Source organism: Carassius gibelio, chromosome B18 (assembly GCF_023724105.1).
Source record: "Carassius gibelio isolate Cgi1373 ecotype wild population from Czech Republic chromosome B18, carGib1.2-hapl.c, whole genome shotgun sequence".
Classification (NCBI taxonomy): Eukaryota; Metazoa; Chordata; class Actinopteri; order Cypriniformes; family Cyprinidae; genus Carassius; species Carassius gibelio.
The window spans coordinates 15334257-15406345 of NC_068413.1; the positions used below are offsets into that span (position 1 = coordinate 15334257).

The 72089-nt window shown below is 38.6% G+C and overlaps 2 protein-coding genes and 1 long non-coding RNA gene across 6 annotated transcripts in view; all 3 read right to left on the reverse strand.

The window, feature by feature from the left end:
- LOC127977681 (galaxin) overlaps positions 1–10545 on the reverse strand; it is a 15421-nt gene extending 4876 nt beyond the window's left edge. Inside the window, exons 1-10 of one of the 4 annotated variants that reach the window (XM_052582683.1) lie at positions 10506–10545; positions 10367–10396; positions 9064–9091; positions 8807–8901; positions 8544–8678; positions 8205–8378; positions 7980–8019; positions 7387–7406; positions 7108–7193; positions 6695–6915 (exon numbers count right to left, since the gene is read on the reverse strand). In XM_052582683.1, coding sequence (XP_052438643.1) covers positions 6695–6915; positions 7108–7193; positions 7387–7406; positions 7980–8019; positions 8205–8378; positions 8544–8678; positions 8807–8901; positions 9064–9091; positions 10367–10396; positions 10506–10530 — 854 coding nt within the window. In that variant the 5' untranslated portion in view covers positions 10531–10545. Of the gene's footprint in view, positions 1–6694; positions 6916–7107; positions 7194–7386; positions 7407–7979; positions 8020–8204; positions 8379–8543; positions 8679–8806; positions 8905–9063; positions 9092–9831; positions 10093–10366; positions 10397–10505 lie in introns of those variants that run through there. The other 3 variants (XM_052582681.1, XM_052582684.1, XM_052582682.1) reach the window with 3 other exon arrangements.
- Positions 10546–46398: 35853 nt separating this feature from the next.
- Positions 46399–47894, reverse strand: LOC127977682 (zinc finger BED domain-containing protein 4-like). Its single transcript, XM_052582685.1, has 3 exons — positions 47446–47894; positions 47152–47343; positions 46399–47026 (listed from the first exon to the last, which is right to left on the reverse strand). The coding sequence occupies exons 1-3, from the start codon at positions 47783–47785 to the stop codon at positions 46581–46583; spliced, it is 978 nt and encodes a 325-aa protein (XP_052438645.1). The 5' UTR covers positions 47786–47894; the 3' UTR covers positions 46399–46580.
- Positions 47895–51861: 3967 nt separating this feature from the next.
- On the reverse strand, positions 51862–57046 carry LOC127977120 (uncharacterized). Its single transcript, XR_008158095.1, has 4 exons — positions 56605–57046; positions 55426–55547; positions 55226–55326; positions 51862–53014 (listed from the first exon to the last, which is right to left on the reverse strand). It is a non-coding gene; the product is annotated as an uncharacterized LOC127977120 (long non-coding RNA).
- Between the last annotated feature and the right edge of the window lie 15043 nt (positions 57047–72089).

The following is a 72089-nucleotide window of genomic DNA, read 5'->3' on the forward strand; positions in this document are numbered from 1 at the left end:
AGGATTCAAAATGTTATTTGCTTTTAATTTATGTCATTATGTCCTTTTTGAGCAATCTTCTTGTAAATATATTAGACCAAAATGTCACGTTTGCCTAGGAAAAGCAATTATTATACCAGCAAACAAAAAATTGGATTAAAAAAGAACAAGCTAGGACAGTGGTTCCCAAACTTTTTCAACTCGCGGCCCACAAAACCAAACATATGTTTGCGCGGCCCACTACAAAAAAATTAACAGAACCTGCTATTGTTGGGTTATTAACTTAGTAATCAGAAGCTAGATTGTTAACTGTCTTTATTGAATGAACTGGCAATGAAAAGAAAATAACTCGGGCTGGCACCGCTTGGCACAAATGCTTTTGTTCTGTAGCATATGCAGCAAAAAATATCTAAGATAAATTGGCGGTTTATTCTTAAATCAAACGTTTGTTATTTAATTATATATATGAAATGATGTTATTATGTTATGGCTTTGACATTTTTACATATATGAACAATATTATTATTTTAATAGTAATTGGCGGCCCACCTGCAATACCATCACGGCCCACAGGTTGAAAACTAGAGTTGGGTCCGAGTCCACCTTTGTCGAGTACGAGTCAAGACCAAGTCCACAAACATCGAGTCCAAGTCCGAGTCCGAGTCCAAAAGGGGCCGAGTTGGACTCAAGTCCGAGTTCTTAAAGGCCGAGTCCGAGTCGAGTCCGCCCGAGTCCATGAAGTAATTAAATTAAAAAAGATTATAAATTGGTATTGTACATTTTTACATTCTATTAATATTTTAACCTTTCAACCCATTAAACCAATGGCAATATAAAAATGTAATAAAAAAAATACCACTGTTACATCTAGTCATTGCCATTGAACATTTTTATTTTATGTCAACAGAACTAGTTTCCTATCAAAAAAGTTTTCAAAGGTTTTATTGTATTACAAGTGCATGAAAATACAAATGAACCTATTTTATTATTGTATCACACTATATTGTCCTCCAGTTAAAGATGACATTTCAGTTATTTAATGCCTCTCCCCCACATTTGACAGAGGTAAAGTGCAGCCAATGAGGAGATCCTTAATGATGACATTATGAATTTCTTGTTGTCTTGGAGAACAGTGCATCATAAAGTAGCACTGCTTGTTTGGTCAGTTCTGGTCTTGCAATTCCTGCAACGCTGAGCTGTGCAGCATCTGTTGTTTGCTGCTGCTGTCTTTGGTACTTGGTTGCATCGGTTTTCGGATCACCAGTACACTGAACCGAAAACCGTTTCTTTCGGAGGCGTCCGATTTGAGAACCGATGAACTGATGATACTGCGCATGCGTGTAATTTTTCAAGTATTTTGTTAAACATCGGAAAGTGTGATAAAACTATATATATATATATATATATATATATATATATATATATATATATATATATATATATATATATATATATATATATATATATACGGTTTTTTTTTTTTAAGATAGGGGCTACATGTTTCTAATCTGTATATTGTAGATTATGTATGGGCCAAAGGGGTTTTCAGGGAAGTTAGACAATAATTAAGACTCTAAAGACATGTTTAATATGAATAAGGGATGATTTATGAAATATCTGTACTGTATTTATAGTTAATGATGACAGATTCACAAACTGAGTTTGTAGTAAACAGAACATGAACACGAGTAGAGCAGCTGATGATACTGAACTGCAGCACGTGCCGGTGTCCTGACATTTTATCCTACCCTGTCAGATTTTCCTACCCGGGTTTTGAGCGATTCGTGTTCTCGAGTCAAGAACCGGTTGTATCAGTTTTCAGATCATCAGTAAACTGAACCGAAAACCGTTTCTTTCGGACGCGTCCGATTCGAGAACCGAGGAGCTGATGATACTGCGCATTCGTGATTCAGCGTGAAGCCGACTGACTCACAGCGCGTCTGAACCGAACTGATTCTTTTGGTGATTGATTCTGAACTGATTTTGTGCTAATGTAATGAGTGCGGGTGAACCGAGGGCTTGAATGAAGGGCAATCTGACGAAACGTAAGTTCATTTAATAACAAATACATCGCAATGGATTATGTATCCGGTGAACTGTTTTTTTTTTTTTTTTTTCAACCGGTTTATTGAATCAAACCGTCCGAAAGAACCGGTTCGCGGAAAAGAATCGAACTTCCCATCACTAATCCACATTGATATCCAGTGAGTGGTGCGTGTGTTTCGTCTGCAAGCAGGAGACTTCTGCCTGCCGGTGTGGTGCAGTAAAATGACAGAAGGGGAGACATTCATTAATTTATCATTTCAATTTTATGCTGGTTTTATTGTTACACGTGACGCGGACTCGACTGTACTCGGAATATTTTCCGAGTCCAAAATGTTCAAGTCCGTGTCAAGTCCGAGTACAAATTCACCCGAGTGCGTGACAAGTCCGAGTTCATTCAAAATTGGACTCGAGTCCGGACTCGAGTCCGAGTCCAAGTTCGAGTACCCCAACTCTATTGAAAACCACTGAACTAGGCTATAAATACTTTGTATTGTAGGCTTGGATTCAGGGGTTAAAGAGCCAGTAAGATGAAAATTCTAAGCTTCCTATCACTGTTTATAAGTCCTGTGCAATAGGTTTAAATCCATCCCAGGTTAAAAAACCTTGTCCTTTTGTCAAAATATCATTTTAAAATTACCTCAATTCTCAGAGATCCCTAAACGGTTCGCGTGAAGCTGTTCAAAAGATTCAGTTTCCTTAAATCCCACCTTTCGGTAGCATACTGTGTTCTGATTGGTCAACTGACAGTCAGTTTTGATTGGTTTTTCCGCACACAACTTCACGGTAAACAATGCGTTAGCATCTTTTTGGGGTGAATTATGTCTTATTCCTGTCACTGCGAAGCAAACAGTAAAATAAAAAACTTGAACAGTCTCGCTGCTTTTTCTTCTGTGTGGGTCTATTCAAGCCGCACGCTTCAGTTTGAATCTGAATAGCGCGTTCAGCGTGGGGGCGTGGTCACATTAGATATAATGAAGGGAGACGTGAATAATGGACATCGCGTTGTTTTCATATAGATTACTTTATCACAGAATATCTGTTAGCAGCACTTGTTTAGTTTTAAAGAAGACATGTCAAGCTTTCTATAGATATCTCTCTCATGTCTCTTCGTTGAGTATCCATGGAGTTATACTTCATTTTAATGACGTGTTTGTAAATGAAGATCAGCGCAGATAAAGGCTGCAGACAGCACACATACTGATAAGACGCTCGGGAGAAAACAAACACATAACTTCATAATCATACTTCGCGTTGTGATTCGGAGATGCTTGTTGGTCCAAATAAAGTTGGTAATGAACCCTCTTTTATGGCCAAATGCTTTGAAAATCCCACCTTGAACTCACCGAGATTAGAAAAGCAGTCATCAGTGAAATGTTGTGAACACAACAAAAGGGATTTGTTGTACTGCTCTGGTATTGTGGTGAAAATGAATTTTAGCCATTGGTTCTTCTGATCTTCATTCTTTGGCAGTGAAAATAAAACAAACTTGCCTTTACAATTAAAAACACACAGTCTCCTCGACATGATGCTATCACACCAACCAGAGTGTCTGTGTGTGTGTGTGTGGGGGGGGGGGGGGTTATTGATTATTTGCTCCTATTGATTATTATTTGATTATTATGCAAAGTGTTCCTAGTGACGTACATAGAGTTTGGCAAAAGATTTGAAATCTATAACGACTCGTTTCAGTGATTCATAGTCGAATCCTTACTTTAGAAGCCAATAACTTTATAAATAGTGTACTTTTTGGTTTAATTACTTTGCACACTGTTTACACTGATGGACAGCTACACCATACACTGTAATACAGGTAATTTTTGATTTCCCATCTGTGTGGCTCTTTAAAGTGGAAAAAAATCCTGAGCCTGACCTTTTTTTTGGGGGGGGGGGGGGTATGGTGTTTGGAGAGAAACTCCACAGACAGACTTAATTATTGACGATAATAACAAAAATACAGTAACAACAGCTTAAAGTGCTTAAGAAAATGGTAAACAGACTGAGATAGACATGAATCTCTTCAATGATTAAGTTTGGCACCATTTATTTAAAAGTAATGTGTCAAATAAAGTGTTTTCTTCTAAACAATAATTAAGTGCTCAAAGTGCTAAAGAACTGAACTGCTAAACTGAAGATTAGAAGTGAAATCAAGGCTATTATCACTTTTTTTTCTGGGATGTAACTCGCATGTTGATTTGAAACCAACAGGCTAGTTAACGCTTTTTTTTTTGTCTTCTGCCAGTTTTCTACACAGGGTGACCAGTGGCTGCGAAATTCTGAATGACAAATCACGTTCTGCTATAAACGTGCACACACGTATTTTTTAATCGCAGACATGGTCAGTCATAGACAACGTTGTGTCAGCTAATAGTTTCTCCCGGCTAGAGACCTGCACTCCCGCGCAGTGTTGCCAACTTCTTTCAATGGAAAGTAGCTAAACCCTGCCTGAAAAGTCGCTAAATGTCGCTAGATGATGTCACATGCTAATTAGCATATTCATGACGTAGGTGCGTCATATTATCTCGCTCTTTCTGTGCTCATGTACTGCATTTTAATGCTGCAAAAATTCTAAATAGAACGTTTATTATTATTATATTTTAATGTTTCTGTTGTCAGACAACGGAATTAATATTATAATGACTGAAACGCGGTGCATTAAGACAACATACCAGCTCTCAAAGATGTTAATCTGTGCACTAAAATCCTATTCACGACTAGTCTAATGAAATCACATACACATAAGATTAAGACAATGGTTGTACTGTGATTTCGGCTATACTTGTATGCAAAATAGAGTTAGAAGCAACAGAATATATTTTTTTAACTGAAAGTGCTGCTCCTCTCTGCTCGCTGAACAGGGCAGATAGAGATGCGTGTGCGCTTGCTGCCTGGGGCGGGGGGATGGGGAGAGCTTGTGCTCGTTCGGCAGTACTGGAGAGTCTCAGAGAATAAATAAGGTCTCTCAAAAAAAGTCGCTAGATTTGTCGCTAGTCGCTTTTTTGAAAAAAGTCGCTATGGGGGTCTGAAAAGTCGCTAAATCTAGCGACAAATCCGCTAAGTTGGCAACACTGCTCCCGCGGGAGTACCGCAGTACCCAGCGCAACCGAGTGCTGCGCAGGACAATATTTGACAGGTGAATGCGGACACGGACGGCAAAATATTATTGTGTGCGGGTTGCAGGAAAATAAAATTATTTGCGGGACTCCCGCAAAGTGGAAATATCAAACAAAATAAAATAACTAGAAACAAATAGACTTTTATTTATAATAAAATAATTTTTAAGAGTCAAATTGGATGGATTATTAACACACAGACGATGATGTCCTCCAGTGGTGGGAAAGACGAATTTCCGAGATTAAGCAAACACGCCATGTACTTTGCATTCCAGCTAGCGAAGGGCTTTCAATATTTGCGGTCGCATACTGGGGCAGAGACGGATTAAACTGAAGCTCTCAACAGTGAATGACGTGATATTCCTGCATGGGCACAAGTAGTCGTACATTATTTTTTTTTTTATTCAGTTTATTTAGATTTATTTATTTAGCTTATTAGTATTTCTATGTTCTGAAGTTCCTTGTTCATGTTCATACTTTTAATTAAATGCAAATAAAACGAAGCATTTGTTTATTTTTCAGTTTATATTTTTAAATTATATTCAACAGGGGAGCAAGTGAAAATGATGTATAAAAAAAAAATAAAAACGCTATACGTTTACCCGTGGGATTTTACAGGCGGGAGCGGGAGAAAATAACAATTTTTTGCAGGAGCGGGACGGAAAAATCGCTCCCGTGCAGGTCTCTACTCCCGGCAACATCTGTTTTTGCTGTGATGCAGGTGGTTAATTAAAGTGAAAGTGCATTGTTCGCGGGAAAAATTAACATGGATTGACATTGAAATGCGGTCACATTGGTTTTTGGCTAGGTTTAAAACAAGAAAAAGAGCACTTTTAGATAAACAAGGAAAATAATATATATATGTTCACTTTTACGGAAGCAGAAAAACAAAGTTCATTAAGACCCGTGGGATTGCTTGTGATAAAGATTTAAATGCAAAATCCATGTTTCTCTCTGTGGTGTTTTAATTTTAAATATTTTAACAAGTAGGCAAAATGCATGAATAATGTGTTTTTTATATTTATTGAGTTTAAACTAATGTATATATGAAATATTGTTACTGTTCTGTGATAAAAGACTTACGATATTGAAAAAATATATATATATAATTTTTTTTTTTTTTATTATTACATGATATGAAATCAAAACAATAAACAAATGTTGTGTTTGTGGACTAAACAGATACGGATCAGTAGCGGACTGCAAACATGTCCTGTGTGAAAGAACAATGAGTCCGTGCTGCGGACTGCATATGAATTGTAGGCAGATTATGCATATGTAATATCCATTTTATGCAAGTGCTGTCAGGCTAAAATTGTCGCGAAAGGCGGCAACACAAGCAATTTGCTGCAGCACCTTAGCCGCAAGCACGTCTTGGAATATCAACCAGCAGAAAATGCATTGTACACTAGATTATGCATGCAAAAAAAAACAAAACAAAAAAAACAACAGTATATACATTTTTGGTCAAACCACTCAGCACTAGTTTACACTAGTGTAGACTGTTAGTAAATCTTCGCTTTTAAATCCTATAAAATATTTGTTTTCTGTGGATCTACCTGTGGCCGTTACAGCAAATGTGTGTACGAGGATTGAAGGTTTGTCCTCCACAGCAGTGCTCGCCAAGACGTGGACGGGTCGACATTTGGCAAGTAGTGTTTGCTGGAGTATATATTACACCTCCAACACACTCTGACTGCTCAGGCACATTGCGATGAAGGACTCCATTACAGCACAGCACACTGTCATCTGACAGAGTGTAAGCATGTTCACCACAGCACTGAAAGACACAGGCATACATAGTACTGTACAATAATGTATGCAGAGTTTTTTTTTTTTTATACTGTATACGGTCATTTCTTCAAACACTTTATAATCATATTTTACAGAAAATCACAGTGTTCAGATTTATCTCCAATTTATCTTGTATTTCTATTTCTGCAGAACTACAATTTGAGTCAAAAGGCAATACCTTAGTAAGCGCTGATGCCTTATAAAGTTTCCCTGAGCAACACATTTTTTCCTGAGGATTGAAGGGTATTGTTCGACACTTCGGTTCTAAAACAGAAAAGTGTGAGATTATTGCAACAATAACTATAAAAACATCATAATTTCCAACAATGTTGAGAAGTTAGGCAAGTATGAACTGTACAGACTATCAATAGATACTAAAACTGAACACGGATCATTATCCAATCAAAGAGAGGTTTGTAAAAATGTTAATATACAATGAGGATGCCAAGTGCTTTACCTGAGTTTTTGGGGAGTGTGCTTGAGATTTCCAGTCACACATAAAAACAAACACAGGAAAATTGATATGAAATAGACCTGTAAAATTATTTTTTACAGAAGTCAACATGAAACAGATACTTTTGACAAGACTTTTCACTTTTTTATTATTTTACCTGTTGACCAAAACATATTCAAGTTACAGTTATATAATGAGTATGAGCCTGAAAGTGCACACTCTTTAATTTGCTTTAATTTGAGGGTATTCTCATAAAAATTGGAGGAAAGGTTAAGGAACTACAGCTTTTTAATATGTACCACCCCCTTTTTTAAGGGACAATAAGTTACTGGACAGTTGACTTTGTGGAAAACAATTGTGTCAGTCTCCAAATATATGTGAACTTGGCTGTATATTTATATTTAGTCATTTAGCAGACACTATTATCCAAGCGACTTACAAATGAGGACAATAGAAGCAATCAAAATCATATATATATATATATATATATATATATTTTTTTTTTTTTTTTAATGTATAGTCACTAAGAAAGATATCTGTTAATAAATATAACCGTTACTTATGTTACATAATTTTTGTCTGTCTGTTTGACTCACAGAGTGGGAGGAGAGCCTTGCTGGGATTCTTTCATTTCATCTGTGAGAATAAAATTCAGATTAAAACCTACTAAAACAAACAGATCTATTACTGTGTGATTAAAACCCATGAAAGAAAACAGTAGGTACATGATGTCTGTGCCCCACTATTAAGCCACTGACACCACATTTCTTTATTAATTAATTATTTATCTAATAATCACGGTAAGAGCTGTATACACAAACCTGTTGCTTTCGGACAGCAAGTTTCATGTTTAGGCATTGCTACTAGTTCAGGGTTAGCACAGCAGCAGTGGGTTGTCTTGTCAAATGTTGTATTGCCACAACAAGAAAGATTTTCCTTCCGATTAAATATTCTGTTACCACCGCAACACATATGAGTCGTTGTCAGGTACATGTCTGTAAATGAGTGTAAGAGAAATCTCATTATAAAAGTAGTCTTCCTCGATCTAACGGTAAAAAGATCAATCAACCTCAACAAAAAATTTGATGAATGCAAAAATGTGTCAAATCTGAACAATGTGCCTGTCAAGGTGTTTAAGTTGCATGAAGTGAATCAGCTACCTTTGCCACAGCATTTCACATGAGTGCTGCTTTGAGTCAGAACCTTGCTATCACAGCAAATCTCATTAAGTGGATTGTAAGCTACAGAACCACAGCAGTCAGCCACCAGCTGACTCAATCCCGGAGATATATTACCTTCAACACATTGAAATACAAACAAAAAGGGTTAAATCTGTTTGCATATGTCAAACTCATTATGAATCACATACTCTACTACATGATCTCAGCAACCACAAAATTACTGCTGCAGGAGTCTATCCTACCATTACAGCAGGAACTTCCTGAGATATTGTAGGACACGTTCCCACAATTGTGCAGATGATGGATGCCTTCCATCTGTCCACTGAAACCTACTTCGCTGCTGACATCAAGATAGATCACTCTTATTTTACTCTTACCAAATAATTCTGTTAATATACATTTAAGTGATCTATGATAAAATGCATATATAATAATAATAAAATCTCTTATGAAACTGTGTTTAAGATTCAGAGTAAAGTTTCTGTTGAAGGTCACTCACTGTGTCCCTCTGTCATGATGGCAAACTCCTGAGAAAGAAAGACATGATTCATTATGAAATACATGTATGGTATCTAGTCTCATTTGGGTAAGACAACTCTGAATGCTAAAATAAAATGTTAAAATAAAGTAAACATGAATATAAAATTGATTTAATGCAAGTTCCTGGTCTTGTTGCAAACTAATGTATCAGTGCAGTCTTTAATCTCAATTCAAAATGAAATAACAACTTCTGCCTCTGAAATGGAATTCTTTTTTTGCTGATGCTATTATGATAAATGTGGTGTAAAACGTCATATGTTTATTTTGACCTCTCTACACCCAACTGGCTCCATTCTGGTTTGTAACACACCAAAGTATCACAACTTCCAGGAACACACACACACATATATATTTGTCGCTTTTTTTTTTTTTTTTCATCCAGTGGAAAAACAACTTTGGACACTCCTGACTATCATTAAATGGACAACTGATATTACTTTGTTTTCCAGAGAAGTGCATCGTACAGCTTTGTAATGACTTTACGGTGAGTAAACGATGAGAAGACTGGCATTTTAAAAAGTATTATCTAAACCCATTTTGTGCAAAGTTAATTTGTATTCAGTCTGAAAAAGGGAACAAACACTAGCTCTGACCTGCCTCATAATCAACAAAACAAACAAAATACCTGTCAAAAACTGTAAATAAAATACAATACGATAATAAAACAACGTAATTCATTACAAAACTCCCAAATTCAGTCATAGTGCAGAGCTCCTAGCTACGCTACCACGGTCAGCTCTGTCCCTCGCCGCCCTGTCAAAGCGGTCTCCAGTCTTGGTGGGTGTGTAACAGTGATATGCTCTAACATTTCCTTGATTGGTGTCTCTCTGAATTTGTTAAGCCTCATATGCATTATGTAGTCTTTCGCTTTGCGCTCCATGTCCAGACACCTCGACAGGCAACAACCCGAAAAATACAGTGCACGAGCACGGCTCGTAATCACACTCAAGCGAGCTAAGCTACTGCTTCTTCTTCTTCGATCTTATTGGCGATTCGCTTTCTTAAAAGAGCATTACCGCCATCTAACTGTGGTAACGAATTAGAGACAATATCCCTACATTCAGGACTGCGTGTTCAGCTCCTCCATCTACAGCCCAAGTCCATCACAGTCCAGATAGAGGATCAATTAGATCAATTAGACTCACTTAATAATCTATTTAATATCAACTCTTATAAATGACTAAATAAATAAAATAAATCTATAGTAATTGTAATTGCATGCCAACATGTCGAAATAATAATTATACTGTTTCCTTACTTACCTTGTGCAAATATGGCAAAAAAGATTACCACTACAACAGCAATAAAAAAGACAAAGTTATGATTTAAAATAAATAAATACATAAAAATAAAAAAAATCCACCAAATGTAATGCAGAACTAAAAAAATTTGTTGACATACATGCAGGTGCTTTGCAGTTCTTCATTGTATGTCTCTGTTCGATAAAGCTTTAATATCTCAAGACAGTGGGATCAGAATTTATGTACTCCAAAATAAAAAATTTGCCCCGCCTCCTCACTGCTGCAGTAAGGAAGGAGCACAGTAGGAAGTAACAAGTATGGACATGCTAATAGTGATTCAATTCATATTTCACTTGGCTGATGTTTGACACTACTATAGCATCAGTGCATAAGGTTGATTAGTGAACTGCACAGATTTCTGAAATCCATAATACCACACTTTAGTAATATTAGATTAGAATGTCAATGTTAGATTATAAAATGGAGGTGGTTCCCAGTCCTGTTCTTTAAGTCTTAGAGATCCTGTTTCACTTAAGAAGCAATGAAATGTGGTTCAGCAACAGTAAACAGTGGCTAGATTTATTCACTGGAAAAAGGCAGATGTTGTTTAGATTAAAAAAATAAATAAAATCTGTATTAAAAATAATGTAATATTTGCACAACATGAGGACAGATGTTCGTTAACTGTTCAAATAATGTAAATTAGATGATGCAATTTGATAATCAAATTGAATAGATGATTTCAAGAGGCACCTTGAGGATTTTACATCTGAACTCTTCATATATATATATATAATAATAATAGCCTGAAAAAAAAAAAAAAAACATGGACGTATTGTCCGTGACATCACCATTAGACTCCTGAAGAGCATTTCTGAAAGTGTGCAGAGCGGGCGACTCTCCCAGACAATCGAAAATGGGCAAAAAGGTGGGAGCTGGTTGCTGAAGCCAGGCCCACCTAGCTCAATGGCAGTGTCAGTCTATGGTCAGCAGCGGCAATCCACCTGTCACTCAAGTGGCCACGCCCTTAATTATGCAGTACTTTAGTGCTTAACCTTTTCAGTGGTGATGTTATCTATACAACAACCAGGCAGCAAAGAAGTCGACCGAAAGTTGAAGTCGGCCGCGTGCCGCCATCTTGTAGCAAAACTTCACTTGCCTTAGCATCCCATTGACCTCCCATTCATTTTGGCGTCACTTTGACAGTGAATAACTTTACATCTGAGGCGTTTAAAGACTCCATTTGTCCATTAGTTATTTCTAAAGAGACACGACAATGTATAAAGGGCTCCATTACCTTCTATGTTACATTATGGCCCCGTAGACAACAGTTTTTGTAAAATAGGCTAACGATTGCGTCATAACCACTCGACTCTCTGTCGCACAGTAGAGAAATTACCGTACAGACAGGAGGAGAAGCTCGCAGGCAATTAACTTAATATGGCGTACTGGCGTTACATTTTAAAATACTATACAAAATAATTAAACAGAATACTTACTCCTGCTTACTCACGCCAAAGAACTGCCCGCTTAAGCTTGCCGTTTCTGCAAGATTAACGATGGCAGTTTGCACCACAGCAACTAGAAGATTTACATCTGTGAGACAGGTTGCTGACGGCATCAAGCTTAGTTTGAGTCTGCGCGTCAGAAACGGAAGTGCTACAAATAGCTAAACATTTCTTTTACTGTCTATGACAATAACACTGAATGACAGATGGTTCACTTTTATTTCATTTTTCCTTGTTTTATTTAAAATATTCACAAACTTGCATACCATGTAATGAACAATCTGATATTCTGATTCATAAATATGTGTAAATGAGTGTGTTTTGTCATTTAAAAACCTTTCTAAATGATCTTGATCGGGATCTGTAATGTGAGATGGGCGCCGCCATGCTTCAGAGTCCTGACAGACCGATTTACAGCACGCAAATTCATCAATTTATCCCGAAATACAAGTAATAAGTGGCGGGTGAACTGGGTGAAGAATAAAATGAACTTTATAGTTACTTACACTATGTGTATCTGAAATCAATAAAACACATCTTCAAATAAAATTTGAACGGATTGTTATGGTTGCTTCCATAGACATATGCGTACATTTTTCAAACTCTAAATGTATTGTTTTACTAGTATTTATGTGTATTTAAATGTCTGAAACCTAAAATAGGCATTATGTGGTTAATAACACTGCATAGTTGTGATAATATGACAAGAGCAGTGCATGTCTCACATGGCTCATTGCCAGCCAATGTGCGAAAACGCAGTTTGAATTTGACAGTTAGCAGCCAGCATCAAGCAACCAGTCGATCAATTACAGTTTTAGTCACTTCCTTGTTGGCATAATGAGAGAGAATGGGAGGTTGCGACTCGATATATATACTGTATAGTTGGCTTGAGGAAGTGACAGTCATCAGCAGTTAGTCATCAGTCTTGATGTCATTCAGCCTTTTTTGTTTTCCTTTTTGTTAGTTCTAACTGGACAGGGTGGTGACTTCTTGGCTGGAGAACTGTGGAGCCCTTCTGTGAAAAATATCACAGATCGGATGTTCAGCTTAGTGAACCAATGCTAAAGAACAAACAACGGAAGTGACAAAAGGAAGCAAATAACAAGGCCAAGAGGGCACACAGAAAGCTCTTGTTATTTATCAACTTCATCTCAATTGTGATGATGAAACCTACTTCTATGCAATTCCCTTTCATGCAGGTGCAGAAGAATGTATATGCCAGTTGTACTTCGGCTGTAGCCTTTGGTGTATTTTCAAGCAAAGCATTTTGGCCCAGATGCAGATTAAATGAGGCTACAGTTTTATTTGCTTTTGTTATTGCTAGTTCTTTGATGTATTTTGTCTGTCTGTTTTCAATAAACTTTTGACGTTTTAAAAGAGTCATTGCAGAGTCTTGCATCAGCAGCCTTTGTTGATATCATTATAAGAAAAAAAGAAAAAAAAAATCTTTGATGGTTTGTGCCAAACAGACACATTGGTGACACTGCTTTTGGTCTCTTTTTTTAATTATGTTTCTTTTTTTCCCATAGAGTGTAAGTAATTATTTGAGAGGACAGACAGACAGACAGACAGACAGACAGACAGACAGACAGACAGACAGACAGACAGACAGACAGACAGACAGACAGACAGACAGATAGATAGATAGATAGATAGATAGATAGATAGATAGATAGATAGATAGATAGATAGATAGATAGATAGATAGATAGACAGAACTCACGTGGAACTAAAGAAGGTTTTAGTTGCTTAACTTTTATGGAAAGGAAAAGGAAGGAAAGTAGTAAGCAAACACAAACACACCCACGCACACACACCGTGAACACACACCCGGGAGCAGTTGTGGGTTTGGTTCCCTGCTCAAGGGTCTCAGTCATAGTTGGGTGGATATATACTGGTCATATAACAAGTATTCCGGTTGGCTTAAAGAAAGGGTTTTCTGTTTGTTTGTTTTTTTGCACTGATATGGCAGTCATTTTGGTCTTATACTGACATCTAGTCATTGACTCAGATAGCACACCCCTATGGACCATATATATAAGGTACAACAAACAGCTCTACATGGAGTGTTAAGTGCTCTAATCATCATGCATTATTTATATTTTTACACACTCTTCTGAACAAAATGAACTGTACTTGGTCATTTTTACATCGGTCAGATGCTATTTTAGACACACTATATCCCTAAAATATATGGCTTTGTTTGGCTATTAAAGGTGCAACAGAGCCCAGACCTTTTGCTGTTAGTTGAAGATCTGGCTGAGTGAGTAACTGACACATAGTCATGTGGATGCAGCATCGGGTGTACGTTTTAAGTTAAGGATGCATTTGAAGAAATGCATTATTTATTTTCAGCCTTAAAGTATTCACTATTCATCTGTTCATGTGATCTCAACCTGTTTCCTGTGAGTGTACATAATTTTACACAAGTAGGCACATTTGGTAAAGTTCGATATTTATTAGGTGCATCACAATGATTTATATCTGTATACATGGATCCTAACCCATTGACCCATCATTAGCTACAATATAAGATATTCTTTGACTTAAAGTACTGATGTGTAAAGCAACCATGTATGACTAATGCCCTCTCATTGTCCTGTCAACACTTTAAAATTATTAAGTTATTGTGACATCAATTCCCCACTAGAGTAAACATGACTAAATGAGCTTTAGGGCAATCTGACAGAGGAAGCAACTGATAAGGATCATGTTTTTGATAATTATAGATTTTCCTCCACCCCTTTCATGCAGCATGCAAAAACAAGTTTATGGGTAATATTAAATAGTCATCATAATAGAATATAGTGCAGTAATCAAAACAATGAAATAACATGTTGACCACAAAATAGAAAGAGATTTTTTTAATCAGCATTTTAAAACCCAGTAAGCAATTTTGCTTGCTTCGCTGAATTGACTACAAATCACCTGGGCCTGGACCTGGATGGAGTCTTCACTCTCCACGGAGCGTGACCTATCACATAAGCAAGTCTGCTGTGTGATTGAGGTCACCCAGAACAGTGATTTTTGTAATTTATGTTTGTATTTTTTTTTTTTTTTTTTTTTGATGGTCCCTTTTGAACATTCTGTTGACAATAAGTACCATTGCACCTACATCTACTAACTCTTATTAGAGTAAAAGTAGACTTTTTGCTTATTATTTGCTTACTCTTTATTGTGATGATCTTCAAACATAAATTTTACTGACTAGACATACCTTTTCTAGAAGTTAACTATTCTAACTTTAACCCTACCAGTCTACTGATGATATACTAACATGAGAGTTAGTGTAGTGATACTTATAGTCAATGGCAAGTCAAGTTGAGCTTTATTGTCATTTCGCTACATGTGTGGACATACAATTGAACGAAATGCCATGCCTTACAGGACCACGGTGCTACATAAATACAGACATACATAAATTAATCTAAACCTACACAACTAATCTACTGGCAGATGTTGACTATAAATATACTATACATAAATGTTTGCCTATACATAAACAAACAAAAAAAATCTATATACAAACTATATGAATGCTTCACATAGCATTGTACACATGCAAAAAGAAACATCATAAGTCATGCAGCTGGCTGATTTGAGTTCAGAGCTCTCACAACCTGGGGGAAAAACTGTTGAGCAGTCTGTCAGAGCAGGGCAGTGGTTTGGACAGGGTGCAACTGGAGCAGATTGAGCCTGTCAGGGAGGCTGGTTTTTATGTTGTACTCGACTAACCTCTCAAAGCATTTCATAATGATTGGAGTCAGTATTATGGGATAGTAGTCATTCAGACAGAACACAGGTTATATCTTTTGTTCTGGTATGATTGCTGTGAATTTGAGACATGTGGAGACGACTGCCTGGCAAAGTTTTGAAGAAATCTGTTAGGACATCTGTCAGCTGTGCAGCACAGTCTTTCAGTACACGGCCAGGTATGTTGTCAGGACTCTCAGCCTTGCGTGGGTTAATCCTAGATAGGGTCTTCCTTACATTGGCTGGAGACAGACAGAGTGCCTGGTCATTGGGAAGTATGGGCAGTTTTTGAAGCAGGTGTGTCATTCTGCATGTCAAACTGTGAATAAAAGTGGTTGAGTGCACCAGGGAGGGATATGTGTTCATCACAGGCCTGTGCCGGGGTCAGTGAGAGTCTGAATGGCTTGCCACAGGCTCCATGTGTCTCTGCTGTTTGTGAAGTAATTGTTGATTTTTTTGAGCATATGGCCATTTTGCATTTTTGATGCCACAGGACAGATTGGCTCTTGCTATTTTGAGGGTTGCTTTATCTCCTGATCTGAATGCTTCATCTCTGGCCTTTAGCAGCCTACGAACCTCTGCTGTCATCCACATCTTCTGGTTTGCACGTGTTTTGATGGCCGTGGTGACTGTCACATAATCAGCGCACTTTTTGATATAAGCAATCACTGTTTCAGTATACTCCTGCAGGTCTGTGTGTTCCAGTCTGTTCACTGAAAGCAGTCCTTTAGTGTTGAGGTAGCATCATCTGGCCAAATTGTGATGAGTTTTTGAACCGGTTTGGCGAGTTTCAGAAGTGGTCTGTCTGCTGGAATTAGTACACATTCTTTTCTGTTGTGTAAACAAAGTCCAGTGTATTTTTCCCCTTGTTGCAATGTTCACATGTGGGTAGAACTGTCAAAAACTGGCAAAACCTTATTTAGGTTTGTGTGGTTGAAGTCACCGGCTATTATGGCTATTATGAAAAAGCTGTCAGGGTTATTTGTTTGTTGTTCGCTGATGGCACTGTACAGCTTGCGAAGTGTGTGGGCACATGGGGGGTTGAGACTGCGACAATAACAGTGGCAGTGAAATCCCGTAGAAGACACTTCACAAACAAACTACACCAATGATGAACAGTGTTTTGTCACAACCCCTGCATTGTTACACCACTCTTTGTTGACGTACACACACAAGCCACCCCCGCGAGCCTTACCAGACAGTGCTGTGTCTTACTCCATATACCATAAGGTTGTAGTTAGTAGATATTTATTGTTGAGAACTGTAAACTGAACTGTATTAATGGACATCACTAATGACCTAACTTTGACAGAATTAAATTTTATTCTATTTAATAATAATAAAAAAATATATAACCATTACTAAGGCACACCCTGATTCTGCATATTTCTTACCTAAGATACAGTCTGGGGAAAAAATTGCCATAAATGCTTTTCTGGTCCAGGGGAAAATATAAGCATTTACTCTCTGTTTTTTGAAGATGGCAAGTAATTTCAGACATTCCAAGCAAAACTTATTATACGCCCTCAAAATTCCTAAGGTATGTGAAAAAAAAGATCTCCACTCAAAAAGACCTAGTTCAGTATACACAAATGAAGAACAGAAATCCTTCCAAATTCCCGCACAGTAGTGACGAGGACAGAAAATCAGTAAACAGTTGTAGAATACTCAGATAAATACAGAGTTTGGGAGTTTGAATCACTATTACTATTCTCTTTGGGAATCAAGGTTTGCCACAGACCCTTGAAAGATGTGTCAAATTATGCAGCTTATTGGGGAGAGGTCTGCTATGACTTTTATAAGCAATTAGGCATATGGTGATTGTACAGCTGGCGAAAAAACAGCTGAAAAATCCCATAGACTTCATCGCCAAATTTGACAGCTCATAGCGCCGCATTCTGTCGAAATATGTGGGTCATCACATTTGAAGAAGCTGGCAAGAGTGCGAGAACATAGACCACAATAGGGTGCAACTTGTATTATGGTGAGGGACGGTCGATGAAACAGCATCTGAGCTCACGTTTTTTCCTACTATAGTAATTTATATAGCAATTTTGTATAAAACATAACTCATAGAGAGATGTGGGGCTGCTCATTTTTCTCAGGAAAACAATCAGTCTCTCTGTGAAGCTTTCATGCCATGCCCTAGCAACCATTAAGAGCAGCCTAGCAACTGATCCCTCTGACTGCCATTGTAAATGCCAAGATGGATTTCACAGTGTCATACAGACATGAGAGTGGGCTCGTTTGACTCAGGGAAGCAAACAGTCAATCATGAATCACCATCGACATTTCCTAGCCACACCCTAACAACCACTATCGAGCACCCTAGCAACTCAAACTCAATCTTAACAGGTATATCTTCAAATCTGAACGCCATAGAAACATGGGGGTTAGTTTATATCATTCAAGCAACCTTTGGATTATCATCACTGCCAACTGCCATGCCACTCCCTAGCAACTGATCAGAGTACCCTAGCAACCATTTAACAATACCTATATCTGTGCATCAGAACATCATAGAGACAGGAGAGTTGGTTCTTTTAACTCATGCTAGCAAACAGAACTCTTCTAAACATGTCAGCAGTGAATAGCTACATGCTAATAGTGATTGGCTAAGTGCTAAAACATCCAAAAATTATAGGTAATTGCTAAAATCTGATAGCATCATGCTAACAATGCTATAAAATGTTATCATTACTTAGCTAAGTGCCGAAACATGTTAAGAACGTTAAAAACATGTTAACACATGCTAGGATTCCATACCTATGTGTTAAGACATGCTAATAGAACATTAGCTTTGTCCTAAATTGCTCACTGATTCCCTAATATATAGTGTGTGGAAGTTGAATGCACTATATTCGAAAGGAGTGAACAAAATGAAGTGACAGATTCGGAAACTGATGTATACGATGCACGTTAGTGATATTGTTTTGTAATACTCATGTTAATAAAAAAATTCAAATTGAATAATGTTATAATATTGACAACAAAAATAAACACACATTAGCACATTTATATCTAATTTTATTAATTTATTATTTTTTAGTACCTTAAATCTCTCCTGAGTAGCGTTTTGCTCTTAGATAATATAATGGTTGTAGAGTGTTCTCAGGTGACTGTTAATTTTACATAAGAATAAATGTGCTACCTTTAGGTGACTACTGGACATTTTTAAATCCACCAAATTATCTTTTTTTTTTTTTTTTTTTACTTTGCTAAGTTAACAATGATGCCACCTCACCTGAGTTAATTTCTTCATAATACATTTGAATATAAATGATGCATGAAATAAACATTAAAGCAGAAATAATAAAGATGTAAATGGCATCTCTCATTCAAACACATTGGACATTAGACAGTTGTACACTCGAAATCAGAAAGCATTGTGGGTAAAAAGTAGTGAACGAATGTAGGGTATGAAGTCAATTGCTGTTTCTGAAATCGCTCACTCATTTACTCATTCACTCATTTACTAATCCCTTTATAGTGTATGGCATTTGAGTTCACTATATCAGGAAGAAGTGAACAGATAAATAAGTGAACAGATTCGGGTGGTGATGTAATCTATACTGCACGTGAGACTTGGAGCTGTTGCAAAATCATTGCCATATGTACTTGTACTTTTTTGTACCTAATTTTAGAAAATAATATTAATAGAAATTATACTCAAAATTACTTCATTGCAATTATACATACCTCCGTGTCAGCTTTGTGGTTTCATCGATGGTATATAATTTTATTTTATTTTTTCTGTAAAGCTTTTATGTTCATAATCATGAAATGCTATTAAAATACTGAGAACAAAAATAAACACACATAAACATGTTCATAATTATAGATTTATTATTTTGTATTATCTTGACACTCGCTCAAGCAGTGTTTTGAGGCAACCATAAATTTTACATCAGAATGAATACAATAGCTGTTATTAACGAAAAAAAAAATATCCACCAAATTATCATAAATTAGGCAAAAATATTAAACTGAGTTATTGCCGACATAACATATTTGAATATAAATATTGTAGGAAAAACGTTTAAACAGAAATACATATTAGTACATATACAGGGAAACATATTAGTATCTTATTAAAAATATATGTGACATGATAATAGTGCTATCTATGTTAGCATCATGTTAAAACCACAATAACATAATCTTAACATCATGCTAAGAACAATAATCATATTGGCCTATTGCTAAACAATTAGCATGTTGTTAACATGATGCTAAAACAATTAAGGCTGATTTAAACTTCTACGTTGAACCTATGTCATAGCCTATGCATAGACGCACATCCTAAAGCCTGATTTATACTTCTGCGTTGGACCCATGCCGTAGCCTTTACGCCATGGTCTATGCATCAGTTTTAATTTATACTTCTGCTACATTGCCTGCGTCAACATGCAGTATACATGAAAACGCTAGTCTGCAGTAGGACTGTCAACGAATATTCTAAATTCGAATATGTATTCGAATAGTTAAAACAAAAAAAAAATTCGAAGGTGAAAATTAATATTCGAATAATAAATTTTTTTTTGAAAAAAACGCCCACGGTAGTAGAGGAGTGGTTGTCTGCTTTGCGAGTGGGTGTGTTAGCGCCTGAGGGTTCAGGGACAGGTCACAGGAGTCACACTGTCTGGCACAGCATAACTGCTGAAAGTTGACGCGTCTTCATGGAAGATGGCAGAACGTGCAGAGCCCAACTCGACCGCAGCAGAGAAAGGGAGGTAAAATTGTTGACCCGCGAGATAAAGTTGTATGCAAGCTATTTAAGATACAGTTAGCATACCATTCGACCACGAGCAAAATGAGGTCACATCTCAAAAATGTACACCCAAATGAGCATGGCATAATGTGTCAAACTCCAGCTAAACAGTCACGTCTTGACACTTAACGTTACTTTGCACCGCCCGCCACAAGATCTTTGTCTGCAACACGACAAGAGGCCATAATGGATACAATAATTTTGTTCTTTGTAAGGACATGAGACCGATCTGTATCACGGATGGGGCAGGCTTCGGGGAGTTCTGTCAAGCAATGGATCCGAGGTTTGATTATTTATCGTTTCATGTCAAGGAAAAGTGCTTGCATGCTTACCACAGCACAGCTCTATCGGAGCATTCAATGTCAATTCTATATGCTGTAAAACTTTAATTAATATGAATAATATTTGTTTCAATCACTGAATGGAGCCTGCTATATTTGGGACAACAGTCGCGACCTTAAATTGCTTGCACAAAAATGTGTTTGTTCATATAAACTATTATGCGCAGAGAACGTGAGGGTGAGAGAAAGTGAGGTCTGCAGTCTTGGACATTAGTTGATTTCCTTGTTTTTGTGTAGGAATACGTTGTCATATATGTTTAAACTTAAATAGACTACCTATACAATTAGTTATGTCTCTTTGTATTATTTTGGCCTGTTATTGACGTAATGCGCGTCATTGACAAAATGCGCGACCAGATGTTCGAATAGTTTGAATATTCGTGTATTTTTTAGAGGGAATATTCGAACGTTATTTTTGAGCAATTTTGACAGCCCTTGTCTGCAGTGTCAACGAGCATGTTGCCGGTGTAACCTGCAGTACCAGGACAAAAGCCAAAGAAGAAGTGGCTCATCAGAGAAGCATTATATCTGTGACGACGGCAAATAAATATCAAATAAATAAATCATTATTTAAAACTACAAAAGGAGACAACAATGGAACAGGAGAATATGGCATTCTTTACATCTGCACAAGGACTTGTACCATGGCAGATCAACATTGTTTTTCGCAGACAAATACTGTTGTATAATGCTATTTAGTATAATAAATGATAATACTATTGTTCTTTGTTTTATTTTACTTAAGAAGGTGTTGCATTAAAATCTATTAACGTGCACATAAACACACAAAACCCAAGCATATACGGAGGAAAGGATTCTAGCAGACCAATCATAGCACTTGTGGTCTGCGTAGAATTGTCGTGCTGTTAGATTTTTGGAATGGTGCACATCAGGCTACGGTATAGGCTATGGTTTAGGATGTGCGTCTATGCATAGACTACGGCCTAGGTTTGATGCAGAAGTATATTTCAACCTTAAACCATAGACTACGGCATAGCCTGACGTGCACCTCTCCAAAAATCGAACAGCGTGTCAATTTTACGCAGACCACAAGCGCTGTGATTGGTCTGCAAAGAATGCCTCTATTTACACGTGCTTGAGCTTTGTGTGTTATGTGCACTTTAATTATTTTAATGTTACACCTTCTTATATAAAATAAAACAAAGCAAAGAACAAGTGTCTTATTATTAATTATAATACAAAGCATTATAAATCAGTAAGTTAGTTGTCCGCGACAAACAATGTTGATCTGAAGTCGTTGTGGAGATGAAAAGGATGCCACCTTCTCCTGTTCTGTTGTTGTCTCCTTTCGTAGTTTTAAATAATGATTTAAGGATTTGATATGTATTTGCCACTATCACGGCTATAATGCTTCTCCGACGAGCTGCTTCTTTTTCGGCTTTTATCAACTGCGGGTTACACCAGCAACATGCCCGTGGACACTGCAGACTAGTGGTTTGCATGTGTACTGGACATCGACACGGACAACGATACAGGATATGCATCAGTTTTCATTTATAATTCTAAGGCGTAAAGGCTAAGGGGCATGTGCGATGCAGAAGTATAAATCAGCTTTTAGGGTTACTATTAGTTCCTAGTGCCATGTTTTGATATGGCAAGCACCACTCACATTTTCTGAAGAAAATGCATATCAAGTTGTTTCTACTGTTATTTGGCTGGCATTAAACAATTTATCTGGAAACAATGAAGGGTTGTCCAGCAAATTTTAAACCCACTGAACTGGTAAGAAACAGGGTGTTAGTGTATACACTTTGCTGCTCTCTCCTCTCACTGACTGTTTATTTTGGTGCTTTGATTAAATTTATTAACTTATGATTTGGTTAAATTAGGTATAACTAGAAGATTCATTAATTATTTTAATGAACTGGATGCATGTCTTTTTTTCTTTCTTTTTTTGTGTGTGTGGCGAGGGTGGGGGACTGATACACGTTGTGCTTTCATTTTTAGATAATTTAAAGATAATTTCAGAAAGGTTTCTTAAAGAAAAAACATGCAAAGTTCATGCTGCATAATCTGACTTCATCAGAAGCTACCTAAGCAGAACATATTTAACATTAATCTGTTACTAAAGAGCAAAAAGAGAAGGACTTCAAAGACACAAGGTGAAACATTCAAACAAAAATTGCATTCTGCAAAACTTACTTGAATAAGACCCGTGTTTCTCCTTAATAAAGTCTCTGAAGCCCAGACTATGATTTTGGGATCCCTTGTGATATGCAGTTCTTCTTCTGCAGCAGATACATAGACTAACAAATATAGTCAAATTCATCTAGAAAAACTAGGAGGAGAGGGGAGGGAATATAGAGAAAAAAGCGTAAGAGAACTAAGGAGCAATGCAAGCCCTGCCCTACTTTAAAATGGCTATTTATTCAATGTTTGCGGACTTCATTGGATTCACACGGCAACTTCCAAGAATCATATTCTCTCTTTTCGTTTTTTTGAATGGTCCCTTATTCTAATTTCAATCAAGAATATCCCAAATAATTTGTTTACATTATTATAGCTGATGAGTATAGCATAAGCCTCATATTGGCCTTCAGTCGTAAGTTCAAAGATAAATAGAAATGCACCAATGTTGCAATTCAATAATAGGGCCTACAATTCAAGGTGATGACTCATATTAAAATGATGTTCTGCATCCCTCTTCTGCCACCACCACAGGAAAGGATCCACTGAGCTTAGGACTGCCGAGAAGCTCCGGTACATTTGTACCTCTTTCTCTGCCTTTGCAGCAGGACCTGGTCTTCGTCTTTAAAGAGCTCCACTTGAGCTGTCTTAAAATATAAAAAGGACTTATGATAATTCATCAACATTATGTGATCAATACAAGTATGTCAGTTATAATGTCCATATTTTACATGTTCTACTGGTGGTTTTTCTGTCTTTTGTGAACCGATGCTCCTCTTTCTGCTGCAGCAGCTCTTCTCTCTTTTTCCTTATGAGTCACTTCTCCACCCTTTAATAAAGCATTCACAGTAGTAAATTAAAACGGTATGTATATAATAGAACACATAAGTTTACTTTATAATCATGAACAAACCTTGTTTTTTGCTTGCAAATGTGACAGCTTCTTTCTCTAAGCTGGCCCAAATAGCCTCATCCTGAATCTGTTTTGAACCTTTAGCATCCTCAACAAAGCATTCATAAATGTCATAATTTATTTAATCCTAACAAGATTCATTTTTTTTTTTTTTTAATTTGATAATGAATTTTAATTCTTAATAAACAGCACAAGTAAATGGACTATGTTATTATTATAAATTAGATACATACCATGTACCGTGGGGAGAGATCTGTCCAGACCTTCTCCTTGATAGCTCTCTTGAAGGCATAATCATCTTCGTCCACCCTAAATTTCTGGGAGGATCTGCCCTGCAGTGGCACTCTTGTCAGATGACACACAGACAGTTGTAAAAGATGCACATGGTGTTGAAGACGTCCTCGCACTTCCTCGTGTCATCATCTGACACTCTCTTGAGTCTGAGAAGAAAAGAAAATGTTTTAGAATCAGTCTTATTCAACTTTCAAGATTGGTTATGGACTATTTTTAAATAATTAATCTATGACTGTCACTGTCAATCACCCTTCTCAGCTGTGGGTCCATTGAAACTGTCTGGATGGCAGGGTAATTGTTTAAGAAAGCTTTACCATTAGAAAGAGGCTGTTCCATCTTGTCCAGCATGTTCAGGAAGGCCTTTAAGAACACACACACACACACAAAAAAAACATAATTTGAAAAAAACTATTTTTGATTTGACTCCAGTAGAATACAGAAGAATTATGGTGACAAAAAGCAAAAAATAATTATACAACATAATATTAAATATAATATTTACATTTAAATAAATAATTTGTTTGCTGCTTGTTTTTTATTTTATTTTATTGACCTTACAAAGTTTACAACTTACCAAAGAGTCTCTGCTTTTCTTGGGGAACAGGCTTGGAAAGGCTAGCTTTCCTAAACCACACAATGTCAGCCCGTATCCTTCTAGAGCAGCTGGTGACTGTTCTCATATTGTAGGGCTTTTGGGCTGCTACATTTAGCATGTGTGCAAAACATCCCACCTTCATAATCTGCATCAACTTTTCTGCCACACCTACATTTGCAGCATTGTCAACAGTAATTGTAATTCATTTTGACTTTATCCCCAAAATATTCTAGAATTGTATCTATCTCCTCAGCTACATCTCACCCTGTCTGAGAGACATAAACTGCACGTGTATGAAGGACTTTCTCCCTTTACTCTGCCTCTACTATGTAATGTACAGTGACCGTGAGATAGTGGTCTTGTGCCACCCTGCTCCATCCATCAGCAGTCACTGCAACATGGTCAGCTGCTCAGATCCTCATGCACTTTTTTCTTCTCAATGCTATACCTAGCTGGTATGAGTGTTTTGGAGAGAACATTTCATATTTTACTTAGCAAATATTCTTCTCACTAAAATTACCCTTCAATAGGCCTGCATTTAGGAAAAGGCGTTTATTTAGGCATGTGTTTACCTCAATAACTGTATATACCATTTATGTAAGTGTTCATTACACTATTCCAGAGCTGCCTTGGTTGCTGTTTTCCATTGTCTATGATGTTTGTATACTTTAGTTTATACAAATTACCTGTATGGTTTCATACTAAGGTTTCAGATATCTCCCAATGTTAATGTTATTATTTGTTTAATATAAATAGCAAGGTACAGAATCAGATCAGGGGAGTGAGGTTTACCTGTACAGCACCTACACACTGGCCTCCGTTACATATGTCTACAGTAACAAGTACTTATTACAACAAAGAGAAATATGAGCAATATGAAATGTCTAAAATAGTCTAACAGATCACAAAGGCAACAAAATAAAGGGTACATATTGTAATTATTTGTAGATGTTAGCCAGCTAGCTAGCTAGTCTAATTACCATGCTCATACCTTTCATTTCAATTTCATTTCAATTTTGTGCATAAGGTGGAAAATGATAAAAACTAAAACTAAGCAAGCAGTGATGTAACTGAAAATAAAACAACATTACAGAAGCTTACATTTATTGTAATAATAATAATCATATAACTAAAATTAAATAAGCAGTTAACTCAAGCAAAAATAATAATAATAATAATAATTTCCATGGTGTCAGTATAGCTAGTTAAGATAATCTAAAAAGGCTATTACAAAATACTACAAAAACATCACAGGCTAATAATCAGTCGTTATATTATCATTTTTACCTCTATATTTATATTTTTCTTCTCCTTTTCTTTGCGTCACTTCCTGCTTTGTGCCTCTGATAATTTTTTTTTTTTTTTTTTTCATTTTTTTTTTTTTTTTCTATTTTGAGAGCACATAAATGGCAAAACTATTTTAACTGCATAATGCATAATTAATGCGTTTTGATGATGTGTTATACTTCATGATGCAAAAAGTGTGTAAATATTCCAACAAGACTTGCTGTCAAATCTTATTTTTCAATTACGTCAGTTTTATTTTATTCTAAAATTATTTTTATCAGTTCCATGATCGATCAGTAAAATATGGCAACTGCCTATGACTCCTATGCCAGGGGCCAGCCCTGATGACAATGTTAATAGTCTTGGCAGAATATATCTGCTACACTGCTGCTGCAGCAGAGCAAGTACCGAGACATGCTACTGCCAATACATCCACAACATGCTGCTGTGAGCATGTAAGAAATATTGCTGCTTTAAATATAACATGCATGAAATAACCCCCCATAGCAAACATGACTCATCTCGTAGCAGATCTATACAGGTGGAGCTGGAAGGTGAAGGGTTTCTGAAGCAAGCTGCGACTGATCCAGCAAGCACTAGGCATATATTTGAATGTTGAGCAGCGAGCTCATTGGCAACAGATACAGGAGACAACCAATCAGCTTTGCCATGTGACAATGTCATTAGTTCAGATTGAGTTAACCCTCTCGGACTGCACCATCTAGAGTTTTATGCAAGAACTCTGCATATAATGGTCAGTTTGCATTTGCATGCAGTCTCGGAGCAAAGAGAATGTTTCATGAAAATGAATGTATCTGTTTATCTTGGTCCTGCTGTGGTCCATCTAAAGGGTAATTAGGAAAATTCATGTCATCGGAAAATCGAATGGCTCAAAAGTACAAGCTATTAATTTTTAACAGATTTAAGTGGCACACCAAATACATTTCAAAAGGCAAGTTTTCTGAAAGCTTGCAGAACATTCCACATGGTTTGTCTGTTCTCCATTTCCCTAATCTTTTGAACTTCACAATAACAAGCATAAAAATCAAGCATAAGTTCAGTGGAAATATTCACATTTGGGTCTCGGCACATTCTCTACAGGACTTGCAAATATTTTCCCAAGAATGCAAGCCAGCAACCAACACCCAAATGGTGTTCAAGTTCAAGTTGAGCTTTATTGTCATTCTGCTTATGTTCTACATAAATATAGACATAAAACAATGAAGTAAAACAGCATAGACCTATACACAGCTATATATAAAAATATTTACCTATACATAAGGTATACTATACCTATACCTATACTATACCTATACACAGCTAACCTTCTGACAGATTTCGACTTCAAACACTATATATAAATGTGTACCTATACATAAACGAATAAAGAAAAATATATAGACTTACATGTGCAAAGAGAAACTTTATCAGCTGGATGGAGACAGGGACACACTCAGTCATGGGAGATGTCGTCTTCATCCCTGGTACATCCCTGTACCCTCAAGAGGTGAAAAATTACATATTGTGCCTAGTTTATATATATTATTTCAGACTGATTCGTATACTTGGAATAAGTACACAAAAACAAGAGACGGGATTTATCATGTAGAATAATTATAACTGATTATATCATAGCGTGTGGATTCTGTTAAAATTCAATGGGCTCAGGGGTGACAAGAGATATATGGATATGATTTTAAATGTTGTATTTCGGAATGTTTGTGTTGTTTTACTTTTGCACTGTAGTTAATTTATTCAACCATTTGTTCAGGTGCCACTGCCTCCTTTGGCTAATCAGAGAAAAGCCCCTAGAACTTATGTAGAACTTAACATTGAAGTTCCATCATCATTTAGTCACCCTCATGTCATTTCAAACTTCAGTAAATTTTCTGTCAGGAGCCTGTCACTTTATTTAGTCTTGTTCTTGTTTGTTGACAGGATCCTGACACTTGAGTCTAGTACTATCCTGTCATCATGTGAGTGTGTGCAGCTTCAGATTTGATCTCTGGGACTTGCACTCTCCTGTATGTGCATGGTGTTGGTTCAGGGCATGATGTTTGGGTCCTGGAACTCTAGTAAATTTTAGTTTTGGTTCAGTTTAGGAATTTGGTTAGTCATGCTCTATTTCATGCCTTTTGTTATGGTGAAATGGTAGGAACTTCCATGTGCTTGTGTTGTGTTTTTTTTCTGAGCACTTGGCTTGTGAACAATTCATACTGCTTATTGTTACTTCCCAGCATTTAATGCAATTACAAATTGGACCTTATCGCAAAGTGTTACTTATAAAACTAAAAAATAAAAACACTATAAGTGTAGATACTGTAATACAGGAACTGGGAAATTAAATGTCAAGCCCACAGAGATGTTCAGTCATTATGAATAGGTTATGATTTGTATGCCAACGTGGAAGGCTAACTCTCCATGAGTTCTCATTTCTGACTGTACAAGCTGAGAATCTCTTTATGTAATGTAACCACAGGAATTCATAAAAAAAACGCCTTTTCTACTCATTTCTGCAACAAGGCCATCATCTGGGTGTTGGTTTTTGGCTTGCATTTTTGGGAAATTGAGGACGTGCTGCCAAGCACATAGCTTGTGATGTGTAACCGAGCTGCCTTAGGCAGAGATTGAACCTGGAATTCTTAGTAAGCTGCCTGACTGTTAAACTCAATAGCACAAGAACATAAAAAAGACCCAGGTTTCTTCAAAAATAAAAGTAATCTTTGAAGAAAAAAACTTTAGTTACAAAGTACATACACTAGGAGATTAAAAGAAAACAGAAACAGACATGAGGATCCAAAAAATAAGATAAGAAACAAACCATAACTTGAGGACAAAAAAAATGGATACACCAAATAAAGTGTCAAAGACCTGTAATATTTGTGCAACAGAAAGACTTTTTTGTCACAGTGTCTGGGTTGTGTTCCCTGGGGTTCCACTAGATGTCCTCCTTTCTCCCTGTGTCTGTCACCTTATCACTTCCTGTTCCCTTATTTGGTCACCTTCCTCCTTGTTTGTGCTAATTGATTGTTCCCCACCTGTCTCCAGTTCCCTCATCATCCTTCTGTGTATTTATACTGTCTGTCTGTCTTAGTCTGTGTCACGGAGTCCTTGTTTATGTATGAAGATTAATTCATGGCCGTCAAGCCTTGCCTTGCCTTTGTTATTTGGATCTTCTGGTTTTGACCCTGCCTGGATTGTTTACCCATTTGGATTACCCTTAATAAATGACTTACCTGCAATAGGTTCCCTCTCCGTAACAACGATTGTGACACTTTTAATTCAGTATTTTATGTACTGCTTACTGTAGCAACTTTGTGTCCACGAGTAAAGTTCAACATAAGCCAATAATATTCTATTAAGTGGGGTCTATATTTGAAAGTGACATGACATTCAGCCAAGTATGGTGACCCATACTCAGAATTTGTGCTCTGCATTTAACCCATCCTTAGTGCACACACACAGAGCAGTGAACACACTGTGAAAACACACCCAGAGCAGTGGGCAGCCATTTATGCTGCAGCGCCCGGGGAGCAGTTGGGAGTTCGATGCTTTGCTCAAGGGCACCTAAGTCGTGGTATTGAGTACCTGCACTCCCCCCACCCACAATTCCTGCCGGCCCAGGACTCGAACTCACAACCTTTCGATTGGGAGTCCAACTCTCTAACCATTAGGCCACAACTTCCCTGATTTTTGTCATGTATTTTGATTAACATGATATAATATAAAATTAGATATTTTTAATTTATTATAAAATAAAATTTAGGTTTACATGAAAAGAGTTTTAAGTGTTAGAAAAACATGGATTCATCAGCATGAGCATTGTGAAATGGCAGCATAATGGAAGGTATCGAAATATTAAGCCCACTGTAATGATAGTCCACTGAAGGTGACCATAGTGAGAACGCAAGTGCAGTTTATTTACAGGTGATCCAGACATCCAAACATAATCCAAACAAGATACATAGACTTAAGGAGGCACAAACAGACTTGACTAGGCTTGAAACAGACTTTACGTAGCATGTACAGACTAGACTCAACATCAGCAGGTTACAACATTGATACATAACCGGGGACAATGGCAAAAACATGGCTACTTTTTTGTGATTAACATTTTTATTGTCTTCCAAATTAAGGGGGGAGGGGGATTACAGACATATCCAAAATCATATGAAAAAAAAAAAAAAAAAACACAACAACATCACAATAATGGTAAGATTATACATAAAATCACAGAAACATGTTTGGCAGGTGTTTCACAAAAAATAGCTTGCTGTTGACCCTGGCCCCAAGAGATCATCTTAGATGAAAGAGTTCCAAGCTTGTACAGTCACTGGTCATGCCGTTGTATGTTCAAGGTTGACAATGTTGACAAGACTATGGATCCAGAATGATTTCATACACATATCTGGAAAGAACCCGTTTTCAAAATTGCTTTCTTTGCAGATGTTAACCCAGAAAATACCATTTTGAACTGAATTTGCTTTAGATTTATATCCAAATTGTCATTAAGGAGACAGAATCCAGGATTGGGAACATAAAAAATGACAAGTATATCTGCTAAAACTGAATTTACATGCAACCAGAACTTAGAGATAACTGGACACTCCCAAAACGTGTAAAACATTCCAGGTGAAGCAGTGTTACATATTGACAGTGTTACAAGTTGTGAGTAGGTTGTAATTTCATCTGGAATCTCTTATAAGGTGTGATGTAGGCTCTATGTATGATTTTGAAGTGAATTAGATGGTGAGCTAGGTTTTTAGAAGTGATGCTTAGACTGCACCATTTTCTCTCCCAATCTAGGTTTATATTTAAAGGGGGGGGTGAAATGCTCATTTTCACTCAATATCCTGTTAATCTTGAGTACCTATAGAGTAGTACTGCATCCTTCATAACTCCAAAAAGTCTTTAGTTTTATTATATTCATAAGAGAAAGATAGTCTGTACCGATTTTTCCCGGAAAAACACGTGCGTCTGTAGGCGTGACGTGTGGGCGGAGCTAAAGAATCACGAGCGCCAGTAGGCTTTTGCGCTGAGAGCGTTTGGAAGCTGTGACATTACCTGAGGACAAAACCAACCGAAACAAACCATGGCTAACAGTCCGATACAGCGTATATTTATGATCCAGAATCAGATCCAGAGGCTGAAATTTAACAAGAGCAGCATCAGCAATGACGTCTCTATGTGGCATGTACTGAAACTGTATATATATTTGCTTAGCGGTTTTGGAAAATGACTAAGTTCCACTTTGTCGTCTTTTTTTTTATTTTATTTTTTAAGCTGTACATGTGGAAAGTGCAGTTTGATGACAACATCGCATGTTGTTTACTTGATGTGCTTACACGCCGACAGCTAAGTTAACAACACAGAGATATTTGAAGCAGTTTTACTCACCGCATGCGGTTCCAACACACGATCGTGACCCTTTTTCGTTGGGACTGCATTATGCTTAAGAAATAAACGATGTGCAAATCCGTCGTCAGACTGGGCCTTGTTTGTAAAACAAGCATCTTCGAAATGCAGGGAACAAACACAAACACAAACACTTGCACAACTCCGATTACCTCTTTAGGTAATCTGTGCAGGGTTGTCTTGCCCTGGCAACCAAAAACACACTCATTTTGTGACATTTCGCGACGCTCTCGCTCTGATCAGTGAAGTCTGTTGTGCTCTCAGTGCTGTGGTATACGGGAGCGTGCGCTCTTCCGGGAGAAGTGCCCTCAGGACCCATATAAGGAAATTCCGCTCCATCTAACGTCACACAGAGCCATACTCGAAAAAAACTTTCCGAAACTTGTGACAAACCGGAAGGAGTATTTTTGGAACAGAAATACTCCTTCAAACATACAACTTAATTTTTGAAACTTTGTCCATGTTTAGCATGGGAATCCAACTCTTTAACAGTGTAAAAAACTCAGTCTGCATGGAATAGAATTTCACCCCCCCTTTAAACTTCCCAACTCCCTGTTCCATATGGAATCAATTGGTAAAGACTTAGCACTATGTTGAACCAGTGCACTATATATTAAAGAGACAGAAGGTCTACCCAGTAATGGTGCAGTCCATTGTAACATGTGATGTGCGGGGAGAGGAGAATTCCATGGAACTCCATACGTGTTTAAGGCTGATCTTAGCTGAAAGTAAACAAAATAAGAGGACACAGGAAGGGGAAAAGTGTGTGCTTAAATCTTAAATGGAGCAAAGACCTTGAGTATCATATACTGTATATCACCTGTGTATTCACCCCAAGGGATGACCAAGATGGATGATTGAATGGTTTGTTGCAACATAATAAATTCCGGTAATGCCATAGTGGCGTGTTCTGACAGACTTTATGTGGACTGCCCATCCACCGTTCTGCTTTCACACTTGAATAGAGTTAGGAATTATGGGCCCAAAATAGTTTTTTATTGAATTGTTTGCTACACTGAAGACTAGTATGTCTTGCAGCTTGTGTGGAAAAATCTTTGCAGATTCAATCAATCGCCATGCAGTGGTAGACTGTGCGTCCACCAATGTGCTGAGTGCTGTGATTTTAAATGGCCAGTAATAAAACTCAATGTTTGGTACTGCCAGACCACCCAGCATTTTGTGTCATTGCAGTGTATTCAGACAAACCCTGTGCTGTCTACCATCCCAAATAAACCTGGAAATCATGGAGCAAATATCTCTAATGTAATTTGAAGGGAGGCAGATCTATGAATGGCTGATTTTATTTTACTTTGCATAGTGTTGAAGTTGTCTATTAATTTTATGTTTGTTTTTATAGATAATATAATGATTTTCCTTAGTTGACAGTTATAATCATCAACATTAAAAATAAATAAACATTTGAAATACATCAGTCTGTGTGTAATGAATGAATATAATATACGAGTTTCACTTTTTGAATTAAATTAGTGAAATAAATAAACTTTTTGATGATATTCTAATTATATGACAAGCACCTGTATAATCAGATAAATCCATACAATCTTAACACATAAAATTAATACATTTGTCACCTTTCGAACTTGGTAAGGAAGTCTAATTTAGCGTACTTGTTTTTAGATCGTACCTTGTAGTTAGGACCCAGAGTTCGACCATTGCTACATAACTTGTTTGGTTTTCTAAGATTATTCCGCCATGTCCACTAAATTACCTTCTCTGGCATGAGGAGGACCCCCGTGGTTGTTTTCTTGGGTCAGGTGTGAGGCTGCGTCAATAGCAGCACCGTCTCGCCATAGTAAAAAATTAAGAAATTAACAAAATGGGGGAATACACATATTAATGTGTACTTACTGTAGTGTTTGTTCTTCTTGGAAGTCTTATTTATTTTCAATAAATCCTGACTAAATACGAGACTAAAAAAAATTATCTGCAGGTGCATTTCGAAAGGTTTTAAATACAAAGTTCTGTTGTGAGACTTTAGATGATGCTGGCTATTAGGTTTAACTCAATCTGATATAATCACATGATTTTTTACATGGCACAGCTGATTGGTCTCTTTTGCATCAGCAGCCAAAAAGCTTGCTGCATAACATTCAAATACTAGTGCTTGCTGTATCAGTTGCTGGGAGGCACGGGAAGTTGAGTCTTCAGCAGAGACAGCAGAGACGTGTCGGAATCACACAGCAAAATCGTTATATGGTTAAAACAAAGTTAAACAAACGTGGAAATTCAACCGATGATCTAGGAAGAGAAGCATGTTTATCAACTGATGGTCAGAAAAGTGGAAAAATAATTAGAATGGGAAAGTCAAATAAAAAGAAGAAAGCTTTGGCGGGTAAGCACAGCTGTCTTGTGAATGGACTAGAGTGTGGAGATTCTGATATAGTGGATAGTGAGGATAGTATGGAAACCAGTCAAGGAAGCGGAAGAATGAAAGAGAAAAGAGAAAATAATTTTGAAGCGATAACAGCAAAGAAAGTTTTATAAGAGGAATGTGATCATGAAGGTTTGAAATTTAAAATGATATTAAGGTTCGGTGAGGAGAAGGGAATATCATCAATGAGTCCAGTAAAATTGACAACGATTTTGCGAAACCAGATTGGGGACATCCATATGGCGAAGGATTTAAGTGATGGAAATTTACTGATTGTTTGTAGAAATGAAGGGCAAAGGGAGAGGGCTGGTAAAATAAAGAAAATTTTTCAATTTAAAGTAATAAATACAAGTTGTGTGGAAAGGGAAAATAAGTGGAGTAAAGGAGTGATTTGGGGAGTACCTATAGGTATCTCAATGGAGGAAATCAAATCAAACCTTAAAGGAGGAAATCTGAAAGGTGCTCGGCGGATACAGATAACTTGACAGGAAATGAGGAAAGACGGTCAAAATATTGTACTCGATTTTGAAGAGGAATTATTACCCAAAAAAGTTACGTTAGAATTTTTGAGTTATAACAATATAAAATATTCCAATGCCAATGCCAAATTGTCAATGATTTGGACATACAGCTAAGGTATGTAAAGGCAGAAGAAGATGTGCCAGGTGTGGAGAAGATCATGATTATGGGCAATGTAAGCATGAACAGCCAAAATGTTGTAACTGTGGGGGGAATCACTTGTGGCTTATGGGGGATGTGAAGTGATGAAAAAGGAAAGGGAAATACAACAGGTAAGAACTCAGAATAAGATCACATATGCAGAAGCTGTGATGACGGTGAATCCAGGAGAAGGGAAAAATCAAAGAAACAGAGTGGAGAATCAAACCTCAAAAGAAGTAGAACAAGAAAATCCAGGAAAAGAATTGGTTAACTTAACGGAACTAGTTGTGTTCATTGCAGGGGTAGTTAATGTCACGATGGAGATTAATTCAAAAAAAGAAAGAATACAAACAATTGTGAAGGCAGCAGTACATAATCTAAGTATCAAAGGGCTGACATGGGAGGACGTAAGAGATGACCTCAGTGCTCAGGCAAGTCAGGATCAAACATGGGTTGGATAAAAATAATAATGATCCTCTTGATGCAATTGAATGCTAGAAGTTTGTTGGCCAATAGACAAGAATTTAAAAAATATATATACAAGAGCTATCTAGAAAACCAAGTGTTATTTGTGTGCAGGAAACTTGGCTGAGACCAAATTTAGATTTTAGATTGAGTGGATATGACTGTGTAAGGTGTGACAGGAGGGAAGGAGTAGGGGGTGGGTGTGTTACATTAATTAGAGAAGATATTGTATTAAGAGAGATAGAAATAGGAAAGGAGCATGAATATACATTATAGTTATAGGGATCTGGATGAAGGAAGGAGCTCATAATTATACATTTTTATAATCTTGTAAGAAACTAGAGCTGAATGAGTTAATGCAAATTGAAGGAATGGATGGGAATAAGAGAGTGATATGTGGGGATTTTAATGCACGTAGTACATTATGGGGAGGAACCAAAACGGATGTAAGTGGAGTGGTGCGATTGAACAATTGTTAGAGGAAAGGGACTTGGTTTGTCTAAATGATGGGAGAAGGACCAGACTGGATGTACGCACAGGAAGTATGTCAGTTTTGGATTTAATTTTGGTGTCAAATAATTTAGCAGGGATATGTGAGTGGAATGTATCTTATGAAACATCAGTGGGGAGTGATCATTATCTAGTTTTTTGTAGAATATTAATACAAGAAAATAAACAATGTGAGAAGAGAATAGAGAAGTGGATATTTACCCGTGCTAATTGGGAAATGTTTAGTTTTATTTGTGAGTAGGAATTCGACAAAATAGATTTAAGTGAAGATATTGAAGAGGTAGATCAAAAATTGAAATCAGTATTGATTGAAGCTGCTAATGTCACAGGGTCTGGGTTGTGTTCCCTGGGTTTCCACTAGGTGTCTTCCTTTCCCACGGTGTCTGGCACTTTATTAACTGTCTGTTCCCTTATTTGGTCACCTTCCTCCTTGTTTGAGTTAATTGATTATTCCCCACCTGTCTCCAGTTCCCTCATCACCTTCTGTGTATTTATACCCGGTCTGTCTGAGTAGTTGTCACGGAGTCCTTGTCTATGTTTCATGCTTTCTGTAGTCTTGCCCTTGCCGTGTTTTATTGTCTGTAGTGATGGCAAAATGAGGCTTCCTGAACCACTGAGACCTCGCAGCCCGTTGCTTCACCAAAAGGTTAATTACTCGAAGCTTCATTCATTATTGCTCACTAGTGACACCTAGCTACTGTGCAAAGAAATAGCAGACCAATAAAAACATACTGAATCAATGACCTGAGCAGACATTTGTCCATTGCCTGGGTATCAAATAAAATATGTTTCTCTCTCTGTCTGAATTTACTTGTGCAGAGACAACTGTCACACACAGTCCATTCATTATTCATAAATTGTTTGGATAGTGACAGTAGGAACAACAAAAGTGAGACTGTGTTGAGTGTAGTTCTTATGGTGGAGGGAGTGTAATAACGCAAATTACAACAGAAAAGTGTGGGGTGGGAAAGGTTAAGAATTGTTTCTGGTTTGTTTTGTGCATTAAATTGTTACTAGTTTTAGTGCAGTGTTGTGCTTATGGGACTATGGATTTAAAGGAACAAACTGCAACACTGGGTGGGTGAAGGAAGGATCACACATTCTTTTTATTGAGGAACAGAATTTTTTCTGTGTTGGGGCTTAGACGATTCCTCCTTTTGGACAGAACTTCTCCAGCCTTGGAAAAGATCCTTTCGCATGGAACAGAGGATATGGGGGAACATAAAAATGTCAGTGCCAGCTGGTATAAATGAGGATACAGATGTTTATGTTGAGCACAATGTACTAGTGGATCCTCAGATCTTGTGAGATTCACTTTGGATAAATATTGATTTGATTGATAAAGATTGTTAGCAGTCTGTGCATGCTCGTGCAGTGCTCGATAATGCCTGAGCATGGAGGAGGTGTTATTGTTGTATGTCAGCTCCTTTAGGCACAGCAAGCATTTCACCTAGAAACATAAACAAATAGACATGAAATATAATACAGCCTTATAGTGAGCATTATTATTAGATCAAGACAGTAAAACAATAATAATACACATACCTTATTGTGACCAACCATTTAAAAAAACTCCCAGACAGGGGAGGATTCCTCTTTCTTGCTGGCTCCATTACAAGGAAAAAGGAAGAGGTCACAAAAAGCAAACAAATCCAAAAGGACAATCCAAATAAAAAAGCAGTCCAATCCAAATCCAAAAAAAAACAAAGCAATCCAAAAAATCTTATCTAATTAATATAAAAATACTATAATATATATACTTTAATTAATAATAAAAATATACTATAACTAATATAACCTGATATATTCTAATAATATACAGCCCTAACACATATATGACACAATAATGATGACGACACAACTATCTAACTCGCTCGCTCACTCTACTACAACTGATTCATCTACTCCTGACAACACCCACAAGCTGGTGTGAGTTTCGAACCCCCTTTATCTGGAACCGACATTCAGACCGAACCAATGACGTGTCCACACAAACCGAGGCCTCGTTTGTCATAAGTCACGTGATTTCCATGTTAAAAACACAAGCCTCAAATCACGGCTTCATCTGGCACGCCCCTTTTTTCTCAACACAAGCTCCGAAGCCTCGGTTCAAATGTCACATCACTATTTGTCTGTTTTCATGTTGTTTGGATATTCTGGTTTTGACCCTGCCTGGACTGTTTACCCCTTTGGATTTGCCCTGAAATAAACATCTTACCTGCAATTGGATCTCTCCTCGTTTCCTGTATCACCGAACGTGACAGAAGGACTCCGTCACACAGGAGATCCAGCGATATGTCGATGAATGTTTCCTCCCCAGCCATCCAGTGGGAGAGAAGCAATCAGTTTGAGGGATCCCACCTGGTCGTGTTTTGCGGGACCAGGGGCGGTAGCCGAGGAGGAGGTGGGCGAGATGAGGCTCAGCATCGCTCTCCACCATGGCCCCCCTTCGACTCGGGGCTCATGTGGGAGGGACCAGAGCCGCCGTCTCACCATGGCGGATGGAGAAAGCCAGCGCCACAGCACAAGATGGCCGCCAACCCAGCACCACGAGGCAATATGGACACCAGCACATCGCCACAACACAAAGTGGTAAACAGTCCAGCGCCACGGTGCAAGATGGCTGCCAGCTCAGCGCCAAAGCCCAAGATGGCCGCTGACACATTTCTTGATTACTACGCTATGCTGTCAAAGATCCTAGAGATTCCCAAAATGGTTCACATCATGGCTATTGAGCCAGCGCCACAGCCTAAGATGGCCGCCAGCCTAGCACCACAGCACCGGGTGGTCGCCAGCCCAGCACCACAGCACAAGATGGCCGCTAACCCAGTGCCAATGCCCAAGATGGTTGCCGGCCCAGCACCACAACCCAAGAGGGCCCCCTGTCCAAAGTCATGGCCCAAGATGGCTGCTTGCCCAGCGCCGCTGCACAGGAGGACAGTCACTGCTGACCCTCTGGAGTCGAGTCAGGTTCCAGTTGACCCTCCAGAGTCGAGTCAAGTTCCAGTTGACCCTCCAGAGTCGAGTCAGGTTCCAGTTGACCCTCCAGAGTCGAGTCCGGTTCCAGTTGACCCTCCAGAGTCGAGTCGGGTTCCAGTTGACCCTCCAGAGTCAAGTCGGGTTCCAGTGAACTCTCCAGAGTCGAGTCGGGTTGCAGTTGACCCTCCAGAGTCGAGTCGGGTTCCAGTGAACTCTCCAGAGTCGAGTCTGGTTCCAGTGAACTCTCCAGAGTCGAGTCAGGTTCCAGATGACCCTCCAGAGTCAGGGCTAGTCACCGATGACCTTCCAGAGTCAGGGCTAGTCACCGATAACCTTCCAGAGTCAGGGCTAGTCACCGCTGATCTTCAAGGATTGAGTCAAGTCACTGGTGATCTTCAAGGACAGAGTCAAGTCACTGGTGATCTTCAAGGACTAAGTCAAGTCACTGGTGATCTTCAGGAATAAAGGCAAGTAGGGCTGCACGATGTGTCGTTTAAGCATCGATATCGCGATGTACGAATCCACGATAGTCACATCGCAGGATGTGCGATGTAGGCTCTCGTAGTTGATCCGTTATTCATTAACTGTATGGGCCAGAGAGCGCGCGAGCGAGAGAGAGAGAGCGCGAACGCGCAGCCAGCGACACACTAGATGCGTGGCGCAAGCATCTCAGCTGCGTGGCATGTCCGTTTTTAATTCAGCTCCCATGTTAACAGATTAGAGCTTGCAGACTGCCTGCGTGAGACGCGTGTCTCAGGTGCGGCCCGAGCCGCGCGGAAAACAGTGCATGCTAGAAATAGAACCAACGCCTATTTTTCACGTGACACGCAAGCGTGCTGGAAGCATTTCCAGGCAAAATATAATAGGAAAATATGTTTATATGGCATTTTGTACACAGATTCATATTAATTCATGACACTTATATGTTTGAAAGTCTATAGGTTGACATATATCCAGATATAAATGTAATTAAAAAAATTAATTAATAATTATCGATTTTCAAATATTGCACCTGTCACCGGCCTGAGAGAAAGATCGCGCGCAAGAGAGAGAGAGAGAGAGAGAGAGAGAGAGAGAGAGAGAGAGAGAGAGAGAGAGAGCCCAGGCTGCACACTCAATGTCTTCAAACAACACAAGCGCTGTCTTGCTCGCTCTCCCTCGCGCATATTAATCAATTGACACGATGGTGTCGATGTTTAAATCGTTTAAAATGAGAATGTAAGTGTGCTCACCCCATTTTTGTTTGTAAGAAAAAATTAGATTTAATATCGCAATATATATCGCAGAAAAATAAAATATCGCAATGTAATTTTTTCCCAATATCGTGCAGCCCTAAAGGCAAGTCACCATTGATCTTCATGAGCAAATACAAGTCACCAATGATCTTTATGTACATGTACAAATACAAGTCACCAATGATCTTCATGTCACCAAGAATCTTCATGAGCAGTGTCGGGTCAGCACCGATCTTCTGGAGTCCGGGATATGCACACCATGGGAATGCCAGATTGTCGTCCTCCCGTTGGTCGGACCACACGGTTGTGGTGGTCTTCCGCTCCACCCTGGAGGACTCAGGCTTCGACCACAAGAACGTGGTGTTCTTCTGCTCCGCCCTGGGGGGCTTCATGTTGTTTTTGCTTTTTGTTTTTGTGTTCACTCCTGTCCCTGTTCCCCTCTGTTAGTCTGGCCCTCCGTTCCTCCCCCTGAGCCTCCACCTGTCCGCCTCCCTCCTGGTCTCTGATTGTGTGTCTGTCGTGGAGCGTCTGGGAGCCGCTCCGTAGAGGGGGGGTCCTGTCACAGTGTCTGGGTTGTGTTCCCTGGGTTTCCACTAGGTGTCCTCCTTTCCCACGGTGTCTGGCACTTTATTAACTGTCTGTTCCCTTATTTGGTCACCTTCCTCCTTGTTTGAGTTAATTGATTATTCCCCACCTGTCTCCAGTTTCCTCATCACCTTCTGTGTATTTATACCCGTTCTGTCTGAGTGCCGTGTGTTATTGTCTGTTTTCATGTTGTTTGGATATTCTGGTTTTGACCCTGCCTGGACTTTTTACCCCTTTGGATTTGCCCTGAAATAAACATCATACCTGCAATTGGATCTCTCCTCGTTTCCTGTATCACCGAACGTTACAGCTAATAAGTCAATTCCTAAAACTAAAGGACAAATAAAGAGGAAGGAGGTCCCTTGGTGGAAAAATGAATGAAGCGTAGTAGTTAAATAAAGAAATAAAGCCTTAAGAATAATAAGACCATCCCAATTCTAACTTGAATAAATCTCTCAAACAAAAAAATCTTTAATCAAATTATAACTTCTACCTGTTATTCCTATCATATCAAGTTTGATCATTAACCCCTCTTTCCAAACCATTTCGTATGCTTTTTCGACATCAAAGAAAACTGCCAACACTGACTCCTTATTAACCTGGGCCTTCCTAACATCTGTTTCCAAACATATAATTGGGTCCATTGTTCCTCTCCCTCTCCTGAAGCCACTCTGATAAGGTGACAGAATTTCCAAATAAAATGCTATTCTATCTGTAATCATTATTTCCATAATTTTCCCTATATGTGAGGTCAATGCTATTGGCCAATAATTATTTGGATTTGATGTATCCTTTCCTGGTTTCCTATTAGGAATAATCACTGACTCTTTCCATCCACTAGGTAGTTTTCCTTTTTTACTTCATTATAAAACCCTAACAGTTTAATAGATGCCAGAACACCCAAATGTTTTAACATTATGTTACAGATTTCATCCTTCCAAGGAGATGTTATTCCTGCTCTTACTATTGCCCTATTCATTTCTTCCATAGTGAAAGGTGCATCCATTGTGTTGTTAATTTCCTTCCACCTCTCAAAACTTCCAGAATAATCTGATTTTGTTAATTACCTTCCTCTCTTTCCCTACTCAGTTAGATTATTTGAGATATGAAATTCAATAAATGCCTTTGCTATCATTTATGCCTTTTCTTCATCAGATATTGCTACCTTTTCCCCCACACCTTCAAAACAGGATATTTCCATTGTCTTCTGATTCCTCTCATGCTTTTAATCATGCCCAATACCTCTTCCACAGGGGTTGATCTACCTATTTTATTACAAAAGGTCTGCCAGCTTTGTCTTTTTACATTTCGTATAATTTTCCTAACCTTTGCTTGCATTTGCTTATATTTAATTAAGTTTGGAAAATTATGCGTTCTTCTTTATCTGGAAGATATAAAGTAGAAAATGGTACCCCCCAGGGCAGCATCATATGTCCAATACTCATTTCAATTATGATAAATTATGTATTTTCTCAAGTTCAAGGAGACATTGGCCGATCAATGTTTGCTGATTATGGGGCATTGTGGAAATGGGGAAGGAATAAAAATTATATTACAGGGAAGATACAAGAGGCAATTGAAGTAGTAGAAAAATGGTCATATGCATGGGGATTCAGGTTTTCAGTAGATAAAACAAAAACAATAATGTTTACTCCGAAAAGAGTCGATACAAAGATAGACAGATAAAGATGTACGGACAAACTATTGAACAATTAAAAGTTTTTAAATTTCTAGGTGTGTTGTTTGATGCAAAATTAATATGGAACGAACATATTCAAAAGATTGAAAGTAAATGCAAAATGATTTTAAGCGTTTTTTTTTTTTTTTTGCAGCAGTAGTATATATGTCTTGCTGACAGATTTGTTTGTTTGGAGAATGTTTTGTTCAATTCTGTGGCCTTGAGGTGCATGGGCTACAACAGCAGAAGACCCCACCGGGAACCACTCATCTCCACTACAAATAGGAAAAAGAGGCTACAATTTGCACAAGCTAACCAAAATTGGACAGTTGAAGACTGGAAAAATGTTGCTTGGTCTGATGAGTCTCGATTTCTGTTGAGTCATTCAGATAGTAGAGTCAGAATTTGGCGTAAACAGAATGAAAACATGGATCCATCATGCCTTGTTACCACTGTGCAGGCTGCTGGTGGTGGTGAAATGGTGTGGGGGATTTTTTCTTGGCACACTTTAGACTCCCTAGTGCCAATTGGGCATCGTTTAAATGCCACGGCCTACCTGATGGCTACTTCCAGCAGGATAATGCACCATGTCACAAAGCTTGAATCATTTCAAATTGGTTTCTTGAACATGACAATGAGTTCACTGTACATACTAAAATGGCCCCCACAGTCACCAGATCTCAACCCAATAGAGCATCTTTGGGATGTGGTGGAACAGGAGCTTCGTGCTCTTGATGTGCATCCCACAAATCTCCATCAACTGCAAGAAGCTATCCTATAAATATGGGCCGACATGTCTAAAGAATGCTTTCAGCACCTTGTTGAATCAATGTCATGTAGAACTAAGGCAGTTCTGAAGGTGAAAGGGGGTCAAACACAGTGTTAGTATGGTGTTCCTAATAATCCTTTAGGTGAGTGTATAATGGCTAGTATATTTAAGTATTAACATGTTAGCCTGCAACCCATAACACAAGCCTAGAAAAGAAACAGTCAACCACCCCTTTAACATTGCCATTACAGTATCATGCTTAACTCTCTGAGAGCTGTCATGACAGAACTAATCATGTTTTAATGAATGTCATTCAGTTCTAATGAGTATGAATTATCATGAGCAGTAAAATACAACATTATACAAGCACTCTACAAGGTTTTGCCACAAACTTGACTGACTGGCTTCTCTGTATGATTTCTGTCATGATTCTGCCCTCGTGTCCTTGATTTTTTCCTAGTCTTGAGGCAGGATCATGGCAGACCCGTGTTTTGTGTTCAAGCACATGGCCTTGTCTTTGGGCCATGTGCTTGTGTTGTCTCATTCCCTTGCCCCGCCCCCCTTGTTATCCTAGTCTTGTCGTGATTGTCCTATCTGTGCCACCTGTAGTGTCTTGATTAGTTCCCCTATTTAGATCTCCCAGTGTGCTCTTTCTTTTGTCGGTTCATTGTTCATCATTTGTGATTGTTCTATGTTTGAGATTGGTCCACATTTGATTGTGATTGTGATTGTGATTGTGATTGTGATTGTGATTGTGATTGTGATTGTGATTGTTCCTGAAGAAGTGTTTGTATTACCGTGAGTGTTTGTTTATAGTTAGTGTTCCCGTGCTTTGAGTCTTTGTTTATCTCGTTAACTCAGTCCTGTTCAGTTATTTTGTATTTTCCCTAGTCAGTGTTTTCCCCCTCGTGGGTTTTTGTTTTCCCTTTTTGTTAAATAAATCTTGTGTTTAGCTACTTCCTGTCTGCACCGGAGTTCCTCCCTTGCCAACCCTGACAGAATGAACCGACCAAAAAGGAACTCAGCAGGCAGGAGGTCCTCCGAGCTCCAACACCTGTTGGAGTTTCGTCGTCAATGTTGGATGTCATCCCCCACCGACAGGAAGGGGGTCACCCTCCCATACTCCCCTGAGGGGGAATGGATCCTCCAAAATTATGCCCGGCTGTGGGAGAGCGTCTCCCAGGAGGAGCCACAGAGGTCCCCTCCACCTACCCAGCTGCCAACGATCCCAGAGGGTCGTGTCCTGGCCGTGGCAACCCTGGGGGATCAGGCAAGTCCCTCCCAAAATCCTGAGGCACCTCCCACTAACTTCAGTCTCCCCAACAAGCGAGGGAGACGGTTTTCATGGGAGTCAGCTTCAGAGTCTTCGGCGTCCGAGTCTGCCCTGCCCGAGACCAAACTCCCCCAACCCGTCTCTGACCCAGCTGTGGCCTCTGCACCACGCCCGAAGAGGAAGAAGGGGCCTGCCGGTCCTGTGACCCTGTCTCCTCCTGAGTCGGCGAGGTCTCCTGAGCCAGCAGCGGAGAGCGCTGGCGTGCCCGAGCCAGCAGCGGAGAGCGCTGGCGTGCCCGAGCCGGCAAAGAAGAAAGCTGTATTCAAGTCTGCAGTCGTGAGAGCGGAGGAGAGAGCCGCGGCCGACTCTGCAGCAGAAACTCCTCTACAGTCTCTCATCTCGTAAGGAGATGCCCATTATTGTTGCCGCTAAGTCTTTGTCTGATTATTTGTCCCGTCTTGTTCAAATTTTAGAAGTCCCCGTCAGTCCTGTCTTGTCCCCAGAAATCCCGAGTGTCCAGCCGTTGTCCCCCCGTGTCCTGTTGTCGCCCCGTGTCCAGTAGATGTTGTCGCCCCGTGTCCAGCTGATGTTGTCATGTGTCCTGTTGTCCCCCCGCGTCCCGTTGATATAGTCGCCCCTCGTCCAGTCAATGTAGCCCCTCGTCCTGTAGAGGTTGCCCCGTGTCCTGTGACCCCTCCTGTCATGTCCTCTGTCAGTTGTCCCGAGACCCCTCACCACCCAGACCTGCCCGGACCCCTCGTCGTCAGCCTTCGGCCCGCCCTCCTAAGACTCCTGCCCCACCCACCCTGGTCTGTCCCCCATGAACTTTGTGGTCCCGCCTCCTCCCCTTCCCTCTTTGTTGTTTTTTTTTTTTGATTTGTCACCCCAACCCTGCCATTGTGTATTTATGTTTGCCTTTGTTATTATTTGTCATGTCTTGTTGGTTTGTGTCGGTGTCCCAGTCTGTCATGTCAGTCATGTCCCGTGTTTGATGTTCCCTTGATGAGCGTCTGGAAGCCGCTCCTTAAGGGAGGGGTTCTGTCATGATTCTGCCCTCGTGTCCTTGATTTTTTTTTTTTCCTAGTCTTGAGGCAGGATCATGGCAGACCCGTGTTTTGTGTTCAAGCACATGGCCTTGTCTTTGGGCCATGTGCTTGTGTTGTCTCATTCCCTTTCCCCGCCCCCCTTATCCTAGTCTTGTCGTGATTGTCCTATCTGTGTCACCTGTCGTGTCTTGATTAGTTCCCCTATTTAGATCTCCCAGTGTGCTCTGTCTTTCGTCGGTTCATTGTTCATCATTTGTGATTGTTCCTGAAGAAGTGTTTGTATTACCGTGAGTGTTTGTTTATAGTTAGTGTTCCCGTGCTTTGAGTCTTTGTTTATCTCGTAACTCAGTCCTGTTCAGTTATTTTGTATTTTCTCCTGGTCAGTGTCTTCCCCCTCGTGGGTTTTTGTTTTCCCTTTTTGTTAAATAAATCCTGTGTTTAGTTACTTCCTGTCTGCACCTGAGTTCCTCCCTTGCCAACCCTGACAGATTTCAGTTTCTTCAGACCTTGGAAATGTACATGAATTAGGAGCTACGATAACTTCTGATTTGATTGAAGCTGTGAATTTCCAAAAAAAAAACAGTATACACACAAAAAAGTGCAAACACGGGCATTTTAGTGGAGTCTTGGGTCATGCTCAATCATAAGGTTTATTTAATTGTTTGTTTGCTTATGTTTCTTTTTTTTTGTGAAATGGTGTTTTGTGCTACCATCTATGCAAAGTTGGTGCAATAAAGTAACATTGGTGAGCGTGATTTCTCCAAGTACGACGTGTTCCTGTATCAACATCCTTGTTGATACTGGAACAACATTCCAATCAACCAATCAGAACTGAGATATAACTTTACAGAAAATATCTGTTTCTACAACATTCTTGATCAGCTATCATTTCCCATTGATTTCAGGAATTATCGTAAGGGTTAGGTTTAGAGGTAGGGATTGGGTTAAGTCTAAATTTTTGGACAATAATGTTGACCCAGGATCATCAGAAGGTGTTGATCCAGGAACATGTCTTACTTGCCAATTCACAGCCATCACAAAACATCATAGTTAACAATTACTTGTTGCCATCTTTTGAAATATCTGAAAGCCATGTGTCACGATCATCAGCTGGAGTGTCCATGAACTCCTATAGAGGGCAATTCACTCAGGACTCTGGCATATTCTATTTCCAACTCCATTTCCCATAATCCCGTTCTTAGGGCTTATCACAACCAGGTGTTCCCCATTACCACTCCCCTATATAAACTGTCTTGGACTCAATCATTGCGAAGTCTTGTTTAGCCCCATATAGCATTTCCGAGTGTTTTCCCTGTGTTTGTTTTTCCCATTTTGGATTGTGTATACCACCTAGTGGTGGGCAGAGCGAGGCTTCATGAAACACTGAAACAGTTGAAGCAAAGTGCCGTATTTGTTTCGAGGCTTCGAAACTTTACCGACACCTGTCTCCACGGTGACACCTAGTGGCCAATTGCCCATGTTATCTGAAACAACTTTGACAACAAGCCATTTAAAAATAAATAAAAATATTTTGTTTTCGTTAATGTGGTGATATTTTAAAATCCTATAATAATATCCTATATAATCCTATATCATAATAATAACTAGGTTATTTTGGTCATGAAAAATGAATAAAACAAATAAATCCACAATGGTCTAATTTTTTTTTTTTTTTTTTAAGATTTTTATTCAAAAATATTAATTGCTCTGCTGTGGAAGGGCTTAGCCTACTTCTTTTTTTACTGATAATTTCTCCAGCCTTAGAAAAAATCCTCTCACAAGGGACACTTGTTGCTGGCATGCATAGATATTTTTTAGCAAGGACATACAAATGAGGAAAAATCACAGCTCTCTCTTTCCAGTAACTTAGTGGATCATGGGTTCTTGGCAAAAATGCATCTTTTAGGTACTTTTTAACTTCTACTGTGGCATCTGCTGTGGCACTGTGTATCGCCTGGGTTTCATGGATACGACTATCAAAAAGTTCCCATAAACTGTCCTGGGTTTCTGTTGTTGATGTTGTTGTTGATGATGATGATGATGGGTCTGATGTTGACTGTGGCTCTGAATGAAAGTAAAAACAACAATTAGTTACTAAGTCTAAACTGACAGCATATATGAAGTATAAGTCACATAATTATTCAGATGACATAACTCCATAATGTCAGATGAAGAGTGAAACTGCTTACCAGGAGTTGCTGTGTTTGAACGCATCAGCGAAGCACACTCCAGTGTGATCTGCTTTTCAGCCTCCTGGGCTTTGGCAGGATTTCCAAAACCCACATTTTTGAACCTTGGGTCCAGCAGTGTAGCCAGAGCCAAGGCTCTGAATGACTCGTACCCACCACATCTTGAGTGCAGACCTTCTTGCAGGTGTGTGCCTGTTCAAAACACAAGCAAACCATATTGGTTATATTGATAAAAAATAATATGACAGTTGTGGCCAATACATTACATACAGTAGTATGGTCATTGTGGCCTACCTAATTGTGCAGTTGATTCCTGTGCTGATTGGCCTTTTTTCTGCGATAGCTTGTGCTGCAACATCCTGTAAAGTGGTATGAGCTTTGAAGCAGACACTCTCTGTTCCTCTGACAACTCTGTCGTTGCGAGTTTGAAAGGCTGCAGTAGTGACAATGATTCTTGTATAATGTTATACTCAAAACTTGTCAGCGGAGCCGTATCACTGTTTAAATTTGATAGCGCTGCACCCACTGGCTCTCGTTGCTCATACAAGCGCTGCAACATGTCGTAAGTGCTGTTCCATCTTGTGTCCACCTCCTGCATCAGTTTCAGAGCTGGTCTGCCCATCAAGCCCTGCATCTCCACAAGCTTGTCCTTTGCTTTGCAGCTGGATCTAAATAACCCCACTATCTTTCTGGCTTTCTGTCGTATTTCATTGATGAGTGGGGTTTGATCTAGGGCCTTTTTTACAATTGAATTTAAATTGTGGGCAAAACATGGGACATGCCGAAGGTTCAGTAGCTGGGCACTTAAGATCATGTTGGATGCACTATCAGTCACCATACACTGAACTTTGGTGGTTATTCCCCACTCGGCCATTAGCAAAGCTTTAGCCTCCATGAGATGCTGGGCTGTGTGTGTTTGGTAAAACCTCCTTACACCCAGTACAACAGTTGCCAGCTTTGCCTCTGGTGTTATGTAGTGGCAAGTAACACCAAGGTATCCGTCCATATTAATGGAGGAGCACATGTCAGCTGTAAGGCTAACAAAATCTGCCTTTTTTAGGTCCTCCTTTGTCTTCTCCTTAGAAATGTTGTACCTTTCGGTTACCATCGTTTTAAGTGCCTTCCGGGATGGGAGGACATAGCTTGGATCAAGTTTGTTCACAAAAGCCATGAAACCCTCATCCTCCACGATAGTGAAGGGCTGCAAATCCTTTACCACCATGTCTACAAGAGCCTCATCCAATTCCCTCTGTCTGCCTTTTAAAAGAAAATAAAGATAAAAGATTAAAAGTACTTTCACAAAACTAAATTTCAAAAAAAAAAAAAGCTTTTTCAAGTTTGGAAAAGTTTATGCTCAGTGTGCAAAGACAGATCAAATACAATATAAAATTAAAACAATTAGGAAAACCAAAATGTTGTCTTCAAGCCTATAAAAATATCTATGTAATACAGTGACTAAGTTTGTGAGATGTTACATTTACATATTCAGAGTGAAGCTGTTTTCAACATGATTGGGAGTTTTGGAAAAGATTGACGTTACGTTGTAAGGCTGGTGGACACAAGCCTAAGTCTATTTAAAACTATGGACTTTCTAAACAGTGTTACATGAAGTACATATTATATCAAACAATGTATACCTTGTTTAGATGGCCCAGCAGTGTCAGTAGCAGGCCTAGGTACAGGGGGAATGTTACCATCCTCTGCACACTGCAAAATGGCAGGATGAGTGCTCCTCAAATGGCGCATCATGGATGATGTATTGTTGAAGTAGGCTAGCTGCCTATCACAATACATACATCTCACTTTATTTGGGGTTTCCAAATGGAAATGCTCCCACACCACAGATTTACGGCATCTCTTCTGTGGAGCCTCCATTTCTCTCTATTCTATTAATGTCTATATCTATCTATCTATCTATGAATCTATATATTTATGAAAGTATATATATATATATATATATATATATATATATATATGAATCTCTCTCTCTCTCTCTCTCTATATATATATATATATTAATATATGAATCTATATATAAATTTATATATCTATGAATCTATCTATCTATATATATATATGAATCTATCTAAATTCTATATCTCTAACTACTGTGCTATCTGTCAATATCTAACTTAGCCTATATAAATGTGTCACTATATCTATCCTAACTATCTGTCACTGTCTTTAGTTTATCAGTAAATATATTTAACTTAAATGTACCCTAAATATGACTAACTAAATCGCACTATAAATGTCAATAAATCGTAAACGCTATCTCAAAATCTTTCTCCTCTCACAAAAACCCACGAGGTGAAGGTGCATTAACTCCTCTTTTAAACTTTGTGGCAGTTGAGACAGATGTGCGATTGTGTGGTTTGTTCCCGCCCCTGTCAATCAAACGCAGACTCGGCAAGCGTGCCACCTGTCGGTCGAGACACTTATGAAACGCGCAGAAGCTTCGTTTAGCCATAGTCACGTGACATGGGTGTTTTGAATCACAGTTCGGAGCAGTGTTTCGAAACATCTACGCTTCGGGATCTCGACACTGTTACGAAACGTTAGTTTCGCGTCAGCCATCCCTAATACCACCTCTGATTCTTTGCCACCTGCCTTGACCTCTGCTTGTTACTGTTGCTGATTTTGGATATCCCCTGACATACTTGACGCTGTTCTCCAATCTCTGCCGTTATAACCATTCTCTTATTAAATATACTGCAAATGGATCCGAACGAAATGAGTTACTCCAGGATATTGGTTTGTTTTAACACACAGGGAGTGTCAGCCACATTCAAAAAGTTAACAGCTTAAGTCATTTGTGGATTAATGCTTATTGGAGACGCGAAACTGTTTCAAATGGTTCAGTTCACTTCAGTGAACTGGTTCAAGAAGATCTGGTTACATCAAGTGATTCGTTCGTAAACCTGATATTACTCCACTGCAGTGAACGCACTCACAACAGACTGGAAGAGAAGACAATGCTGAATAAAGTCATAGTTTTTTATATTATTGGACCAAAATGTATTTTTGATGCTTCAGAAAATTCTAACAGACCCTCTGATGTCACATGAACTACTTTGATGATGTTTTTATTAGCAGCTAATAGCCCCTCCTCTTCGAGCACGATCTGAATCAAAACACGAGCGTCCAAAGAAGAAAGAAGCATGCGTTGGAGGACGGATTGTTTCCGGTGCTCGAAGATTCAAGAATGAATCCGGAGTTGAATGGTTAGTAATAAACACTTAACACAACATAACTCTGAGAAGTTAATCTATGTAGTTGTCGCTTTCCATTACGGAATGAGATTCTCGCAACATTTTGATAAAAAAACTATTGTGAAATGACGGCCGTTTCTTTAACAATGTTATGCGACTAAAACGTCATTTTTTCCATCTCGCGATCAGTCATTCCAAAAATCGTGGCAACAGACGCTGGTAGGTTTATATATATATATATATATATATATATATATCACAGCCACCGCACTAGACATTATTATTATAAATATTAATGTAAAGAGACGTAAGTTAGGCCTAAGCGTGTTAATTAATGACAAGGAAAGACCCTTATACTGTGAGCGGCACATGAGGTCTTGATTGTGGCATTTCTTTAAGGTTTAGAATCCAGTAACGATATTCCTCTAATTATTTCGTCTTTCATGAATTAAAGAAGTCTTGTAATCTGTTCAAACACACCCCGCTTTCTAAGTCAGTTGACTGTAAATGTGCAAAAACTGTTTCCATTGCAGTTTTGCTAAATATTTCCACCTCACACGAGCGTAAAACCTTTCTTTTGCAATAAATGGGAGTCTTTTTTGCAAAATTGATGGGTTTCCATTGAGCTTAATTTTCAATTTGCGCGACTTGAAGGGTAATGGAAATGCATTAGCAAGCATTAAGGAGCCTAGCTAATAATCAGCTATGTTTACATGCTGTAACACGCTGTAAGCTGTTCATATCGACTGCCCTTACTACATAACGGTAATGTTATGTTAATGTTAACGGTAAGTATTTAAAGGGGGGGTGAAATGCTATTTCATGCATACTGAGTTTACACTGTTAAAGAGTTGGATTCCCATGCTAAACATGGACAAAGTTTCAAAAACTAAGTTGTATGTTTGAAGGAGTATTTTTGTTCCCAAAATACTCCTTCCGGTTTGTCACAAGTTTCGTAAAGTTTTTTTCGAGTATGGCTCTGTGTGACGTTAGTTGGAGCGGAATTTCCTTATATGGGTCCTAAGGGCATGTCTGCCGGAAGAGTGCGTGCTCCCGTATAGCAGAGCACTGAGAGGCTGCACTGTAAAAAAGAATTTGTTGAGTCAACTAAAAATATTTTGTTACCCCGCTGCCTAAAAATTTTTTGTTATCTTGACAAAAAAAATCTTGTTGAAACAACTTCAAACTAGAGTGGAGTTAGTCCAGGTAACAAATTTCTTTAAGTTGACTTGACTATTATTTTCTAGTCCAGTCAACTGAATCATGTTGTGTCAACAGGGATTTTTTTTTACTTCGATCAATAATCATAAAAAAAATGTTACTCCACTGCCTTAAATGTTTAAATATAGATGACAAAACACTTTTTTTAATGTAATTTATTTAATGATAGAGACAACACAACACTTTCATTCACATTTAAATTGAACAAGCAATTTGCTGTCAACACATCAACTGATAATTGATAAACAAAACAAAAAATGCAAAATACAAACACGTCTAAAGATCTGAACCGACACTTGAAAGTGTGATGTATACTAAATAACATTGGCATGGGATTGAGAAACAAATAGTTGCATTTCAATTCATCAGATCAAAACCACAGGGATTGTTTTTAATTTCATAACTCAATATGAAAATCAGAAGGTTGAACTCTGCATATTAACCCCGCACAAGTTCACATGCACTCCCCCCACCATAATGCAAGTCATGGTCAAAATGAGAAACCAAGATATATGTAATATAATATCACAATTAGTAAAAAAAAATGAGTGTACTGTACATCTGTGTAATAAGATATAAATGGAATGAATTCACATGGAAGCACAAAGATCTAAAGTCAGATTCTAAATTTCATAGCACAACATGACCAGAGGTGTTAACATCAGAAGGATCTTGAAAGTTTCCAAACTCGTCCCCCATCATAATGCTACATACTGAAAATGTGTACATACTGTTTAAGAAAATGAGAGGTGAAAAAACATTTGTTTACATGAGAACATGCATATTCCAAGTCATGACATGATAAACTTTAATGTACATTCTATATAGTGAAAGGCACAAAAGAACCTTTCCTTATAAAAAAAAAAAAAAACACTACTTTTTAAGACAGAGTGCGGTGGAGCCGATGGACACATCATGAACACTGAAAAGTGAAAGTGACATGACATACATTTGTGCTCTTCATTTAACCCATCCAAAGTGCACACACACAGCAGTGAACACACACCGTGAACACACACCCAGAGCAGTGGGCAGCCATTTATGCTGCAGTACCCGGGGAGAAGTTGTGCCTTGCTCAAGGACACCTTATTTGTGGTGTTGAGGGTGGAGAGAGCGCTGGACATTCACTCCCCCACACCTACAGTTCCTGTCGCTGGAGCGAGCACATGGTGGGAGCAGCTGGTCTTCACAAGTTTTTGCAGAGACTCAATGGTGTATTTAATGCGCTGGAGGTGGTGGATGTTCACTGCATACAGACCCATTAGGAGTCTAAATGCCTTGGGGACATGGGAGATGTCAGTGATGACAGGATGTCCAAATGAGACCAATGTTGGTTATTCCTTGGGAAGCACATCACATTGCTGTTCCTCAGTTACAATCAGAATGCCCTCTTCAATTTCTTTCTCAACATCCTTAATGTCACTGGATGGCTGGGAAAAGAAAAAAAAAATTACATTACTTAATAAATTTATAAACGAACACACATATGTACATACACTATTAAAGTTGTGTGTTTTGTTAAAAGCACAGCTACCAATCAAAGTGTAATTCACCTTCAAGTGGAATATATTTTGAAAAATTTAACCAAAAATGAAAGTCAAAATTAAATGGTGCTCCTCAACGGTTTCGTTTAGAAACATTCAAAATAACTTCCTGTATTAAACTGTAAGCCTGTACTAAATTCTTTGTTCTGCTGAACACAAAGAGTTTAAAATCCCATGGGAAGATAAGTGTAAAATACACCCCCAGAACCAACTATTCTAAAAATGGGGGGAAATTATTTTCTTCACTGGTATTCTACATGATTTTTGAATGACATAAAATGTGACAAACCAATACAACTCAGGTTTTTTTTCTTAATCTGATTCTAAGTGTCTAATCTGCCACACCATTTATACAATGATCAGAAAATATATTGGTGTAAATAGGTATTCCTTTTAAATAATAGTCTGTTGCACTGCATGTTCAGAGTAAAGCATGACTCCTAAGGGCCGTTTCATAGTCAACGCGGGAAACGCGAGCAAGAAACGCGAGCGACGCACTCCTTTTCATAGTCTAAACAGTGAACGCAAGCGTCACGGTTGATGCGTGTATGCAATACATGGCTCAAGCAACAGGGGGTAGTGGAGTCGGGTGATATTAGTAGAGTCGGGTCGCGTGATATTCAGATTACAATGGCAACTGAAGAGGAGTGTATTCTGTTGCTGATGAACTATGGTATAAATGTGGATGAATATGTATAAGCAATGTCGCCCCCACCGACAACGCATAGTATTGCGTGAATCGGCACGTCGCGTATCAAAAACTAGGACCACACATTTGGCTACACACCGACGCATAATGGCGGCCGAAGCATAACGATGCGTAGCCTCGGGGACACGTATGCCTACAGATGAGTTGACTATGAAATGGCCCTAAAGGGTTGGTTAACCCATGTATGTTTTATTCACCCTCACGGCATCGTAGGTGTGTATGACTTCTTCTTTCAGACAAATCCAGTCGGATTATATAAAAAAATATTTATGGCAATAGGTGAGTGTTTTTTTCAACAGTCCAAAAGTAGTCAAATAATGTGCATCAATTCATAATAAAAAGTACCTCACATGGCTCTGAGAGGTGAATAATGTCCTCCTGTAGCGAATCCATGTGTTTTTGTAATAAAAAAAAATATATATTTAAAATGTTATTCAAAACATATTTAAACCCTTTTCTCTCACTTTCGTAAGAGCCATTCCGGGTGGATGAAAATAGGACATAGGGGTCATGCATGCACCAGTGATTAGTGACAAACACGGAAGAGCGGAGGAGACAACAATACTCCAATCACAAAGTAGAATCACAAAATTAGGCTTGCACGTATGATAGTCAGTGGAAGAGAAAAAAAAGTGTTTACAACTTTTTGAATATGGATATTTTTCTTACAAAAAGTGCATCGATTTGCGACAGGAAGCCTTTATTCACCCCCCAGAGCCATGTGAGACACGTTTTATTGATGGATGGGTGCATTTTATTTGACTATTTTTGGACTGCTGAGAAAAAAAACACACCTTTCTGCTGCCATTAAATAACTTGGAAGAGCCAGGACAATTTTAAATTCAACTCAGATCAGATTCCTCTGAAAGAAGAAAATCATATACACATAGGGTGCCTTGAGAATGAGTAAAACATGGCCTAATTTAATTTTTTTGGTGAAACAATCCTTTAAGCAAAGTTGCTAATGGCCAATATGCTAGAACTGAACATTTTTCAGGATTCAAAACAGTATTCAGCAAAATAATAAAGAATGGCTATGTCCATAAACAGGGTTTCTGGTGGTTTTATGAAGATAAATTCAACACTTTATAAAGACATTTTAAATACCAATTATAGAAAATTCACGGAATAAAACTGGGGAAAATAATGTCAAATTATGTTCTCTAAATTTTGAAGCTGTTTTCCAATGCAAATATCTACATTTTCGTAAAGGGTTCACCCAAAAAAGAAAAAGAAAGAAAATTGTCATTTACTAAACCTCAAGTTGTTTTAAACCTCAATTAGTTTATTTCTGTTAGTCCCAGTCCCAGATCGTCTAACACAGTACACAGATCATCTAACAACGAGTTACAACCCCAGATCACCCAGATTTCTTCTTCTTCTATTACCTGGACCACATCACTGCAGACTGATGGTACTCAGTTTGGTCATCCACAAGCGTAATCCCAGCAGTCATGTCCTTGATGAATTCCTGCGCAGAGCCTGTGTGCTTTAATAAAAACAAAGGGATGCATTAAACAGGGCCTTACAATTGTAAAGCACATAGACTCCAATAAATGTGCATTTATAAATAAATAAATTTACTTACAACTTCGTCCAAGCTCTACAATGTAAATGCCATTTCCATTATGTCTGCATATCTTTTTGATGGATAACTGCAAAAGGACTCGCTGCGGTCCATCCACAGGATTATTGAATTCTGCGCTGAATCTTCAGTCATTCAAAAATATCATAAACATGAAAAATACAAAAACATGTTAAAACACTGTAAAATAATAAACATACATATAAATACATCTTTACAGAGAAAGACAAATGTATTGACAAGTTTATATTAAATGCCAAAGACAAACTATACCATCCAGACAATGCTTTTAAATGACACAACACATAATTATAACACAATAAAAGGAAATTTAACACATTTGTGTCGATCGTTATTGTATCTCTATTTATACAAGATATATGATATTATTACTTTTATTCTAAAATATATAGATTTAAACGTACGCAATTTACTTATGACCGTATATTCACCATAGACTATATAAAAACAGATATTCACGCAGTATTACACTGGGTTCTAGGTTCTAGTGAGGCACTTGAATGACTAACGTTACTTCAGAAAACTGAAAGAAGAGTTTGTAACGCTACCTTAAGAACTTCATCTGAACCGTAGACTGTAAAAAAATCATCAGAACTAAGCTTATGTCAGCGATATCAAATGTAACGTTAAGTTACGCGCTCCAGAAGAACTCTGAGGGAGGTGCTCATCTATGGTGCTCATTTGTTTCCCTTATAACATGCAGAAAAGACACAGTTCGAGTAGGAATCTTCTTTTTTCTCCTAATGTTTCATCGATGTATATTCTGACGAATGTCTTACGCTGTCAGGTTTAGAGCAGTTCCTTTTTTTTTTTATTCCCGCGGTTCTTAATCCATACAGTGATCCGCGTTGAGCTCTCGCGCTCTGTTTGCACGGCCTCTAACGCAGCCCTGGGCTCAAATAATACATACAAACTGTATTTTTATCGTGCTCCACATAAGTTCAGCTCCGCTGTCCCGCATGGGAGAATATCTGTTTTAATATTTATAAGGAGAATACTGTGGAACCGCCTGTATTTTGAGGCTTCAGAGTGCCGCGAAACGAACATTTACATACAGTAACTTACATACAGAATATAAGACTCTTAAAACAATACTTACTCTTCTGAGACAACAAATGTAATTTTACACATTAAGCCAATAAATACGAATATTTTACTTACCAAAGTTGTATTCTAGTCAAATGTCCAAACTTTGAGGAGAAACTGACTAGAATGGCTGACGACCTTCTTCTCTCTTCAACAGCATTCAGGAGAATGATGAGATCTCGCGATAATTGATGTTGTGAACGTGATATTGCTATTGAATTGAGTCAACAAATTTTTTTAAGTTATGAGGACAAATTACCTAGTTCAGTCAACTTTCAAACTAGTTGAGACACTGAAAACTTAAAATTTTTAGTTGAATGAACAAATTCAGTAACTGCAAGTTGTGTCAACATAAAAAAATTCATTGAAACAACTAAACTGCTAAATAATTTTTTACAGTGTGAGCACAGACATTCATTCACTGATCAGAGTGAGAGCGTCGCGAAAAGTCACAAAAGAAGTGTGTTTTTGGTTGCCAGGGCAAGACAACCCTGCACAGATTACCAAAAAAAAAAAAAAAAAACGCATTAAGGGACCAGTGGATGGAGTTTATTTTTACAGATCATCAACGGAGTTGTGCAAGTGTTTTTGTTTGTTCCCTGCATTTCGAAGATGCTTGTTTTACAAACAAGGCCCAGTTTGATGACGGATTTGCGTATCGTTTATTTCTTAAGGATGATGCAGTCCCAACGAAAAAGGGTGACGATCGTGTGTTGGAACAGCAGGCGGTGAGTAGAACTGCTTAAAATATCTCTGCCTCCTTGTTAGTGCGTCCGCCTCCCATGCCAGTTTCAGCCTCGGGATCTGATTCTGGATCATAAATAAACGGCTGAATCTGACTGTTAGCCATGGTTTTTGGATGATGTTTTTTCCAACTTCCAAACGCACTCAACGCAAAAGCCTACTGGCGCTCGTGATTCTTTAGCTCCGCCCACACGTCACGCCTCCAGCCGGTCGTGTTTTTCCGGGAAAAATCGGTACAGACTATCTTTCTCTTATAAATATAATAAAACTAAAGACTTTTTGGAGTTATGAAGGATGCAGTACTACTCTATAGGTACTCAAGATTAACAGGATATTGAGTGAAAACGAGCATTTCACCCCCCCTTTAATCATAACACAGACTGTTTGCTTACTCAATCCAGATGAATATTGAAAAATATTTTAAACGATTTAAAAAGGCTCGTCCAGAGGAGAAAATACAGTCTGGACCAGAGGTAATAGCAAAGCAAAGAAACACATGTTGAAGATTATTATTCTGACCTTTGTGATAAGCTATTCGGTTAATTTATTTTGAATATTTCCAGGCTTCATTCAGTGCTGCTGAAGCAGCAAGAGAGGCGCAGGGAACGTTAGCTGTAGAGAGAGATGTAGAAGAGGAGGACTGCAGCCAACATGCTGCTGCTGTGGGTGAGCCAGGTGGGGCTGAAGCAACAGGTGAGGTTAACAGCAAACACAGGGAGGTGAAGAAGCAGGGCAGGTCAGAAAAGCAGATTTTTCAGGAAGAGCAGTCCCATTTCTATTTGTCTGTGACTTGGAGACAGGACAGCAAGCACAAGCAACAAGCACAGAGGCACTGGATTTGATCCAGAGTGGCTAATGATGCCTTAATTTAAGAGTTGGCTGTACCTCACACAGCAAAACTGCATAATTTGTGTAATCATGAAACAATAATGAAAATATTTTAATTTCATTATTTTATTAATTGTAATTCTTTGACTGCTGTGTTTGTTTTTTTAGGAATGTTTTGTCGACTATGCAGACAACACAAGCCTGTACCTAAGATAGGCCGCGCAAATAGGGCTTTTGTTGAGGTTGGAGCCGTTATATACAGAAAAGACTACTCGGAACGCCACATCACTATGGAGCACCACCAGGACAGTATCAGATGCCAGGCATCTCTTGCCTCTGGTAGGTTCCAATTTCAAAAACAAGTATAAACTTTTAGTTTTCGAATAGTTTTATTATTATTTTTGTCACAGGCATCTCAGTCATAAACTCGTTTGAGCCCACTATTGTTTTGGAGCATGAGGCAGTCATTGGTGGGTTCAAGTGCCTTTACTGGCTCGTAAAAAATGAACTAGCCCACCACACAAATTATCCAAAACTTTTGAGCCTTGGTGAGCTTCTAGGGTGCGACTACTTCAGGAAATTAAAGGTAAAGGTCACTTAGGCATTACTTAAGATTACATTTAATCTTTACATTAATAAATAAAAATTACAGTCCTTTTTTCCCTTTTCCCAATGTCAAGATTGACAGGAGGAATAACTATAGATCTCATCATATTATTGACGACATGCTTGAGGTCTTAGCAGAGGTCATAGAGGAGCCAATTCTTACTAAAATTAAACCATCACAGGGAATTAGCCTGGAAGTTGATGAGACTACAGATCTGTCAGTCGGCAGGCAACTTGACTTGCATGTCCGGTATGGGAACATTTATTTTGTTTGATAAATTCTGGGTGCTGTTAATGAACTGTGAATTCTACTTGCCTATGCTTTCTCTCAGATCCATAGATAAAGAGGGACTAGTGTTTAATCACTTCCTGGATTTGGTCCATATTGCTGATGGCAAAGCAGACACTATTGTCGCAACTGTCAAGAATATTATCTTAAAGAAAGGCCTCCCAACCGAAAAACTGTATGGACTCGGGACTGACGGGGGTTGTCAGTGATTTGAAAACAAAGGTAATAGTAATTTGATACCATTGTAGTTATCTTCTGTCAATTAATATCCAATAATCAGTCTTTAATTGCAACGTTTCCAGGAAGTGAAGGACAAATGCTGGTTCTCTCAGCATAAAGCCATCGAGACCCTACAGAGGAACCTGAGTGCCACCTGTGCCAATGCTACAAGGACTGCAGAGGTTAGAAGATGTCCAGGGGCAATGGGCCTTTACACATTCTGTGCTACATATAGATTTGTGGTAGCAGTTTACCTCCAAGCTGATGTTTACCACACCTTGCATGCCTGTCCAAAGTCTTTCAAAAAGCACATGTCAACTTTCTACATATCAAGGAGCAGGGAAGGTTTTTTTTTTTTTTTTTTTTTTTTTTTTTATCAGTTTAATTTGATATATTGAAATTAGGGTTGTTTGCAGGTCTACTAAACAGCAGCTATTTATATATATATATATATATATATATATATATATATATATAGGTTCCTGTCACAATTCAGACTCTCAGGAGCATCAGAGAGGCTGGACTGACTCCACTGCCTGGATCATTCCTGCCTTCATCAGGACCTCGATGATCCACAAGGACTTGGAGCCTTCAATATACCGCATGAGGAGGAGAGGAAAAGGAGAGGGCAAGATGTCCACGAAGTGTTGAGGGAGGAGCTGTGGGCCAGATTCCAGCGAGAGGTAAATGCCTTAAAACTAATGAATTTTCCTTTTCCTCTTCTAAATGGTCCTCTATGGCCTGTCCCTTAAAGGATTAGTTTACCTCAAAATAAAAAAACAAAATTCCTAAACATTTACTCACCCCAATGCCACTCAGATATGAGTGGAAGAGAAACTATGTTTTTGTAGGAAAACATTTCTGGATGACCCTTTGAAACTGCATCGATTTAGACTTCTACAATTTGTTTGCCATTTCAGCCCATTCTGTGGAGAAACATCCAGAAATGCTTTCCTAAAAAGACGTAATTTCTCGTCCACTGAGGAAAGAAAGACATGGATATCTGGATGGCATTGGGGTGAGTAAATGTTTAGGACATTTTAATTTTGAGGTCCTTTAATGACTGTAGTTAAGGTGGGTGTAGGCTCTTCCTAAAATTATGCTGATGGTCTGTTCATTGTAGGTCATCCACCCTTACATCACTGGCCTGGAAACACACCTGGACAGACGGTTCCATGATCTGGACATTTTTGGGGCCTTCTGTGTTTTGGGACCGCTTGGTAGAGCTACTTCGGAAGATGAAATAATAAAGGTCTCTCAGCTGCAGACTCTTGACAGGAAATTTTGCCCTGAACAGGAAAATGAGGTAGTGCAGGAGTGGTTCTATTTCAAGAATCATGTTCTCACTGGAGCATTCAAGGTGGGTGTATCAAAATGATTACTAAATTAAACTATGATTCACAACACCAACACAACACAGTAATGCCATGATGGTAAGCCAAATGTTGTTTCAAGAACAAAGACCAGAAGGAGATCCTAAGACTGCTGGTGAGTGAGATTGATGAGTGGGCCAACCTCTACCCCTGCCTGAGCCTTCTTGTAGGCATAGTTTCCAGTGTAAACATGTGAACACAATTTTTCAACAATAAATAGGGCAAGAACTTAAATTTGACAAGCACAACAAATAATTAATCATTTTTATTTATTTTAGTGCATTTTGTGGTAATTATTATTTTTTTTGCTCTGTCCTTAGGTGAAAACAGACCTCAGAAATAAGTTGCAAGGATAACACATGGCTGCTTGTTTGAGGATCTCAATCAATGGACCCTGTCCTGAGGCCTTCCCTTATGATAGGGCATTGGTGTATTTTTTTTCAAAAAGCCGCCAAAAATTAAATGTCCAAACAAAGGGTGCAAGATTTGTAGCTAGTCTGTGGAGCAGTCAGCGTAGGAATGCCTGATAAGTTATCTGATTCTGTTTTGTAAATTAAATATGTGCGCGTCAATAAAAATGACATGAAATATTTAACCCTTTTTTTGTTGTCGTCCCGACATGAGGGTGAGTCATAAATGACATATGACTCACCCTCATGATAGTGCAGAAAGAAGGAGCAATTAGCAGCTATTAGGGGACCGAGACTAGAATGGAAAGGAAATTATAGTATGGGAAGAAAAGGAAAAAAACACAAAGAGGAAGGAAAAAGGTAAACACAAAGGGACACAAGGACACTGAATGAGGTTAAGAAAACCTCCACTCTACCCACTTTTGTGAATTCGCAAACCATGGTGAGGATTATATTTGTTACCTCATGTCGACCGTGGCAGGAGTCCTTGCCAGTCTATTTTGAGATCCAACCATGGGAAGGTCAATCTTTTCCATTGTAGTAGCGGTGGTTTAGGTTTTAGGTAGTCGGTGGTTTAGGTTTGCCGGTTTTAACTGGCAACACACAAGGTATCCTTTTACATATTCTGCCATGTCTTGCTGCATGCCAGGCCAGAACGCCACTTGCTTGAGCATTTCTTAGGTGGCCTTGGCACCATGGTGTCCAGCACATGGTGCATCATGGGCGTGTGTCAGCATCATTCCCCTTTGGCCCTGAGGAACTACGAGCTTTGGTGCAGTTAGTGGCTCAGGGAAGATGCAGTATGTGCTTGACTGAGTGAAGTTGGCGGAGGTCAACTGACTTATCTAGGTCAGGTGAGTGGCAATGGTTGGTAGCACTGGATCTGAAGCATGGAGAGTGAAAGGCTCCATGGCATTGCACTTCATTGACCCCATCAGCACCCTCCACGACCAAAGGAAAGGGTCATCATGATCCATCAACATGGTTCTTGAACCTGGCCAGTGAAAAGCCCAACACTGATCCTCACAATGTACAGTATTCTGCCTGGTACATATGTTTCAATGTAAGGGGCAGCTCCTCCACTTCTACTTGTTCCTCCTATGATAAAGTAAAATACCATAAATTAAGACTACATTACAACTTAAGATCTTTTGTGTCTTTCAAAAGGGGCCTAAAGACATCTTTTCAGCATAAATAGTTATTATGATTCATGGTTTGTGTATTATTGTATTTTCATTAGGCTATTAATTGCGAACCTTTGTACTGTTTTTATTTGTAAGCCACTTTGGACAATAATTCAATAATTCAAATATAAAACGTGAAACTCAGACATTATATAGATTCATTAGATACTATGCAAAATATTTCTATTATGTGTGTTAATTTTGATTGCTAAGGCTTATATCTAAAGATAAATTCAGTATCTCAAAAAATTAGAATATTTCATACAAACAATAATAAACAAAAAAAAAAGAGAATATATTGGTTCTCTTTGATGGAGCAAAGCATTCCTTGGCCTTAATAGAATTGCTGTCACCTGTAAATAGAAAATTTGTTTTTCTCAGTTTTCCACATCTTCACTATTTTTCAATTCATCACTTTTAACTGGCAACACACAAGGTATCCTTTTACATATTCTGCCATGTCTTGCTGCATGCCAGGCCAGAACGCCACTTGCTTGAGCATTTCTTAGGTGGCCTTGGCACCATGGTGTCCAGCACATGGTGCATCATGGGCGTGTGTCAGCATCATTCCCCTTTGGCCCTGAGGAACTACGAGCTTTGGTGCAGTTAGTGGCTCAGGGAAGATGCAGTCCTTGGCCTTAATAGAATTGCTGTCACCTGTAAATAGAAAATTTGTTTTTCTCAGTTTTCCACATCTTCACTATTTTTCAATTCATCACTTTTAACTGGCAACACACAAGGTATCCTTTTACATATTCTGCCATGTCTTGCTGCATGCCAGGCCAGAACGCCACTTGCTTGAGCATTTCTTAGGTGGCAGTACAATTGCTGTCACCTGTAAATAGAAAATTTGTTTTTCTCAGTTTTCCACATCTTCACTATTTTTCAATTCATTTCAATTTTATTCTCAACAATTTGCTAATTCAGTTATTTCTTTTTAGTTTTATAAACTGAGTTCCAATATATTACTGGATAATTTCCTAGTTCTATCTTGCTCCGTAGCAAAGGCCTTTTGACCTGGAAAACACTCAACCCACTTTATTTATTTTAACAGTCAGAAAGACAATATTTTATCTTTTGTCACAATCTGCTTCATCATGATATGCTGAAAAGAAAATTAGATGTGAGGTGGACAGATCAAGCTTGATTTGCTCTGCATTCCCTTGTTATATGTTGCGCATGTTTTTATTTCTGCCACAACAATGACCTAGGTACTGAGCAGGAAACTTAACCAAATTCATCCATGGTCATTATTTTACTGGGCATAAATTGCCTTGTTGGCCCACATTAACATTTGTATACAGCTGCTTTGGCAAATTGATTGAACTGCCTCTGTGTCTCGTTAGACACTCTCTTTCATGTCATACAACACCATCATTCATACTTTTTCACACCCCCTTTTGACCAAAAACATATTTATTTTTATTTTTTTCTCAAAATGTCAGCTGAATGTGAACTAAATTATTGTAGTTGTGGAATGGCACATTCTGAGTAGGATAATATGAACCTTTTTTGTAAGACTCTACTTAGCTTAGACCTGGTATAATTCCACATAGTTTCTAGATGTCACGCAACTGGGCAACATCAGTCACCATAAAGTTTAGTGTAACACCGCTGTATAAATCTTTTTTTCTTTCTTTCCTTCTTTCTTTTTCCAAAATGTAATAGAATAATTTGTTTAGAATATTAGGCCTAGGCATTGGGCATTTGAGAGAGCCAATTATAATTTCTCAAATGTCACATGTGCGTCAAATTTAAAGTTTATTCAAATACTTTTTTTTTGTTATTGCTCATGATTAACTTTAAGAAGAGGTTAGGAGATCTCTGCATAATCTAGGATCCATGGCCATCAACATTTCTATCTTGTTATCCCCAGTGATTACAGCATATGTGATTTCATGATTTTGGATCTTTGGAATAATTTTTTATTATTATTTTATTAAATCTAATCCTAGAAATATACCTTTAAAGGGGGGTTGAAATGCTCGTTTTCACTCAATATCCTGTTAATCTTGAGTACATATAGAGTAGTACTGCATCCTTCAGAAATCCAAAAAGTCTTTAGTTTTATTATATTTATAAGAGAAAGATAGTCTGTACCGATTTTTCCCGGAAAAACACGACCGGCTGGAGGCGTGACGTGTGGGCGGAGCTAAAGAATCACGAGCGCCAGTAGGCTTTTGCGTTGAGAGTATGTGTAAGCTGTGACATTACCGTGAGGGAAACCCATCATCCAAAACAAACCATGGCTTACAGTCAGATTCGGCCGTTTATTTATGATCCAGAATCAGATCCAGAGGCTGAAACTGAACGAGAGCAGCAGCAGCAACGACTCGCTCCGAGCGGGGCTCGAACTCGGTCTCTGGCATGGGAGGGGACGCACTAACAAGGAGGCAGAGATATTTGAAGCAGTTCTATAATAATAAACTCCATCCACTGGTCCCTTAATGCCCTTAATGCCTCTTAAGTCCCTTTTTTTTGTAATCTGTGCAGGGTTGTCTTGCCCTGGCAACCAAAAACACACTTCTTTTGTGACATTTCGCGACGCTCTCGCTCTGATCAGTGAATCTCTCAGTGCTCTGCTATACGGGAGCGCGCGCTCTTCTGGCAGAAGTGCCTTAGGACCCATATAAGAAATTCCGCTCCATCTAACGTCACACAGAGCCATACTCGAAAAAAACTTTCCGAAACTTGTGACAAACCGGAAGGAGTATTTTTGGAACAGAAATACTCCTTCAAACGTACAACTTAATTTTTGAAACTTTGTCCATGTTTAGCATGGGAATCCAACTCTTTAACATTGTAAAAAACTCAGTATGCATGAAATAGCATTTCACCCCCCCCCCCCCCTTTAAACAAAATGGAATGACCAATATTTCTATTTTCTCAACCAAATATATTTTTCTCCTATTGTGCATTTAGATTGTTTTCTTTTTCTTTTTTTTCCAAAGAGCTCAGCATTGTTGTCAAGTATTCATTTGTACATTTTCCCCTAGTTGGTTAATGAATTAGCCTTACTATGCCAAATCCAGCTCCATGTTTATCTGATTGGTGAGTCAAGTAGTCACTTCTGTCTGTCAAAATGCTTTTTTCTTTAAGGCATAATGCTGGACTGGTACTTATTGAAAAGCAGATTGAGAAAGCTAGTTAAAACACTGAATTTAAAGAAGTGCTGTGAGACCAGTGAATAATAAAAATTAAAATAGTTAATAAAATAATAAAAATTTGAAGCAGTCTCTATAGTGTTCATTTTATATGAAGCAACTGTGCACAGAAGGGATGGAAGTCCTTCTGGTTATATGATTAGCCTGGGCTGTTGTACTGGGTTGTCAGTCTGTGATGGCACTGATTTTGTGGAGTATGGTCTCCGCTGTTTCTCTTCTTCTTCTCAGTCTGGCTTTTGATTGCTTTCTGCCAGAGTTCTGCAGTTCACGATGTTCTCTTCACCATCAGGAAAAGTCTCAAGTGAAAGATTCACCTTTCTGCTTTAATTCAGTCTTTTTCCATGCTGAAGAGTGCTCTCCTCATTCAGGAGGGTATAGCATCCATCAGCCCCTCCCTCTTCTTCTCTCTGCAGCTGTGTTTGCTGCTTTGCCATTTCCAGACTGACTCGTCTTTGCGTCTTTTTGTCAAGGCACTGTTCCAGAAGGCATTAATCAAATGTACCTTTGTGACTTCTGACCCAATTGTGTCTGAGCAGTAAGCTCTTTGTATCATTTTAACTTTTCAACCTCCTCTTTCAGTGGTCCCTTAATAAAAACAAAATCATCTGGTTGAAAACAGCAGTTCTCTTATTCCATGTTAGTAAAGCAAGTTCTTCATTGCAGAAAAATAGCAAGCATTTTTTCTTAGCAAAATGCAGAAATCAACTACCTTTATTATCTAAGTATACTGCAATTAAACAAAAAAAAATCCTTCCTTTTATAACAGCATGACATGCGTATGGTAAAATAAAGACTTCAATCTTAATTTTTCTACTATATTTCCAGACATAATTCAGAATAACCTGGTATTGGTGAATTAATGTTTCCCAACCAACATAAAAAAATCCTATTATTTTAAATAAAATAATTTCATTAAATATTTAAGCAACTAGTTCAATTCCCATTGTAAAATGCCTATGGCTTTTGAATCAAAATTCCTATTAAACTTGGTCACCCAATCTTGCTCTCATTCAACATTGCACTACACAAGTTATTATTATTTTATTTTTTTATTTAACCCAAGCCCAAATCTCTGAAACTCTGTATTGGATTAACTTTCATACTGTGTCCCGGGGATAACAAGATACAAATTTTAGATGCCTTAATATATTAGATATAAAGTTTTAAGCACATGCAATCTTTTAAATTCATCCATCTATTAATACAAGTTATTAAATGATAAATGCATATACTACTCTAATAAATCTATTATTATTTCTATATTCTGCATAGTCCATTTCTTGTAACATTTGTATTAAAGATTTTTCTCTAAAACAACCTTCATATAATTCACTTTATTGTATTAGGGCTCATGCACTCATCTTTTCTTTTCCAGTTGTAACACCAGCCACGTCTCCGTAACCTAATCACACTCAAGTGATGGTCCAGGACGGGAGAGCACCTTTTGCTCCACCAGATATAGAGTTTATTTTCTCATATAACTACAGCCAGTCACACAGACACTTACATTAAAACATACATTAAAACTACTCTACACTCCTCCAGAGTGACCTGCCAGTTCTACTCACTCTTTCGTTGATGCACTTTCTCAACACAGTAAAAAAGTAGTACCCTGCAGGAAGTTTTGCATTCCTGTCCAGGTCTCTGTATCTTCCCTATGACTTCTACAGAGCTGTATCCAAAGGACTTTTCTGCGCGTTTCTACATCTGTTTTCCATTTATTGCTGTCCTTCTTAGGCCCAGTCTTCAATAAAGACAGACCCTTACATACAATGTATTTCTGCCAACACTATCTAGATTCAAATAAGGTCACATCAAGGCCTTCCTTACAGTATACCAAATATGTGTATGCAGTTTTTCTTTTGGCATCAAAACCTTTTTCTTTTTGTTATTTAACTTTGGAGGAGCACTTTCGAGTGTCTATACCACCACCAGCCGACTCTGGCAAACAACATCAATTATATAAGCGAAAAACTGCCTACCGTATTGTCAAGTGGCCAATATTGATGTTGTTCGTCAAGCCAGCACAAAGTGGTCCTTCATCCTGTTCTCCTTTCCAGCCCCACGTTGGGTGCAAAATTGTGGTGGCTTCTGCCATGTCTAGAAGAATCACTCTTGAAGTCTTGGGGTTTTGATGCCAGAATTTAGATTGTATTCTCAAGAGAAAATAAAACCGAGAAAGCTCTGCAGAACAGTCTGTCGAGTCTGTGTCGGTTCTTTATACAGTGCTTCTGAAGGCGTGCCCATGTTCAATACATTTCCTACATATGGTTGTGTTTATCAACTCTTTTACCTTTTATGGCTGTGTCTCCAGCTTGCTTTTTTAGGATGTAGATTTTTTTTAAGTGAAACGAGGAGGCCTAATCATAAATTTTGTCTTATGTGAAAACAGGACATTCAACTTTACTACATGCTGTATTTTGGTAATGTCTGCACCAAGGAGGTCTCATCATATATTTTGTCTTCTGTCCAAATAGAGTGTGCAGCTGCACCATATGCACAATCCATTCTCAGGCAGGCCTCTACATACAGTCAAAGGCATGATTATAACAGTAGAATAACTTGATACATAAATGACTAGATTCACATTGATTATACCTGATTAGTTTACATGTTGACCAATACAAATGTTCTTCAAAGACTACCACGATGGACCAGACTGATCAGGAGACCATGGCAGAGACTGAGACCTAGGGAAAGCAAAGACTGACAGAGTATTCATGGCCCCGAGGAGCGAGGCAGGAAACCTTAATTTATAAATGGTCTCTTGGCTGTTCATAGGTGACCTCAGAGGTCGGCTTAGGACAAGACACAAGTTCTTCCACCTCTATGGCTGAGTGGAAACAGGATGATAGTTCATAGATGGTCTCTGTGACCAGCTCAGGACAGGACGAGAGTTCATGGTCAGCCTCTGTGGCTGGGTTGAGACTAGACACGAGTTCTGTAGCCATGACAAGGGAGCGGATGCTGCCACCTCTGGAGGTTCTACAGCAGTAAGATCTGGAGTTTCAACAAACGCAGAGAATTCAGAGACGGCACTTGCGGTCATGACGGAAGCATCAGAAGACTGGGAGAATTCATTAACATTCTCCTTAACAGGGTAGATACAGAGTTCAGTAACACTCTCTTCGACCATGACATGACAGCCTGAAAGTGTATTGCTGGGCGCTTCCACCACGCAAGGAGCTGAAGCAAGCGCTGCTGCCCCAGGAGGTTCAGCAGTATATGCTGTCCCACCCCTGGAGAAAAAAAAAATTGTGGATGCCCCCGACTCTGAAGTTTCAGTGGTGGTGTATGCAGCCCAAACACGCCATCATTGGAAGCACTACAGACAGGGGAATCGGTTAAAGAACAGCAAGGTTTGAGGGAGACTCTGGGATGGCAGCAGTGACATGACAGGGCGTTGATGTCACCACCGTTATGTGAGCGCACTCCATTGCTGCCACCATTTAACAAGTTGTATGCTTTAATGTCCCAGATCTTGTATCTGAGCAGATCAGAATAATATGCAAGATATAAATAATCCTGTAACATATTCCTTGAGCGATCTTGCAGTGCCAATACCTGGCCATTGTCCACGTAAAAAGCTGCAGGCTTAGTTGTCTTTTATAGAGTGATCAGGTTGATTTTTTTAAAGACATGGGAATACAGGCAAGAGTCAGACAATGGCAAACAGGTATATAGGGGGCATGACAGAAGAATTAGTCTGGATGGAAATAGGGGTCCACGCGCACCCCCCGGCTTTTTTTATGCCACCTGATTTTTTAAAATCCTTAAAGTGTCTATTTTCATTATCTGTCAGGTGCCAAGCTGAAATAATGTCCCAAAGGGTTCTTTTTTAACCCTTTGCTGCACCCGACCGGAACCCGAAAAATCAAAAAATGATATAGAAAGTGGCATAACATTAGAAGTAAACAACATACAGAGACAAATTAACACATTTCCACATAAAATTCTGACCCCAGGAATTATTATTTTTGACATTTGACTACATATTGACCTTATTTCTAGACAAAAAATAGCAAAAAATGGCCAAAGGTGTGTAGAGGATCAACTATTTTTTTGTTTTCTCAAGTGCATGGGGTGATTTTTTTTTTCCCACAACATATTATTTCTTTATCATTCAAGTGTCTATTTTAAGATTAAATTGGGTACCAAGCTGAAATAATTTCCAAAATGCTTTATTTTTAACCATTTGCACCAAACCTGAAAAATCTAAATATGATATAAAGTGGCATAACTTTTGATGTAAACAACTCCCAGAGACAAATGGACACATTTTTCAATACAATTCTGACCCCAGAAATTGTTATTTGTCATGTTCATTATAACATCTTGACCATCTGTGGTCAAAAAGAGCAAAAAAAGTTCATTTGACAGCGTTTTTATTATACTTAGCAGCCTGAAATAGGATTTATTTTAACCTTTTACTTAACCTATCCTGAACCTGAAGATATTTAAAATAGTTGTACTTTTGAAGTAAACAAAACAAAGCAAATTAACTTACATTTTAATAAATAAATAAATAAATAACTACAGAAAAAAATCCAGAAAGTTGACTGAGCATAAACTGCAAGTTTTTTATTTTTGTGGCTTTGCAGTTGGCAGTTGGTGGTCGTCGGTTCGTACCAGCAGATCACCATCTCCCACTGCTCTCTCTTTTGGAAAAATTTCAGTAAGTATTTGAAACTATAATTAAGATATACCTTTGTAGTCATAACTTAAAGTGATTTTTCAACAGTTTTTACTACAATCACAGGCTTTCGGAAATCGAATCTGTATTCTTGACTAGCAGTGTTGGTAGCTACTAGCTAAAGTTTTTATTTTTATTATTATTATTATTTTTTTTTTCAGGCTCAATACTTCATACATACTTATCAAGGGGAAAATTAAACATTGTAACACAGCTGAAGTTCCTCCAAAGAGGATTCGTTCCCTAACACGTATTTTACATGTCTCAACTCTTTCTGAGTATGGTCATTTTACAACACTCAACACATGCAGGGGGGGAGGGCAAGCAAGAAGCTATCATATCTACACAGTATATGAGATATGAGACTCTGTAAAGTCGTCAGTTCACCATACCACATGAGGGATATTTGTGAACAGGTTCCATTGAAATTAGAGGACTTGTTTTTGGAGACAATTGGCTATCACCAATACTGCTATAAAAGCTTTACAGGGAAAATGCACTCACCCAAAGGATTATTAGTAACACTATACTAACACTGTGTTTGACCCCCTTTCGCGTTCAGAACTGCCTTAATTCTACAGTACATGGGATTGATTCAACAAGGTGCTGAAAGCATTCTTTAGAGATGTTGGCCCATATTGATAGGATAGCATCTTGCATTTGATGGAGATTTGTGGGATGCACATCCAGGGCACGAAGCTCCCATTCCACCATGTCCCAAAGATTGGGTTGAGATCTGGTGACTGTGGGGGCCATTTTAGTACAGTAAACTCATTGTCATGTTCATGAAACCAGTTTGAAATGATTCGAGCTTTGTGACATGGTGCATTATCCTGCTGGAAGTAGCCATCAGTGGATGGGTACATGGTGGTCATAAAGGGATGGACATGGTCAGAAACAATGCTCAGGTGGGCCGTGGCATTTAAACAATGCCCAATTGGCACTAAGGGGCCTAAAGTGTGCCAAGAAAACATCCCCCACACCATTACACCACCACAAGCAGCCTGCACAGTGGTAACAAAGCATGATGGATCCATGTTCTCATTCTGTTTACGCCAAATTCTGACTCTACAATCTGAATGACTCGACAGAAATCGAGACTCATCAGACCAGGCAATATATTTCCAGTCTTCAACTGTCCACTTTTGGTGAGCTCATGCAAATTGTAGCCTCTTTTTCCAATTTGTAGTGGAGATGAGTGGTACCCGGTGGGGTCTTCTGCTGTTGTAGCCCATCCGCCTCAAGGTTGTGCGTGTTGTGGCTTCACAAATGCTTTGCTGCATACCTCGGTTGTAACGAGTGGTTATTTCAGTCAAAGTTGCTCTTCTAAAAGTCGGCCCATTCTCCTCTGACCTCTAGCATCAACAGGGCATTTTCGCCCACAGGACTGCTGCATACTGGATGTTTTTTTCCTTTTCACACCATTCTTTGTAAACCCTAGAAATGGTTGTGCGTGAAAATCCCAGTAACTGAGGAGATTGTGAAATACTCAGACTGGCCCGTCTGGCACCAACAACCATGCCACGCTCAAAATTGCTTAAATCACCTTTCTTTCCCATTCTGACATTCAGTTTGGAGTTCAGGAGATTGTCTTGACCAGGACCACACCCCTAAATGCATTAAAGCAACTGCCATGTGATTGGTTGATTAGATAATTGCATTAATGAGAAATTGAACAGGTGTACCTAATAATCCTTTAGGTGAGTGTAGATTGTTTACAAGTGTCAAAGGCTTCTATATCTGGTGTATCATTATCATTGAAAAGGGACTCTTTGCGCCATGTCAAATCACTGTCAGTTCAATCTGAAGGAGCTCCAAGAAGGTGTTCCTTCTTGTTTCCCAATCAGAGCATTTTCTGTGACAAAGCAAACGCCAAGTTCAAGGGCAAGACTGAAGAGCTTACAAAGTTTCAGAGTTGGAAACACAAGGAACCAGCCTGGAAAGTTATTGAACCTAGGGCACAGGAATTAAAGAAAGAGGCTCTTTATCGCAAGGTGCAGGGCAAGGACCTATTTGTAATGGAAGCTAAGTATCATAAATCATGCAGAAA

Excerpts from the sequence above, each read along its gene's own strand:
- LOC127977682 (XM_052582685.1), bottom strand. The coding sequence starts at position 47,785 with ATGCAGGGCTTGATGGGCAGACCAGCTCTGAAACTGATGCAGGAGGTG. Across the intron at positions 47,344-47,445 it reads GGAATCAACTGCACAATTAG|GCACACACCTGCAAGAAGGT; the intron begins GTAGGCCACAAT and ends TGTTTTGAACAG. Across the intron at positions 47,027-47,151 it reads TTCAAACACAGCAACTCCTG|AGCCACAGTCAACATCAGAC; the intron begins GTAAGCAGTTTC and ends ACTTTCATTCAG.